Consider the following 72,089-nt stretch of genomic DNA (forward strand, 5'->3'; position numbering starts at 1 on the left):
CCAGCAAAGGCTTCGGTTATATATATATATATATATATATAGATTAAATTGTTTAGATTTTTGCTATTATTTTTTCTGAACTAATGAAGGTATTTATTTATTTATTTTTAATATTGTTCTATTTACATATTTTGTATATGAAAATCTTGAACGTAACAAACTGTAATTGAGCTAAATGATCCAATGCACCTATCATCATTCAATTTAGGAGATACTATTACACCAATTTATTCATTTAGTTTGTGTTATATTTAGTAAAATTTCATAGACAATGATAGTGAATTGATATTGTATATGTAGTATCCAATAGTGATTTTCAAAATTATATACATAATAACAGTGTAATGAGAAATTGGGCATAACCAATATTATTAAAATTGCAAGGGAAAATCATTTTAGTACCTCCAAATGTCCTGGTCAAACTAATGTCTTATATATTTAATAACTTAAACTAACATCAATAATACCATTATAATTTATTATTCCTATGCGTAATCATGAGTTAAATACTAGTTTGTTTTATAACAAGTAGATTAAATATTTCATTTTATCAGTATTTTATTACAGTATTATATAATTGATATTAAAGATGTGATGCGATTAAAAACATATGTGAATAAATATTTGTAAGTTGAACGAAAATTGTGTATAGAGAGAGATTCATGTAATTGTTTAGTATGGATTTCTACAATTCATTAAAAAATAACAGACCTCTGAGCACAAGCGTGAGCGCATGCTTAGAGGCTCTTCTATTTTTTTGGATAAAATTTAATAATTTGCATCCATTATAATTTGAGATTACTTCATTTTTCATTCACAAAACAATCTAAGGGTGTGATAAGTATTATGTGTTTCATCACACCCCTAGATTTTTTTTTTTTTTTTTTGATTTAAAAATATAGTAATCCCAAATTATAATTAATGAATGCAAATTCTTTACTTTTACTCCAAAAAATAGAAGATCCTCTGAGCACGCACTTAAGGCTTAATAACAATTATCAATTTTTGTTTAATTCTAAAATTTAGTTTTTAAATCCTAAATGTTAGCCACTTACTACACATCCATAACAAAAGTTAAAAAGAGCTTAAATTTTAAAATTAGCAACTACTTTCATAACATTTTTAATGAAGTAAATTAATAATTATAAAAAAAAAATGTAAATTGAATTTCACATAGAATTATATAAATGATAAATATAGTTTCTATTACAAAAGAAATTTTTTTACAACAATTTCTTAGATAACAACCACTTCATGTGAAGTTTGAATCATAACAACAATTTCATTCATTATTATTCAAAATTTTTATATTTTTCAATCACAAAAATACCTAGGGTGTGATGAAATTTATGCATCTATGAGTGAAATAATCTTTTGGTATAAATATCATCAAACCCCTAAATATTTTTGTAATTGAAAAATATAATAACTTCCAATAATGACGAATGAAAACTTTACAAATGATAAATATAGTTTGTTAAATAAGAAATTTTTTTTATAAAAATTTCTTACATAACAACTGCTTCATGTGAGGTTTGAATCATAACAACAATTTCATTCATTATTATTCAAAATTGCTACATTTTTCAATTACAAAAAAAAACCTAGGGTGTGATGAAATTTATGCATCTATGAGTGAAATGATTTTTTGGTATAAATATCATCAAACCCCTAAATATTTTTGTAATTGAAAAATATAGTAACTTCCAATAACAATGAATGAAAACTTTACAAATGAAAAATATAGATTTTGTAACAAAAGAATTTTTTTTTTTATAACAATTTCTTAGATAACAATCGCTTCATGTGAGGTTTGAATCATAACAACAATTTCATTTATTATTATTCAAAGTTGCTATATTTTTCAATCACAAAAAGCCTAGGGTGTGATGAAATTTATGCATCTATGAGTGAAATAATTTTTTAGTATAAATATCATCAAACCCCTAAATATTTTTGTAATTGAAAAATATAGCAACTTTCAATAATTAGGAATGAAAACTATTAACTTCTACAAAACAAAAATAGAAGTATATATTTCATCACACCCTAAGTTTTTTTGTAATTGAAAAATGTAGCAACTTTGAATATTAATGAATGAAATTGTTGTTATGATTCAAACCTCACATGAAGTGGTTGTTATCTAAGAAATTGTTGTAAAAAAATTTCTTTTGTAACAAAAGGCACATATATATCATTTGTATAATTTTATGTGAAATTTAATTTACATTTTTTTTTCATAATTATTAATTTACTTCATCAAAAATGTTATGAAGGTAGTTGCTAAATTTTAAATTTAAGCTCTTTTTAACTTTTGTTATGAATGTGTAGTAAGTGGCTATCTTTTAGTATTTAAAAACTAAATTTTAGGATTAAACAAAAATTGATAATTGTTATTAAGCGCATGCTCAAGGGTTTTTCTATTTTTTTGAGTAAAAGTCAATAATTTGCATCCATTATAACTTGGGATTACTATATTTTTCAATCACAAAAAAATCTAGGGGTGTGATGAAATGCATAATACTTATCAAATCACAAACGCATAATACTCATCACACTTCTAGATTTTTTTTTGTGAATGAAAAATGTAATACTCTCAAATTATAATAGATGCAAATTATTAATTTTTATCAAAAAATAGAAGAACCTCTGAGCATGCATGTAAGCGTGTGCTTGGAGGCTAGAAGATAAAAAAAAATGTATAGAAATTCAGGTGACAGATGACATTGTGAATAGACTTTAAGATTTACACGTGATCTACTTTACCTAGCATCGTAGAGTACTTATGAGGGCATTCATTCTGCTCAACCATTCAGACTATAAGCTTTTTTTTTTTTACTACCTTGGTTTGGTTTTTTAACAAAGAGTTAAATTAATGGGGGTACTGAGTCATCAATTTAAAATAGGAGAACATCAGGCATACGTAGATTGTGTGAGTAATTAAGATCAAACTTAAGACAATTAGAGCTCTAATTGTCTCAATTGGATGGGAAGAGTTGGGAGGACCATCCTCAGGAAGTTCCAGTAATTTCTCCCATGTCATTACTCCTTATAGCAACTCAACCAAACACCAGAGAAAAAAAAAAAAAAAAAATCTAGCAATTAATTAAGTAGTACTGACAAATACCAGACCCAGCTTCAAACCTCAAACAACACAATCACATCACTCTAACCAAACAGCTAGCTAGGCCACAGAAAAAGAAAAGGAAAAAATGATACCGGCATGCATTCATCACCTCACAACCCAACCATCTTGGCTTCTCTTTCTCTCATTCATAGGTTTTCTTTCCTTTCTCAAACACTCAATCTCTATTCTCAAATGGGTCTTCATCACATTTCTCAGACCCCCAAAAAACCTCAAGAAATATGGTTCATGGGCTCTTGTCACTGGTGCCACCGATGGCATTGGAAAAGCCTTTGCTCGCCAACTTGCCCGGAAAGGCCTAAACCTAATAATCGTCAGCCGAAACTACGATAAGCTCAGAACTGTTTCAAAGGAAATTCAAGCTGATTTTCCATACACCCAGATAAAGATTATTCCTTTAGATTTCTCTGGCAACATCTCAGCTGGTGTTCGTCTTATAGAGGATGAGATCAAAGGGTTGGACGTTGGCATTTTGATAAACAATGTGGGGATAACTTACCCTTCAGCGATGTATTTTCATGAGGTGGATGAGAAGGTGTGGATGAACATTGTTAAGGTGAATTTAGAAGGGACTACTATGGTTACAAAAGCTGTCCTGTCAGGGATGATTCAAAGGAAGAGAGGAGCCATTGTGAATATTGGATCTGGAGCAGCCATTGTTGTGCCTTCCCATCCTCTTTTTACAATCTATGCTGCTACAAAAGCGTAAGCATATATCAAACTTTCTCTTTCTACTCTTTTTTTTTTTAAGCATGGCTGCCTCATATTATATATTTTATAAGTACAGTATAAATCTTCTTTGGTTTTTTTCAAATAATCCAGTAATTATAACGAGGTAGGATTTAAACTCTTGAGATTTCTGTTAAAAACACGAGATGTGATTTGAATTACCAGCCTCTAATAAATACTTAAAAAATAAATAGTAAATAATTTGTAAGATAATTATAGTAAACTTTTTTTTTTTAATAATTATTGTAAACTTTATAATACTCGAATATCATGATTTAGCTAATTAGAGGAAATATTAATTGAACAAAATGAATACATTATGGTAGAGTAGACTCAGTAGAGTAGTGTAGTTGGTTGTTTATTTGTTATTTGTTTAGGTAAGGTGCATGACAAAATTTATCTGAAAATTTAATGCAAACCAAATTGTCATTAAAACCATCGATCAGATAATTTTCCCCAAAAAAAAAAAAAAAAAACCATCGATCAGATCCACATAAACCATTTTCGTACACTAGGTTTTATATATATATATATATATATATAACGATAGGGTGATAGAAATTTTCTTGTCATATTGAGATTAACTTTGCCATCTCTTTGAAATAATAGATAAAATTTGATAATTCTTGATCCAGTGGCGGTTTCAGGAATTTTCATAAGAGTAGTCATTAAGAAATTTAAATTATATAAAATCTAATAAAAAGAGAATTTCATACATTGACCAAAAAATCACAAGCACACATGCAAATACATAAAATCTTACAATTTTCTTTTAATTTTTTTTTAAAATTTTGAAATCATTATATAATAGTCTCATTATTAATGTTGCAAGCTATATCTTTTCAAAAGTGTTGTTAAATAAAATTTTTCTTAGACTTTTTCTTTTTATTTGTAAGGACCTAATATATTGTCAAGAGAACCAAAATTTAAGAACAAAATTTGGCTACAAACTTAGTTGTAGTCACTCTCACTAAATAAATTAATATTGTTATATATTTTGAAAATTTAATCGATGAATTGTATGTTCTCTATGTTCTTAAAAAATGTCAAAATTTCATATCAATCAGATGTTATTTATCATTCGATCCATAAAATTATTTTTTATGTATAATTTTAGATTACAAAAACTCAAAATTTAAATATTTGATTGACAACATAGCTATTGAACATTTATCTTATTGAAATTTTGCAAGTATGGAAGATTTAAGAATAAAATGTAATTAAATGGTGGATTTATTAAAATTCACATTCAATAATATATATATATATATATATATATTGAATAGAGTTGTAACCTTAGTCTACAATCAAATTTGTTGCTAAATTTTGTCCAAAATTTAATTATGTTGGGCCTAAAAAATATTTAGGGTGGTCACAAAGTTTTTTTAAGGATAAAAAAATCATAAATTTTTAAAATTTATACATAATGATTTTTTTTTCCCAGGTCAGGGCGGCTCTACATATATTCAATTTATAGAATACATTGCATTAATATTTGAGACTAACACTTATAAGTCTCATCTACTATATATTTTCATTTTTCACTTAACCAAAAAACAAATTGTAAAATTTTTCTATGTATCGCGTGGATCTGTTACTAATTATAGTAGTTTGTAAGCCCTTGTAGATCTAATGGGTTAATTATTTCAGTACAAGCTAGTGGAAAAAGATTTATAAGGGTAATTTAGCAAATTAAATGGAGAAAGGGCAAAAATGAGAATTAACTTATATGATTTTGACTTACATGTGATTGTTAATTAATCATAAGTTAACAGCCACTAAGAATATGGGGTAAATTTTTGATGCTATCATGCAATGGAGTAGTAATATTATAAATATTCCTCCAGCCAAAAAACAAAAAAGAAAAAGTAATATTATAAATATTCATAATTTGAGATGCAAAGTGGTATCTTATAATATAGGGTGAATTTGTGCAAAAATTGTATGTATCGGCAAATAAAATTTGGTCACTTGATTCTCCAATAAATAAATAAATAAATAAATAAACTTTGGTCACTTGCCACACGAGTCTCGCATGTTCCTGCTACAGTTAATAAAGGGCCCATTCCTTTTGTCGCCTTAGCTACCCAATACAAATTGCCACGTTACCGGTAAGTCTCTCATGCCCCTGCCGCAGTTAATAAAGGGCCCACTCATTTTGCCGCCTTAGCTACGCAATAGAAATTGCCACGTTACCAGTAATACATCAAATTCAAAGAAATGTCAAAATTGAATTATAAATATTAGGTACATTAAGCTTCGTTTGTTTGGATTAGCGTATGCGTCAAAGGAGTCTTTTTTTTTTTTTTTTTTTTTTTTTTTAAGACCAGCATCTCTTGCATTGTTTATGAGACATGAACAGTATATTAAGATAAATAAACAATATTTTTTTGTGTAAACAGTAATCGGAAATTTTTTTTTTTATTATTTTCAATTTTCAGTTTTTAGCAAAATAAACTGCATCCAAACACACACTTAGTCTCATTATGTGCATAGGATTTTTAATTTTTTTAAAATGTCAATAATTTTTATTCATCCTAATTTGGGGTTAATAACACACCCTCAAATTATAACTTAATAAAATGTTGAGCTTAGTTAATGTCAAACACAAATAAAACCTAACCACAAGAGAGGATATGATTTTTGTATTAATTTATGCCAGAGAAAAATTATAACTTAATAAAATGTCAAGCTTAATTAATGTCAAAGGCAAAATATAACCTAACTAACAACAAGAGTGTAAATAACTTTTGTATACAAATCGTACCTTATGGAAAATAGTATTCTTCTTCTTTATAGGAATTGTGTTCAGTGTGGAAGAAAGAAATTTATAGTTAGAGACGTCAACATTTGAAGGTGTTAGGTAATTTAACTGGTGATATTTTCATATATATTGTATAATTTTTTTTTTTTTAAAGAAAGAAAATGAAAAGACGACCTCCAACCATGTATTCAATAGGCCTAATGTACAGGGGCAGAGCTATATTGTTCCTTGGGGGCCATGCCCCCCTCCCAAAAAATTTAGAACCGGCCCCCAATTATTTATAAAATTTCTAGTTGGTCCAACGGATTTTAGTTAGCCTCCTCAATTGTCTAAAACTTTATTATCTATCCACTCCAATTATTCCTAAGATTTATAGTTAGTCCAAAAGATAATGACTAACAGTTGAAATTCTCAATTATCCAAAAAATTTATAATTAATCCAATGGATAATAACTCACTCTCTAGCATCATTGACAACCTATTTCCCAACATAATTTTAATTTTTTTTTCATCTTTAGGTACCTATAGAGATTTGTTGTAGCGGCTAGTGCCAGCCCATTGCCCCATTTTCTTTCTTCTCAACACAAAAAATCCTATCTCAACCAAAATTATTAATCCATTTCTTTTCCTGGTGCAACATCATCTTCTTGACTCTTTAAAGAAGTGAATATGCAAGTGCATTTTCTTCTCTATCTCTTTTATCAATCATCATTGTTATTTTACCATTAGTATTATTTTTGTTTCGAAACTTCTACCACTATGTGTGTGTTGATATGCATATGGGTATTTAAGGTTTTTTTTGTTCACATTTTTGTATTGCTATCTTTATTCCATTAAAGATCGTTAGGCATAATTTTGATGTGAACTGTTCTTTTATTTGATTTTTTTTTTTTTTTTTTGGTATTTGTCTATAATAAAGTATATAATTTTTGTATGTTCATTAATATTTAAGAATATAACAATATATCAAAGTTAATAATTTTGTATTCAATATGAACTATGGTTAATATATCAATACTACAATTCGGCCCCTCCAAGTAAAATTTTCTAGCTACGCCCCCTACTAATGTAGTGACCAAAAAGGTCAAGAGGCGTAGCCACATGGACGAGTGTGGGTGCAATGAGGTGGGGGTTTGCAATCTATGGAATCACATATCGCCTAGGTGTGGTAAAGGAGAAGGTTTTATATGTGGGTTGAATATCCAAAATATTAACAACATGTTTTCCCTTACTTGGTGCTACAAAAAAAACAAATCCATGAAAAGTATGAACCCCAAAAGGATAATATTGTTAATATGAAGATTAAGGCATTACATATGGTATCAATCCCTTGCTTGGTTTGCTATTATTGTATCCTTCTTTTGATTTTGATTTTGATTTTTTATGGCAGTTATATTGACAAGTTATCAAAATCTCTAGATGTGGAATACAAGCATTATGGAATTGACGTGCAATGTCAGGTAACACATTCTAAATTTCTCATGACCTTTTTTTTTTTTTTTAATTTATTTTTTGAGTGAATGAAAAAATGAAGTGTTTAACAATCCACTAAAAAAGAGTTTTAAGGAGTCCTTAAAGTTGAAAATAGTTTTAAGGTTAAAGTTAATTTTAAAAAAAATTCAATTTACAATTCATACTTTATAAATTTAGAATTTTATAATACTATTAAGTGTAATTAATTTGCCAAATACTCAAAATACTAAAAATCTTTCCAATTAAATTTTATATCACAATAACTTCAATGGATGTCGGTTTTGTTGCTTAGAGGCTATATGAATGATCCTACATCACAAGAATTCTATAAAGTAGGATCATAGAATTTTACGTTCTATTATCTAGGATTTCAATCCCATGTTGATCCTAACCTCCTGAAATATTCTACACCGATCTAAATCTTTTATTTTTATTTTATAGGATGGTAGGATTTTAAGATTCTAAAATCCAGGATCAGGATTTTGACAACCATGATTTGCACAATTCTAGTTACTATTATTTTCAATTCATTTTTTACTAGACTTTAGTCGCATGTTGTGTGGGTGTGTGTTGAGTCCCACATTGCGTAAATATTGAGTTAATATGAGCTTTATTAACAATTACAAGGAAACTAAACTATGACTTATTCTTCTTGCTTTTCATTTTTTGTAAATATTACATAAAAATAAAGTTAGCATTTCAAAATTTCAAATGGCAGGTGAGGCCGTTGGGAAATCACAAGAAAAAATTGAGCCTAAAAAGATGACTTTAGAAAAGATCATGCCTACTTTTTTTTTTTTTTTTAGCTATAGCACCATATAGGGCTGCTGTTTGTCATGGTAATTCATTTGACATGCCTAATTAAGGAAGGGTCATTGACTCATTGGCTCAGGTACCATTATATGTTGCGACAAAAATGGTGTCCAAAGTAGCTGCAATTGAGAGATCATCGTTGTTTATACCCTTGGCAGACGATTATGCAGAAGCTGCAGTTCGCCAAATTGGGTATGAAGCACGGTGTACTCCCTACTGGGCTCACTCACTACAATGGTGCTTTGCTCGCTTGCTTCCGGAGCCTCTTCTTGATTCTTGGCGTCTTTCTATTGGTATTCAGAGGAGGGGACAAATCATTGCATGAAGGAATTTTCTGTCTTACTTTGTCAATGGCGTTGAACAATTATATGCAATTTCTTTTTCTTTGAAGAATATGCAAAAATATTATTGAAGTTTGTGGATGTTACAGATCGAAATATAGCATAATTACAAATAACAAAGACTGTAATATATAGATTAATATCAAAATGAAAATTAAATTAATAACAATTTTTACTAATAGAAATCATTTCTAACCATGATCATGTAAATGAAGTGACAAGGACACATGTTAAATGTGTCATTATTTTATGCATTGTCAAAAGAGCACGTGTTATCATTTTCTGTATTCACTATTTTTAAGAATTCACCTTTTATAATATATACATATCAACCAAAATCTAACCCCAAACCTAAATTAAAAACAATCCAACCAAAATATCAAAACCTAAACCTAAAGGAAAAAGAGAACCTTATCGATAGCAGCCCTTTGAAGTCTGATCTCTTTATCTTCGCCTTATGGGGTTTCTGTCTGGTGGTTTTGGTTGTCTAACGGTAGCTGTAGGCTAGTGATATCTCTCTGGACTAACAGAATATGGAATCTTTTTTTCTTTTTCTTTTTTTTTTTTCCTTCGATATGACCTATTAGTTTATTCCTATTGTTGATTTGTTTGTTTTTTGTTTTTTGTTTTTTTTTTTTTAAGTGAAATGTTTTAAAATCAAATCATGTACCATGTTGTTTAAAGTTTAAACCATGTGTTTAATGGTATACCATATACATGGCTTATTGGGAGCGAGCGAATTGTGGATTTGGCTTCTCCAATTATATATATAGTATATGATATAATGGATGATATCATAATAGGTTTCCCATTAAAAAAAATAATAAGAATAAATTTGGGTATAAAATCTTAGCTTCAAACGACCTTGAAATGGTTTAGCCCTTGAAATTCTTTCCAAAGTTGTTGGCCTGAATTTTATTTTTTTAATTTTGTTCTGCCATTATTTTCCTTTTCTCTTTGTGGTTGGTAGTTGTTAACCTAAGTAGTAAGTGGATCATGTGGTCTACATAGAAACACATCTTAGTTTTCCGAAGATACCAATGCTTTGAGTTTTCGTCCACAGACATTACGACAAAGCTATACCACAATCATAACACATCGTTGAACAATATCATGGATCGCTATCGATTATTACAGATAATGGCTGTGAATTCTTCAGTATTTTATGCCCCGGATTCCATCAACGGGCCCAAACCCAAGGGCAGAGTTTGGATTTTTATATTGGTCTAGAAGGGCTGCGAGAGGCAGAGTATGTGCAAAATACTCGGCCAAAATGGCCCATTAGCATTAATTTTTGAAATATTTAGCAACAGGGCACTGTTTCGGAAATAATTAGGAAAATACCACTTTTTCGGGCCCTATAGCGGCATTTTCCTGCAAAATTTTTTTATAAGTCCCATAACAGGTTCAAGGGGCCCTACAGTGGCGTTTTTAAGCTCTATAGTGACGTTTTTGGGCCCTATAGCGGCGTTTTCCTGCAAAATTTTTTTATAAATCCCCATAACAGGTTCAAGGGGCCCTATAGTGGCGTTTTTTTAAGCCCTATAGTGACGTTTTCGGACCCTATAGCGGTGTTTTCGGAAAAAGTGGTATTTCCCTAGTTATTTCCGAAACAGTGCTCTGTTGCTAAATATTTCAAAAATTAATGCTAATGGGCCATTTTGGCCCAAAATACTCTAGAAGATTAGTAAACAGTAAACACAATTTGTAATGGGTCAGATAATTGTAGTTTCAAAATCATACAATTTTAGTAACCCAAAAAAAGCAAATCACATAATAGAAATGAATTATGTATTTCCTAAATAGTTTGCCCTTTTTTAATAGGAAAAGTTAGAACTAGATTAGATCACCTTGGGTAGAGGAAAATCCATTTCTAATTTAAGTTATTTGTGACTCGAGATGTTTTGTAATTATCTTCTTCTTAATAAAGTTAATAATAATTATAGCTTTGGAATGTCATATAAGTGAGTGAATTCTTACCTTACTTCATTACCATAATTTGTCCTCTAAAATTCCAAAAACTCAACCGTCAATATTCATTCTAGATATCTATACCGATGAAAGTGAAATCAACAAAGTGACACTATAAAGATGATTAGGAGTTTTGATTTTTTGAACCCAATCCTTTTAATTAGAAAAATTGAACAATATTATTTTTGCTTATACAAATATAAGAAAAAAAATTATCAGTTTACATTGTACTATCAATATAAGATTTACATTGTAGACTAAACAAACATGTACAATCTTTTACACTTTTTGCAATATAAATTTTACATTCATAGTACAATATAAACCAATAATTATCCTAAATATAGTAGAATTTAAAATTAAATTCAAACTAAAAATCTCTTATTTGGTCAATAAAAAATTAACTCAAGGCCATCTTACTAAGTCATAAGACTAAAATAAAAACACACAATTTGGCACCCTTGTGTAAAAATAAAAAGGGGAGTGATGATGTCAAAAAAATCACCAGTGAGCCACACGGTTCTCGCACACTCGAAACAACACCTGCACAACAAAAAGAGAAGACCTTGCAAAGACCACCGGTGTGGCGCCGGCCAAATACCCTCCGAATGTCAAGTTAGGACTTCTCACAACTCTAAAATGTTAGAGCGGTGTCAATTATGCGTACCTTGGCTAGTGAGGGTATTGGAGTTTTTATAGTAGTAGAGGGTTGACCTCTTTTTCTTGCTGTAAAAGTCTTTTCTTTATAAGAGTCTTTGTAAGCGTATTTTGCGGAATCCTTTCCTTGTAGGAGTTTAACACTGAGCGTGATGTGCAAGATATTTCCTTATATACCCATGCGTGGAAACCAAGTCAAGGTCATGTCGGAATTGTCAGCTTTGTGCGTCCCCTACAGCCTTGAGCTGTCAGCTTTCCAACGGTAACGAGTTGACCCCGTCGCCCTAAAGTTCTTGATTCCCTACTGTCACTTGCTAATGGACAAAAGTGAGGCGGACGGGTCTGATTGGAACGTCACTTCACGCCACATCAGGGTTGTCAGCTTCACCTACTACCTCGTTAGGGTCGTCAGCTTCACCTACTCCCTCGTCAGGGTCGTCAGCTTCACCTACTCGCTCGTCGGGGTCGTCAGAGATTCATATATCCCCTTTACCTTATTCTCTTCAGCTCACTATTTTCAGCTTACTATTTTCAGCTTACTGTCTTCAGCTTACTGTCTTCAGCTTACTTTACTGTCTTTAGCTTACTATGCCCAAGATGCAGCCGTCAGGTATTGGGTGGAGCTGTAGACTTTACAACAAGGTTGTCTCTCATGAATGAAGTTGACAACGTTGTTATGTCCGTCGCCTTTTTGTTCTGTCATGGATTAATTACAAAATTACTCTTATCAGGGAGTATAAGTCTATTAGACACACTTGCACCTATAGCACGCAATACTTGTGACTTTTGTGACTTCGCTTCAAAACTGTGACTTGAAATTCCAGTTTTCCTATGTTTTTGGAGAGAGAGTACCATGTATACATTAAACACATTAAACTCTCAGTAATGTGTCTAACATTTTAACACCAAATCTGTGAAAGAAACTTTAGACATCCATTTTTACGCCTGTTTATCTGCACATAGTTGTACTCCGAATTTCGGGTAAAACTCGATGGTCCAAATTCAAACGACTATAACTCTTTTAGGTCGAAAGAATTCAAAATTTGTGTTCAAATTCAAGCCCATAATGTCTACTTTCTAAAACATTCTGCCTGCGTCTATCAATTCCTTACATTTCAATGGTTATTGTCGAAACTATGACTAAAGGTCACTTTTCGGCATATTTTCAAGACGATGAAGTCTCACATGTTTTGGAGAGAGTGTACTATGTATACATTAAACACAGAGTAATGTTTGCGACACATAAAATGAAACATATGATGATAGATTTATACGAGAACACCTCTAGCGCATGTGACTTGTCATGTACAAATTATGACAAAAATTGTGTTTTCCAGCATTACTCTTACACTACATTTTCCCAACATAAAATGGTGCCACCTAGTCCAGCAAAATACAGTGGCAGCTCCACGTTCTCTCATGTGCGTCGTTTTTTGATTGTTTAATTACGGTGGTTTTCCGCTCATCTACTTCACCCAACTATTTCCTCTCTTTCTGACTCTGTTGCCTGCATAAATTGAATGCCAATTGGTCTGCTAACTGTCCTATCTTAATTCCTATATATCGAACCATCTGTTAGCATTAAACACGACCAATTTGGCCATTTCCTCTTACTCTCTCAAACCCGTCCTGCCCTCCTAAATCAACCCCCAGCTAACCTTGTCAATCTCAAACCTACTCTTTCTCCCTCTCCTTACAAAAACCCCATTTGGCCATTTCTCAGATCCAAACCAAACCCAAAAAAAAAAAACACACACACACACACACACACACTCTGTTCCAATCATGCATACCTGTGTTCTAGACAAGCTCAAGACTCAACCTTTCTGGGTTCCAGTGCTTGTCACTTTAGGTTCTCTCTCGGCTCTAAAACTTTCTCTCACTTTCCTCAACTGGGTCTACGTCAATTTTCTCAGACCACCAAAAAATCTCAAAAAGCACTACGGCTCATGGGCACTCGTAACTGGACCCACTGATGGTATTGGCAAAGGTTTCGCCTTTCAATTGGCTCGGGCGGGGCTTAATCTTGTCTTGGTGGGTCGGAATCCAGAGAAGCTCACAGATGTCTCGGATTCTATTCGAGCCAAGTACGGCAAAACCCAGATCAAGAATGTTGTTGTGGACTTTTCTGGTGATTTATCTGAGGGGATTAAGAGGATTAGTGAAGCTATTGAAGGTGTAGATGTTGGGGTTTTGGTCAACAACGTTGGGGTATCGTACCCTTATGCCAGGTTTTTCCATGAAGTGGATGAGGAGCTTTTGAAGAATTTGATTCAAATCAATGTTGTTGGTACTACTAAGGTTACTCAGGCTGTTTTGCCTGGGATGCTCAAGAGGAAGAGAGGTGCAATTGTCAACATTGGCTCTGGAGCTGCCATTGTGATTCCTTCTGATCCTCTTTATGCTGTTTATGCAGCCACTAAAGCGTAAGCATAGTCTTGCAGCAAGTTCTTTCTTTCTTTGTTGAATTTGAGATAACTTGAAAAATTTTGGTTCATTTTATAGTTTTATGAGCTGAAAGGAGGTTACTTGTGTTTTTGATCAGGTATATTGATCAATTCTCGAGGTGTCTGTATGTTGAATACAAGAAAAGTGGAATCGATGTTCAGTGTCAGGTATTGAGCTTATGTCTTAGATAATCTTGTTTTGTTTTGGTTAAGTTTTATTTATGTTCAAATGATTAGTTAATAACTTAATATCATTTTTCTTAGAATCCCATTTCCTTTTATCTTTGTACATTTCTTAGATTTCTTTTGGTGATACAATAGTTGTCTTGAGAAGGACAACATAGGATGGAAGTTTGAAATTTAGATTTGTGCCATTAATATTGAACAAAAACTACTTCACACTTTAAGCCTTGTCCTTGTCGAGGGTATTGTAGAAGAAGCCAGCTTTTGGTGCGCTTTTGAAGCCAAATTAATAGCCTATTCAACTTGAAGCTGTTAGACCTTCAAATGGAATTGTCGGCCGCCTAAGAAAATTTAGTGGTATATGGCAGCCCCGTGTCCCATGCTAGGGGCAAGTGGCTGTGATTGGTGAATTATATTAGTGTGGCCTATTGTCATCTAACATAAAGTTTTTAATGCAATGAGGATACTCAATCTATTCACAACCTAATTTGCTTCCTAGAATATTAGGTAAAGTTATCTTTTCTTGTTTATCCATTTCAGATTGACGGTTTATATTGTAGACAACGTTGCTTGTCTTAATTTGCTTATTAGACTCATTAGGTAAAGCTTGTCTTTCATTGATTTCCTTTTCATATTAATTTATCCTTTTAAATGTGGCATGAAGGATTAATAGATTGTTTAGCTTAGCTATGGACTGGGGAAACAGAAGAAAAAGAATGCCTATGTTGACATAAAAATGTAGTCTCTTTATTTTTTTAGGATAATGATAGATAGGCTATAGATTAAGGGGTGGGCCATAATCAAATATCTTTTATTATTTTTAGAAAGTAACAAGAGGTCCGGCTTTGGTGGGATGGCAAGCACCTCCACCAAAAAGCAATAGGTCATGGGTTTGAGACCTGGAATTAGCCTCTCCAAAAATAAAATTGGGGGTAAGGTTGTCTATCAATCATCTCTCCCAGACCTTGCAAAAGTGTGAGTTTTTTTGTACTGGCCTACTGGGTTTCACCCCCCCACCCCCTCTTTTTTTTTAGAAAGTTACTGTTAGGGAGTTAGGTAGCTTCATATATTATTGAATCATGTTATTGATAAATATAAGGGGTTGTTGTCTAGTGCAATGATAAAAGGCTTGGGCTGTCAAAGGCAAATGCAAAGATATAAGCATTAATAGCAGGCAATTTCATGCAAAAAAGGCTAGAAGGTAGGACCAAATCCAAGCCATCCCTCCCAGCCCCCTTCATTTTGATTATAGGTTAAAACTCTATCTACTGAATCTACTGATCATAATAACAACTTACAATATTCTATGCAAATCATATTTTGTCCTTCAATAGGTCATGAATTTTACATGACACCTTCTACATGGTCAGACTTTGGACATTTCATGCGCCCCCCACCCCACCTTTTCCTTCCCCCAACCTTTTCCCAGTTCAAGTTTGTTTTTAAGTTGGACTGCTCATTCTGTGTTGGTATCATGAGGACTTTCTTTTATATGCTTAAATATGGGATGTTGGATGAGTGGATAATGCATTTCAAAATTGGGTTCATTTATGATGAGTTCGAGGCAGCTTCGAATAAGTGCAAGATAAGGAAATATCAATGGGATGGTTATATTCAGTGACCAATTGATGTCACCTGTAATTAGGAATGATAGACTGCTAAACAAAAGATCAAATAGAAGTAACTCTAGAGGACATAAGTTTAGGCAATGAAAAAATGGGTAAGTGATGATATGGACTCACATATAAAGTGAAGCAATTTGCTTAGTGAAATGCAATGCTTTGCATATTTAAGATATATGTTTTTTTTTTTTTAATTGTTGAGTGACATACACACTGATGGGTCTTGACCCATGCTATTACCTTCCATCCCATTATTGTGGGAGGAGGAAATGTCATTTGAACTAAGCAGATAGATGCTTTTCTTTTGGGTGACTATTTTATGTCAAAAGCATTTAGCTTATAGACATGCAAAAAAACCTGTGTTGTGAACTTTTGTTCGCTTATCACCCTTTGTATTGCCTTGGTTTATGTTCTCTGATCAATCCTCTGGATGCAGGTTCCGCTATATGTGGCAACAAAGATGGCATCAATCAAGAGGTCCTCCTTCCTTGTTCCATCAACAGATGGATATGCCCGAGCAGCTTTGCGTCACATAGGCTACGAGCCTCGTTGCACACCTTACTGGCCACACACCCTCCTCTGGGCTTTGGCCTACTCCTTGCCGGAGTTTGTTGTTGATGCATGGCGGCTGAGGTTTTGCCTTGGTATTCGAAAGAGGGGACAACTCAAGGACTCAAGGAAGAAGGAATAAGCCAGCGTCTTGCTCTAACTTTTATCAGGGATGGCTTCTTAGTCAAGTACATTGGTGGATTAAAATTAAGAATGCTAATTGTATGGTTGGAGTTCACCTTGCAATTTCATTAGCATTATGAGAGTTTGGTTTCATGATAGACTGTTCTTCATTTTTCCTCGTCTCTTAAAGTTTGATTTTATGAATGTTATAAATGTGGTCCCCAAAGGGTGGTTTTAGTTTCCTTCAATTTATTTCTTCATGTCAACCCTTGGTTCTAGTTTGGCGCTACATTTATTGGGTTAGTTGAATATGTTGGCAGAGTTGGTTACTAAATATTTTTCATGACGATTTCGTTCACGCAAAAGAAGCAGATCAAGCACCCGTTGCACTCATGTTTTTAAGCTCTCCAGAAGTACAGATACGGTTGCAACAACTCCTACCCGTGCACTAATGATTAAAACAAGCAACCTAACACACAAATATGACCAACTCAAAAAGTCATGTAAAAAATGTAGTTTTTCTTCTGGCATGGTTTTACTGGTTTGGATTGGAGTACCACATCATCTATGTATTTTTTAGGTGGATTGACAATACCGTTAAGAAGAGGATTTACCAAAGATTTTATACAAACTTAAACTCACAATTATTTGTACCCATGCTTATAGCATAATAATATGTTTCTGGAGTAGGACTTCATTTGTATCTGCTAGAACTAGAACTATTCTTAAATGTAGTTAATGCCCAATTTTTCTAGAGGGCCACACTAAGAAAAACCCATTTATTTTGGGCCTACTATCTTTATTTTTAATGGCCTAAGTTCATGTAGTATTAATGGAGAAAGTGAAGGAGTGTGGTATGGAGGGTAAAGAGTGGGCCTATTTTGGGCTTATTCATAGATCGTAGAGATAAATTTTGCTATTATCCATACACCCTAAAGATAAATTTTGCTAAATGAGCTTGTAACACTTGCAAAATCCATAAGCAAGCCTTGTGCAAACCACAAATACAAGAAAAAACACAAAATTGATCTGTTGCACTTGCATTTGCCATAAATCTAGGGCTAATTGTCTCCACCATGAAAAAGCACTTTGTCTTCATTTAGGGTGAGTTTGGTTCAGCTTTTTGAAAAAGTGCATAATGAAAAAGTGGAGTTTTCAAAAAGTGCATAATGAAAAAGTGCTTTTTCAAAAAACTGAGTGTTTGGTAAAAGCTGATAAAAAGTGCTTTTTAAAAAAGCTGAGTGTTTGGCTAACACTTATAAAAATGGTAGTTTGAAAGATAAATTACCAAAAAGGACAATGTATATAAGAGAGTTTATTTCATACTTAAATCAATATTGTGAAATTATTTTTTTTCTCACCAATATTAACTAATAATAACCTACCACTTAAGATTTATTGTGAAAGTATTGTGATAATTTATACTGATTTTAATTTGAATGTACTATTATAATTATTTTTTTCAATTTTTAAACAAATTATTTTTTTCTCACCAATATTAACTAATAATAACATACCACTTAAGATTTATTGTGAAAATATTGTAAAAATATTGTAACAATATTTCTCAATTTTAATTTCTTATTCTTTATTTTATGTTTCCCTTATTTTATTTTATTTTTTTATCCATATTTTCTTCTTTTTTTTCCCCTTTTTTTTCTCATCCACACACATACCCTTCATTTTTTTTCTTTATTTTCTTTTTTCCTCCCTTTCCCTGCCACTTCCTCCACACACGTGCCCCTACCTTTTTTTTATTTATTTCCTTACTTTTCCTTTCCACTTTACACTCCACACCACTCCAGAATGTTCCACTTTGTTCAAACCCCTCTCTCATTCCTCAAGCTGGCTCAACGTTCTCTGCATCTCTTTTTTTTTTTTTTTGACACTTCGAAGCTAATGATGATGATGAAGAAGATGAAGATGATGATGATGATGATGATGATGAAGTCTCTGCATCTCTTTTTTCGTCCTTTTTCTTTATTTCCTTATTTTTTCTTTCCTTCTTTGTTCTTTTTTTTTTCACACTCCAGAGAAGAAGAAGAAGATGATGATGATGATGATGATGAAGATGAAGATGATTGAAACATAAGGATTTTGGGATTTTGGGATTTTGGGTTTTTTTTTTTCTATGGATTTTGGGTTGATTTTGAGTTGGGTTTGGGATGGGTTTTTCAATGGGATTTGAGTTAATTTTAAGTTGTTTTGTATTGATTTTGAGTTATTTTTGGTTTGGTTTTGTTGATTCTGTGTTCGGAATATGAAAGGTTGAAATGGGTTTTGTTGAGTGTGGGGATAGACCGGTGAAGAAGCAGAGGAAGACGAAGAGGAAGAACTAAGTGATGGGTATTTCGGTATTTTTAACATTGCAACGGTAATAATACAAAACGTGCTATGCGCGTTTTGATTTATGGACCCCTGAGGGTCCATAAATCTTCCGCGTTTTCTCTTCAGTTTTTATAAAAGTTCAAAACGCAACTTTTGTAAAAAAGCTGCGTTTTGAGCTTACCAAACGCGCAAGTTGGTTAAGCTTTTTTGAAAACGCCCTTTTTGGGCTCAAAAAGTGGAACCAAACGGGCTATTAATATTGACTGGCCAAATCCCTTAAATTTAGTAGATTCTTTGGGGTATGTTCCTCTTATAATAGTCCAAAAAAAATTGGTTTAGTCTACCGATTGTCTAAAATTGTCATAAAAAGCAAGTGATTGTAATATCCAAATAAGATCAAACTCCAAGTAGCCATTCGTTTAAGAATCCAGAAACCAAGAAACTCAAATCTTTATGTAAAGTTGGACATCGTACACCATTTAGTTCAATTATAAAGCTTAGCTCCAATAGTTACATTTTAGAGAGGATTGGAAGTAATAGATCCCAAATTGTGCTTTTCTGTGGGTGTGGTAGCATAAATAAACCTTCTCTCTCTCTCTCTCTCTCTCTCTCTCTCTTTGTTGTATTATGATACTGTGATCATATAAAGTTTAAGAGTAATTACTTGGATGATCTCTCATTTTGTGGGTTGGTATCTTTAAGCATTTTCTTCACTATACATCATTAGCCTCTATTCTTTATAAGAGTGAGTTGTAGACTTGACTCATTCCATCTTGAACCAGGGTGTTGATGCCCAATTTTGCAAATCCATATCCAAAAGCCCATGAGGAAGAAAACCCAATGAAAAGTAAGGCCCAAAGGCCCACCAAGAAGACCGAAGAGCAAGAAAGGTCCAAAGAAAGAAGTGCAAGGGAAATGGATCTGCAGCAAAATACAAATTTGCCGCAGAATACAGTTCTTTGGCAGAATGACTTCGGCAGACAAAGACAAGTTGGGCCCAAGACCCTTTTGATCCAGTCAACATTATTTGGCCTATAAAGGCCAAAATCCTTTTGTATAAAAAAGATAAGCGTGAAAACTGATATGAAGAAGCACAATGAAAAGAAACAAGGAACGGCAAGAAGTGTTAGCAGCAGGAATCACGTGAAGGAAAGAAAAGCCAAACCAAAGGAAAATGACAAACGTAGCAGGAAACGCGTGAAGAAATAAGACAAAACACGCAGCAAACCAAAACAAAGCTAATTTGCTACGGCAGAAACGCCGTGGGAGGCAAACACAGAAGATAGCAGAGCAGGCATAGAAGGGCCAGGGCACCACCAACCTGTACCCAGCCAATACAAGGGAGGTGGACCCACGGTCAAGGGGATTCAGAAGGCATGGTTTGGTGGTGGGGGGAAAAGGGGGTCTATATTTGGTTTCCTGCCATAACTTCTTTTAGGAATATGCCTTGCTGGGATGATATCTTACCCAAAAGAAGTAATAAATGGTTGAGACCATCTGATGCATGCCATAGAGCTAAGTAGTAAGGTAGAGGTATACAGCAGGAACAAACAAAAAAGAATTTTTTCGTGAAATGAGTAATGGTGCAGCAGACATGTACTGTACTGAGCAATGGCAGGGGCAACCAATGGATGAGTGGGTAATCTTGAAAGGATGCCCACAACAAACCAAAAACAATTGGTGAAGCCCTAAGGGTAAAAGGGAGAAATCCCATTGAATCAGTTGGCTATAAAAGGAAGGTAACCACGGCAGATTAAAGGGACCGAATGGAAGAGGGAAAAACAGAGGAAAAGGAAAAAAACAAGGGAAGAGACAAAAAACACTAAAAGAGGGAGACCGAATGGAGGGAAGTACTTAAGGGGGAAAACCCATGGTAAGAGAGTAGTTAGCACCCAAAGAGAGGTACCCAGGAAAAGGAAAGACCAAAATGGGGAACAACCCACAGCAAGATAGTAGTTAGAAATTAAGAGTAAAAATAGAACGGAGTGAAAGAAAGAAAGTGGTAAAACAAAGAGAAAAAATACGGCAGGAATAGGGGCATGTATCAATAGACCATCTTTTCCCTCCCTCTTAGCAAACCCACTCTTTGATATCCCCAAAAGTAATAACTAGTAGCCATTTAGGCCTATTCTCCAAAATGCACAACTTTGATGGCAAAAGCTTATGACAAGGTTGTTCAAGTTGGGGTTTGGGTTCTTTCTTGGTTTACTTATCTTATGAGAAGATTCAATACTTGATTTTGATTGCAAATATATTTGATTTCTCTCATTATAAATTATATCTGCTGTATTTAGTCATCCTGCCGTAACACGTTTTTTATCACGTCTGCTGCATTAGTTGTCCTGCTGTGGTATCTTTACTTTTTGTACTAGTTATTCTGCTGTAGCACCTTTTCATTATATGTACCGTGTTAGCTATTATACTGCTAAACCTGTCTTGCGGAAGCTTTTTTCTTTATTTGTTATTACGTGTTTCACTGTTGATACAAACTAATCATTATCCTGCTATAAGTATATATATATATATATATATACATATATCTTATTTCTCATGTTCTGCAAAAATATATTTTATATATGTATATGTGAATACGTATAAGTATATATACTCATATATGTATGTATATATTTGAGAATATGCTAACCCATTTAAACTAACATTTGTTTGATGGATATTTTCTTTGGGTTTTAGATTTGTTTATGTGCAGGAAGTAGAAAAGTATTTCTGCGGTAAAAAACGAAGAGCAGTCATTCACATTGCAAAAGGCTTCACTGCACGGCAGAAGGCTTTAAAGCACAGCAGACAGCTTTAAAGCACAGCAAACAGCTTTATTGCACAGTAGACAGCTTTATTGCACAGCAGAAGGCTTTACAGCAGAAAGCTTTATTGCACAGCAGGCTTCATTGCACAGTAGAAAGTTTTGCTACATAGCAAAAAAAGTCAGTCCTGCGGCAGAAACTAGAGAAAAAACTTCTACGGCAGAAACAGAGGATAAGCACCACGTTCTACCCGCCGTAAGCGTGCTCCTGACAGACGAGACATAGTTTGCGCACAAGCCGGACCAAATTGAGTTGCAGTTGGACCGGTCCCAACTCCCTTACTCAGAATACTCGGGCCCAATACCCCAGGAGGCAGCCCAGCCCACTTTAACCACAAAAAGGCCCACCACACAAGGTTGGTAAGTCCAAACCCTCTTGAACCAGTCATTCAAAAAACCTTCCTAACAAATGTCTTATGTTTTATTAAAAATTTAAAACCGAAGGGGAATTTGCATTTTTGTTTATGTTTCTATTTTTTGAATGGCATAAATGATTTCATATTATAAGAAAAAGGAAAATCTAGATTAATTATTGTTAATTGAAAGCTTATCAAGCCCAGGCATAATAAAGAGGGCAACCTTTTTCACTGTTTAAACTCTAATGCCATTATACAAAATACTCATCATTGTCATCAATATGAAATTTCCCATGCAAAAACAAACAACTTTATCAACTAAATTAACTCGGATCCACAAATCACATGTTATTAAGCTCAAAACAATGCCCTCAATGATATATTATTATATTTGTACACTTCAGAAATTAGCATACAAGGTTACTTTTCACCTTTGTTTTTTGTTTTTTTTTTCTCCTTAACAACAATAAGTCTAATTACCTAACAAATGTTATAAAATTTGACAATTATGTAGGTAGCAAGTTGTGATGAGCGTACAATAAAAGTGATGTAAGTGGTGGTCTCAAATAAAAGTAACGTTATACTAAATTACTAATTAAAATTTGCCACCTCACTCAACAAGTTGTATAACACTAAAATTTGTTTGGTCTGTTGCATTATTATTTACTTAGGGTCCGCTTGGATACAGTTTATTTTACTGAAAACTGAAAATACTATAGCAAAATAATTTTTAAATGTGTGAATAGCTCTGTAAGACCCATTTTTAATGAAAAAATTGCTGAAAAGTGAGGTTTGTGAGTCCCATAAATAATGCACGGAACCCACTAACAGACACTCCATGTGAAAGTAGCACATCAAAAAAAAAAAAAAAAAAGAGAAAAACGCTGAAAATGTAGACGCGCAGGAAATAAGCCCAATCCAAACGGGCACTTAGTATGTGTTTGAGAAGGGATTTTAGCTTGCGATTTGCATAGTTTATTCACTGTTTGCAGATCCCACGTGGATCTTGTAAGAAAGAAACTTATTTCTACCTCTTTTAGGTATTATTTTTGAGTCCCACTCTATAATTTTTGCTCACTTAGTATCTTTTTTTTTTTTTTTTTTTTTTTTTTTTTTTTTTTTTGCTATAGCACTTTCAGCCCAAAAAAAAAAATCAACTTATTTTTTTTAACTTTATTTTTATCTAAGGAAATTTTAAGTTTTTTTCTTACTTTCATCCCTTTGGGTCTAGTGTTTACAAAAACAAGTTGAGCCCACCATCAAGGGCACTAAAAAGTAAAAACACTTAACAATGGGCTTTCCTTCCTAGACCCAAGCGAAGAAAAACACTAGATATGTATATACTATTCTTAAAGCGGTGCCCGCATTGCGCTTCTGTGTCTCTTTGAAACACCAAAAACCCAAAACAAAACAAAAACCTTGTGGAACTCCCAGACTTCTACTACATATATATATATATATATATATATATATATATATGCCGCCATACAACAACAACCTGTGTGTACACTCTCACCCTCATCAGCTCAACCTCTAAAACTACTCAGTACCTCGTTTCATGGCGAAACCGGGTTCTGGGTCCGGTTCCGATTCTAATAAAGCCTCTCAGAATGTTGTGTTTGTAGACACCAGCCTTGACACCCACTTGGCCTTGTTTGTTTCAGATTCCGACACCGTTTCCGACCTCAAAAGTAATCTCTTTCTTCCATCACCTGAAACTTTTTTTCTTTTCTCTTTTTGGGTTTTATGCTTTTGTTTTAATGAGAGGTTTTTGCTTGGTTGGTTGGCATTTTGGAGTGTTTGTTTGGAAAACGAATTTTTTGGGACCAAACAGTGTATATAAGCATGTTAAATTAGATTACTTATACTGTTTTATAGCTAATGCTAGGAAAGTTTAAGTATTTTGATCAATTGCTATTGCCCAATTTATGGGTTTTTTTTTTTTTTTTTTTTTTTGGGTGTGTGTGTGTGTGTGTAAAATAATTTGAGAATAATTCATGAATAAGTCTTGAGTTTTGCACTGAAAGAAATTCAAGAATACAATTGTTGAGCTACATTTTCTGAATATGATGTATGATTGGTTGCACTTTTTATCTAGGCGTTTTGACATTGGAATGCTAAAACTAGGTGAGATTGAGCTGTGTCTTCAATTTATAGAATGGTTCTAGCTAGAAACATTGAGAATAATTTGAGAATAATTCATGAATAAGTGTTGAGTTTTGCACTGAGAAATTCAGGAAGATATTTGTTGAGCTACATATGTTGAATATGCTATATGGTTGATTGCATTTTTTGCCTAGGCCTTTTGACATTGGAATGCTATAACTAGGTGAGATTGAGGTGTTTGTTCAATTTATAGAATGGTTCTAGCTAAACCTTTGTTAGCACTGGATCCTTGACATTGTTTAGTGTTAAGAAAGATGTCAATTATGCATTGAATCTATGCATTGAAGGAGTGATATTCACATCAATTTGAGGTGAACAAAAGTTCAACAGAATTCAATTATAGCGATTAGCTATTTTGAGGGTTAGTCCTCCCATAAGAATGGGGTTGACGGGTAAGGTGTTGGGTTCATTGCTCTCTAAGTGCACATGTAACTTACCAATATAAAAAGGAGGGAGGGGGAGAGGAATCTCTCTAGGGAACATTGTGAAAAAAAAAAAAAACTGAGATCAAGGGATGAATTAGAAATTCAAGGGTTTTTGAAGCCCACTTCCAATGACTCAATGAGACAAATTTATATTATATTATCTTTTGTTAACTAGCAATATACCTATGCACTGTTTATGTGTTAATTAATAAAATGATTGTATACTTTAAAAAGGGATAAAATAAACGATATCTTATATTGATTTACATTTCAAAATGTGAGTTTGCATCGAGATGGATAACACTTTTGATATGACGAAAAGAAAAACATGATTTTTTATAATTATAATTTTTAGTAGTTAAATTTCAAATAAAATAAAGTAATTAGTAATCCAAATATTTAGAACTGTTTTTATAAGTTCCTAATTATTTAGACTTATAAAAAAAAGAAGAAGAATTATTTAGAACTTTTGCTGATGAAGTTCCAGTTGAAGCAAGATGGCTGATAACTTCAATGTTGAATTTTGTTAATGGAGTTCAATAGGAGAAAATTGGTTGTAAATTTTTTTTTTTAATGAAAAATTTAACTAATCAATGCTTATAAATAACTGATTCTTAAGTTTTGGGGCTAAAGCTTTGTTATTTTTGTTGTTGTTTTAATCAAATCTTAAAAAACAAAAAGAAAAGCAAAACAAAGAGAAAAGAGGAAAAAACAACTGTCTCATTGTGAAAGGATTGCTTGTAATATCTGCATTGAGTCACGTGGAGTAAACACAATGTATAAGACTCAGCCTTTATTATATCATGGAACATATGATATCTTATCATTTTAAGTAATTTGGTGATGTATAGATGTGCACCTTATGGTTCTTCACCGTTATGATCTATGCAACTCCTAGATTAATGCCAGGGAAAAAGATAATTCTAATTTCCCACCAACTAGTGCTTAAAATGTCTCTACTAATTAAGCAGTTATGCCTTTTCAGTTTCTATTCCTAATGACCTTTACATGTTGTCAACTTGCAGAGAAAATTCTTTATGAGCACCCACTGTGCTTTCCTAACACTGGGAAGATACAAATTCATGCTCTAAAGGTATGCTGCTTGAACATATAGAAAAACTTTTTGACATTTTGCTTTTTGAATATATTTCATTCAGTTGACAAAGTCTTTTAAACTTGGCAGGTAAAGCGCAAAGGATACTTTTACCACTTATCAGATTCCATGTTTGTAAAAAGTGCTTTTGATGGAATCAAGAAGAATTGGTTTCTTTGTGTTGATGCCTCTCATTCAATGGAGCATGGTGAAAATCAACAGTCCCATATTCCCGGTTCTAACAACATATTAGCCTGTTTTGGCACCAATAATAGTACTTCATTTGATAGGATTGATCTTCCTCATGATGGTTCTCTCAAAAGGCCATCCAATATTAATGGTTCACCACTACAGCTGGTTGGGAACAACCAGAATGTGAAAGAGAATGTTCCTATAGCTGACCAGTATGGTTCAAGTGATTTTGGTGTAGAAGTTTTAAAAGAAAAAAATGCTTCAGTTCATGGATTTGGCAAAGATGCGTCACAACAAGATATTGCAGTCCCAGAATACTCTTTAGATAATGCAGGTAGAGAAGTTTCATTTGATATGAGGATGGGAAACAAAAGTATTCCTGATGAACCTTGCAGGAGTTTGTCTTCTAATATTAGTAAGAGGTCAGTTTCTACAGTAGAGAGGAAGAATTATCTGAGCAAGGAAACTGAAGTTAAAGAAAAACATGGTAATGGCAAGATTGAAAAATTTAAGAATGACATGGATGTGCAAGGCAACAAGTCATTGGAAGAAGCTGCACAATCTAGGTCTCATAAAAAGAGAAAGCGTAACATTGAAAAGAAAATTGGAGATGAAGATTCTTTTAAGGAAAAGAGAGTTTTGACTTGTGATTCTACTAAAGAGATCTCCAAGGCAAATACCATCTTAGGCAGTATATCTTCTGAACCAGTGGAGGATGCCCATTTGTTAGAAACTGGTTCAAGCAGTGGGAAGCATAAGAAGAGAAGAAAGAAAATTTCAAATACTCTCAATCAGGTAGTTTCTGCAGTTCCTTCTTCTGGAAAAGATGTTAGAGAAGAGAACTCTCAGGTCACGGTGGGACTTAATCACAAGGATTCAGGTGGAGAACCTGGTGCAGCATCTGTTCCTGGACAAGATGTCCAGCTTGCAAATGTAACAGCTTCTGAACTCTCTGGAATTTCTTTGAAGGAAAAGCAGGGTGATTCTGTTCATGAAATGGGGGAAAATAATGAATTACCCTCTTCACTAGTGGACAAACAGAAGAAAAATGTGACCGTAGACAGTTTAGCCACTGAACCTTTGGAAAATGTACATTTGCTGGAAACTGATTTAAGCAGGGTAAAGAAGAAGAGGAAAAAGAAATCTGATTCCCTTAATCAAGTAGTCACTGCTGTTCCTTCTGCCAAAGATACTAAGGAAGAAAGTTCTAGGGTCACTTTGGAAATTAACCAGAAGGATTCAATTAAAGAACTGGATGCAACATGTGCAACTGGAGAGTGTGTTCAGGATGCAATGACTTCTGGACTTCGTGAAATCTCTGAGAAGGAGAAGGAGAAGCAGTATGACTTTGCACTGGGGGAACATGACAAAGTACCCTCTTCACTAGGTGATTCCCATCCGTTTTATTCATATGTGATTTAATATTATCTTGCTTTTGTTCAATTTTAGTTCAAGTTTGTTGAAGACGTCTGTTTAATTTGTACAACACTTGTGAAAAATTGGCATGTCAGAAATTATATTTTAAATTTTAAAAGAAAGCACCTCTATTAACCTCAAAAAATGTGCATTGTTATAAGGGTGCTGTCATTAATGTCAAGAAACTCATACATATTTATTGTTTTTATGATACTTTCAATTTTCTATATTTATGTTTTTAATACATGCAAACCCTGTATATGTTTACTGTGATATATTCACTAAGATATATACATATATAGCCGCATTACCTGTGCTACATCTCTCATACTTGCCATGTCTGCACCCCCTGCCTTTACTGATACATGACACTTGTGTTGGTTTTCAGTAATCATAGCATCTTTTTGCTGATTATACTGCTCCCTGTATATGTTTATTGAGATAAATTCACTAAGATATATAGATACATAGCCACGTCCCTAATGCTACATTTTTCATAAATACCACATCCAACAGCCCTTTTCCTTTGATGATACATGACACTCATGTTGGTTTCCAGAAGTCATGGCATCTTTTGCTTATTATACTGCCGGCTCTTTTGTAGATCTTGACATGAGTGACACTGATGCTGGCAATGCGAAAATCAAAAGTAATGCATCTGAAGGAGATGCTGCTGTTGGAGTAGGGAGAAATACAAAAGACAGTTGTGTTGTTGACTTTGAAGGCCATCCCTCTGTCATCAAAAAGCTGAATAATCTCCCTAAGCTTTCCAGGCCTGAGAATAGCATCCTTAATGACAATGCCAATTTTGAAACTGATCAGACTGACAGAGTTGAAGAAAAAAGAGAATCATCACATGACAAAGATCCTAAAGGGATGCTGTCAGAAATGGACAAACCATCTAGTCGGGGTGAAACAGACATGAATGCTAAAGAAGTGATTGTCACTTCTAAATTTTCAGATGGAACTGGAATTGTTGAGCATAGTAAATCTGGTAAGAAAAAAAGGAAGAAGAGAAAAGCTGAGGATTCAGTTGGAGGGACACCAATTAAATTAGGTACAGAGCTTGTTAAAGGTTCTGAACATGAAATATCTTCGGCAGAGCCTGATATAGATGGTGATAATACCACTAACAACACTAAGAAAGGAGAAAGAAATTTCTCTCAATCTCAGGAGAAGGAAGTATCAAAAATAAAAACATTAACTATGTCCCTTTTGGCTTCTGGTGGGGAAACTGGTGATGTCAATGGATATGACGTGGAATCCTCAAAGCAAATCAGCAACACTCAAGCAGATGCAGAGAAGGATGAGAAAATGAGTAAGAAATCTAAAAAGAAACAAATTGCTACTGCAAAGAACCTCCTGGATTTACAAACAAAAGATCAAGATGTTGTCCATAAGGATCCAAAACCTTCAGCTGATGATCAAATGGAAGTGCAAGCTTCTGGTGGGGAAACTGGTGATGTCAATGGAGATGAGGTGGAACATTTAGAGCAAATCAGCAAAACTCAAGCAAATGCAGAAAATGTGGATGAGAAAATGAGTAAGAAATCTAAGAAGAAAAAAAAGGCTACTTCAAAGATCCTCCTGGATTTGAAAACAAAAGATCAAGATGCTGGTGATAAGGATCCAACACCTTCAGCTGATAATCAAATGGAGGTGCAAGCTTCTGGCGGGGAAACTGGTGATGTCAATGGAGATGACATGGACTCCTCAAAGCAAATCAGCAAAACTCAAGCAAATGCAGAGAATATGGATAAGAAAATGCGTAAGAAATCTAAGAAGAAACAAAGTGCTACTGCAGAGAACCTCCTGGATTTTCAAACAAAAGATCAAGATGTTGGTCACAAGGATCTAACACATTCAGCTGATAATCAAAGGGAGGTCCAAGCTTCATCCAAATCAACAAAGAAAACTAAGTCAGCAAAAACAAGTACCAAGAATAAATTAAATGAATCAAATTTGAAGCACGAGAAAGATTCAGGGGTTGAAATTGATTCTCTTCATGCTCAAATGAATTGTGTGACTGACAAGTCTTCTCAAGTTCCATTACATACAACTGAAGGCAATTCTAAGGGAAGGCCAGTTGAAGATGAACAGTCTGAGCAAATTCTTCCTCCTGAAGAGAAGGTTCCAAAAGCTTCTAGAAGTGACTCTGGAACTGTCAAGTCTTCCCAAGTTCCATTACATACAACTGAAAGCAACTATAAGGGAAGGCCAGTTGAAGATAAAGGTTCCAAGCACATGCTTCACCCTGAAAAGAAGCTTCCGAAAGCTTCAAGAAGTGGCAAAACAGCTCCTCAATCTAGTATGTCTGATACGTTCACTTCCATTCCTAAAGAAGTAACAAGGCCTGGCACTCTCAATGCTTCTGAGACCAGAATTAATTCAGAGAGAAAAAGTGAAGCTTTAGCTGTATCAAAGTCTAACTTGGGAAATTCTAAGAATTTAGTTCACCAAAATAAATTATTTAATGAGAACAAATCAGGTGCAGGCCAGGGTGTTAGAAAAGCTTCTGTTAATGACACTGGGGAAGTTGTAAATAACTCACAACATGACAAGAGCTTGCTAACTAAATTGGGAACAATCTTCAAAGATGATAGTAGTGGGTCCTCTGAAGACGAAGATGGAGTTGACAATTCAGATGCCAGCACCAGAACACCGTCAGATAATTCATTTTCATCTGACTTCTCAGATGGGGAAAGCAACGCAAAACTCAACTCACCACGAAATGGTAATTCAATTTCTGTCTGGATTTTTAGCACCCAACATTGTTAATTGTATCAGGATTCAGGTGGTTATTTTTCCTTGTACATTGCATTATATTTTCTCTTGCATCTTTTGTGATAAGTGAACAAGTCAGACTCATTGCTTTTGTTCTTTTTAAATGTTAAATATTTTAAATGTGTTTGGATGTAACTTTGATTGTCTCATGGCAAGAAAACTTGAATGATCCATGTTGACCTGATTCAGATATCATTTAGGTGGACAGCATTTGAGAAGGTATAATTACAGTGTTTAGGCCTTGAGGCAAACATAATACTTATCTTTTATAAACTAGATGGCAATTTCCTTAAGAAATGCTTGAAAGTTGAAACCTCCTATATGTGTTTAGCACTGAGGGGGCGTTTGGTTCGCCATGATGTTACATTACACTGTAATATTACATTATTGTAATCTTATATTAATGTAATCTCAATACAATAATACAATATTATATTGTTTAGGAAGATGATGAGATTAAAATGATGTGATATATTTTGTAATTTTAAATTATGGTAATGTTAGAAACATTAAAATAAACCAAAAACCTTAATGTCGTATCATTGTAATGTGCATCACATCAAGGGCACATCATAACGAACCGAACGTTCCTTGACTGTATTATATATATATAATATTTTACAAGGTAAAATGTATCTTACTTTAAGTATTAATGTCATCCACAAGTTGCAGTATCTCTTATTTTCTCTTTTAGTATTAACTGGATGGCAATTTCCTTAAGGATCTATAACATGAATCATGAATGGCATCGTCTTCATTTTCTTTGTTACTTTCTGTCTAACAACTTTGGTCTGAGCTTATTGGAGCTAATTTTTCTATTTGAATCAAAATTGCCTTAGGATCTAATGACTCGAAAAGAAATAACAGTGGTGGAAGAAGCATCATGAAATCATGGTATGCTCTCTCTCTCTCTCTCGTGTGTGTGTGTTAAAAGGGGGGGGGGGGGTGTTGGTTGGGGGAGGGGGTTTAAAACTTAGATACAATTCTTTGTGTGCACTACATAAGGTTTTCCAATCAATTCAAACAAATAGCTGGTTTGAATTTAATTGTCATTGAAAAAGATAATGCTGATTGTGTTTTATTAGTCAATGCAACTATGTGCTTGAATTTAATTAAGGAACTAATATACTGCACCTAAGGAACTGTACGGAAATTGTTCCATGTGTATATTTACTGTCAGCTAGTTTTTTTGACATTTAGAATTTGCAATTTAAAGGCTACATCCTCATAAACATTATTTCTTTGTTATGTATATTTTGCACCCATCATTATCTCAAAAAGTCTTTAATATATTTGTGATCCGTGGAGCAGCTCTTCAGTTGCAAAGGGTATGGACCTCGGTACAATCCTTAGAAGTTCGCGCAGCTACGAGAATGCTAAACTAACCGCATCGCAGTCACAACTGGAAGACACTGAAAGCCAGCCTGTTGATTTTGTTCCGGACAGTCTGGCTGACCCGTAATTGCTCTCTTTGTTTGAATGTAATTTTTGTTGTGTCCAGGAGCAAAAATTTTGGTCCTTATTCACTGTAGGCTGCGCATGTCTCTATGTACTGTTGAGAAACAGAGGCATTAAGCATATCTGCCGGTTTTTTGTTTAATAATCAATTTCAAAAATTTTGAGTTTGTGTTCAGTGATTGGATTTTGACTAAGAATTTTGACTGATAATATGATACAATACATAAGGGAAGGAATTGAAAATTTGAAAGGATTGACTTTATTTTCTTCTTCTTCATCATCTTTTTTCCCAATAATAACTATTTTTCCATTCATTGCATGTCATTCAATTTAAGCCAATAAGAGAATTTAGCATGCCCACATTGAAACAAAAGCTATATAAACCCCATCCAAATGTCATGACACAGGCATTCTCTCCAAGTTCATTTTCCATGAACTAAATGGAGCCACATCTTCATCATCCATCACGAATGAATAAGCAATTTGTACACAGCTAAATTTTTAGAGGGTAAAAAATTTCAGTTTCTATGTTGTACATGTTATGCGATGCCTGAAGTAAAATTATATCTATTTGTAATGAAGTTTTAGTATAATCAAAATTATTTTTATTATGAAGGCAAGGTTAGGGATATGGAATACCAAATTTAGTATCCTCTCCCTAAAATGTTAAAGAGAAATAGTTGAATATGAAATACCACAGCAGAAATGGCCAAAATAGCACTATTTATCAAAATATGAGGCAATATACCACTGTTCATGAAATATTTAGAACAATATTACTGTTTTAAAACTCGAGTTTAAGAAACGTGAATTTACAGAAATTGAGTTTCCAAAAAACGCGCAACAGTGGCACCCATTTATTTGAAATTTAGAATTAAAAATGCCACATAGAATTCAAGTTCATAGAATTCGAGTTTATAAAACGCGAGTTCCGTTGAGCTAAAAAGAATCAAGTGCTGCATTTGGTTGAAGTGTTAAAAACAAAATAGGATTAGGGAGAAAAAGAAGGCAGGGGGAGGCAAGTCAAAGACAAAACTGAGATTTTGAAAAACACAAAAAGTACTATTTGAAGAAGAGAGAGGCAGTGAGCCAATAAGACATAGGAAAGCAGACTGTGAGTTTGTTAAAAAAAGAAGAAAAAAAGAAGAAGGATGATTGCAAGTATGGGAGGAGATGGTTATTTCAGCTATTATACGAATCAAAGGTCTGGTTTGTGGCTTTGGTTTTTCTCTCAACTCATACCATAGGTATTTGCTTTCTCTAAATTTCTCTTCTTTATGGTTTGCTTGATTTCTTCTTTTCATTTTTTTCTATGATTAACTACGAAATATAAGATGAAGAAATATGTACATCAAGCTTAATAAGCAACTCTCTCTAAAAAAAAAAGAAGTTTAATAAGCAACTAACCAGCTTGGGTTCTTTTGGTTCATTAAGTTTAACAAGAAACAAGGCTCTCGATTTATATGAACTCGAGTTACATGCATAACTTGAGTTTTAAAATAGTGGTAATCTCCTAAAAATTTCACGAACAATAGTATTTTCCAAAGTATTTTACCAAATTGTGTTAGTTGGCCATTTTTGCTAAAAATACCACAATAAAACTCAGAAATTTTGTCACAGCTTGTCAACGTTGCGAGTTATGAACAGTGGGGTTTAGTATAATCAAAATTATTATAAATATGAAGGCAAGGCTAGGGTGGATATGTAATATCAAATTTAGTACCCTCTCCCTGAAATGAGAAATAGTTGACTATGGAATAATGCCAGTATCACAACAAAATTCACAACTTTTGTTATAACTAGCATCACAACAAAACTCACAACTTTTGTCCTAACTTGCCCAAGTGACAAGTTGAGTGATGGAGTTGTGGGTGCATCAATTATTCCATATCCAACTATTTCTCCTTAACATTTAATTGGGTATTGGCTTTGTGGTTATAGAGTCAGCAATGGGGTCGGGTCCTATTGCTTGAAAATTAATCTCTGGTAAGCGCAAAGATACTGAATTGAACCTGCATGGTTTAGCATATTCCAGGCATCAACAAGAAAATACAGCATTCTGGATTCTGGTACAAGTAAAAAGAGGTTTACAATCATGATAGATAATCAAATTCTTTGGTCAAATCGGCAATCTTCTCCCTAGATCGTTTGCCTTTCTATACGCTTTAGTATATTGATGCTTGATTATAGAGAGTATCACGAAGTTTCTTTTTGTCCCATAAAGTCTTAACCAGTTGATTTTATGGGTTTGAGAGTATCCTTTATTCCTCTTTATCTTTACGTATATTTCACCTAACGTATACTCTCATTATTATTATCTTATTGTTATTATAGTATCATGATTCATGCATGATGCATTGGGCCACAATTAAAATGATCCCAGCTTACTCCTTCCTTTGATAGGTCCCAATTAATTGCATCTTTTATATATAATATAGTAAATGTATGAATTAAAAATTAGAAGAAAGCCAAGGATTGCGATGCTATTGATGGAGTACACAGCTCACCAACATCATTAATCATACTCATCCTGCATTATTAGGATTATTAGTTGTGGTATTCTTCAAGAAATGGATAAAGCCTGGTCTTGAACGAGGGGTAGAGTATCTTAGGGAGCGACCCTAGAAAAACCTCTCACAGCAATAATTATATTTATATCATGTATTGGATATATGCATTTTTCTCTCACAGCAGTATGTAAGAATGCATTTATCCATTACATGAAAAATATTCTCCTCTTTCAAAATATATTTATATATATATATATATATATATATTCATACACTTGTGAGCCGACACCACATGTTGTGAGTGGCAAAGTGCATACATATCTCCTCCATAAAATAGTTTTCTCTTAAATAGACATTAATTCAAATTTTGGGTTTGAGAGGTAAATGAATCTAAAATTTTAAATGTTTTAGAAAAATCAAATAAGCAACAGCAGTAACAATAAAAACTTGATTAATAATTAATATATTTATTTTTTCTCCTAGTGAAGAATATACCTTCCATCATTTAGCATCACAATTTTGGTGATCATACACAAGATTTTATCACAATTTTGGTTGTCGTACACAAGATTTTATTAAAGGTGTGCAAAGTGTTTTGTATCTTAATTGGTATAATGTTCCTAATAATAAATTCATTCAGAGTTAAAAATTTTCTCTTGTATCATTGTAACCATCAAAATTTTTTTTTTTAAAGTCTTCTAAAAGAAATTATTTTTTTAAAGAAAAAATATTTTATACAAAAAAATACACAAAACTTATGAATTATCTTCTTAAAAAACTATAATGTCTTAACATATAATCAACCAAAAATGCAATTATTAATGTCAAATAATAATTATCTCACTCATCGAAAGTATGCATCTCCTCTCTCATAGTATATAGGTGATTGTAATCATGTGACGCTCACATATTGCACAAAGAAGTATGTGTATACTTTATGCATATATCAAATCTATGAGATATTTTTCATGACGACGACGTTTGATGATTTTCTTTTTTCGAAACACGACCTCCGTATCCAACCTGAAACCGACTACTTTCCGAATATGAACAAGATTGGACCCCTTAAGCATCTCCACCAATGGTTTCACGCTAAAAAGATCATTGGCAGAGTACTTATCCGGCCGCCAGACAACACCACGTGTAACACACACACCCCATCAGGCTTCAACGTCCGTTCGATCTCGGCCACGAACTTGTGCGGGTACAGCGCGTGATCAAACAAGTTCGAGAACTCAAAGTCGAAGGTGTCATTGTTGAAAGGCTGGTTATGAAAGTCTCCTTTGATCACAAGCGGAGGACACGGCAGCAAGTCAATCCCCACAGAGTCAGACACTCCGACACGTCTCAAGGCTTCAACCCCCTGGCCGACACGGGCCCCTATAGAAAGCGCTTTGGAATGGTTATGGAGGAGTTGTCGTTGCTTTAAAAGTTCGAAGAATTTTGCAAAGACTTTGAACTTTTCGTTCCCAATCACTGGTTGTCCATTTTTTTTTTTTTTCTGAGTTTGGGGTTAAGGGTCTTGTTGAGTTGGCGTTGTATGTAGGATTTGTAGGAGGCGTATCCGGGTCGGATTTTGAGGTCCCCGGAGCTATAAGTCGGGTTTTCCGGCGTTGGTGGATCGGTAACGGAGTTGAGTTGGAGAGAGAAAAGGAAGAAGATAATCAAAGTGAGGGGATCAGGGGAAGAGGAAGAAGAAGAAACAGGGCCGGCTCAATGAATTTGGGGACCTTAGGCGAAATTTTTAAATGGGGCCTTTTATTATATTTAATTATAAATTCATATATTTTTTTTAATTAGAATTTATTTTTCTTGCTTTTTGAGAGGCAAAATTACTAATTAAATTTTTGCATTCAAGTTTCGCTAACATTTTCTTTTCAATTGGTAATATGGCTAATCCACTTAATCTTTATTGTGACATAGTTGATCTTAAATAGGATTTTATTAATTTTAATTTTGAAAAACTTATTTATGCAGAAGCAACTCTAACAGGTATAGTTAATAATATTCTGAAAGCAATACATGTATTTGGAAAAGATTCTAGCCTCTTTATATAATTTAGTACATTAATTTGAGAGTTTTCATTTATTTACAAAATTTCTTTTTAAACTTTTAGTTCTGAAAATAAATCTAAGCCATCAATATCGGAATAAGTTTCATGTGTGAGAAAATATTCAAGATTAAGACAATTTTTTTTCAAACTATACAATTTTTTGATAGGATATTATATAATATTATATAATATATTATTACTATTTGGGGGCCTCTTTATCAGTGGGGGCCTTAGGCCATTGCCTAAGTGGCCTATAGCTTCAGCTGGCCTTGAGAAGAAAGTAAATGGATATTTTCATGTTGTTTGCATGAGGCTTCAAAGTTCAACTTCTGTGTGTTTATGGTTTTGGGTTTGGAGTCAAGGACGTGAAGAAAGACTAAGATAAGGATTATTAGGGCGTGGAAAGAGAAATTTGCATCAATATAATATTAGTGGTAGTAAAACCTAAATAGAGTTCTTTAAGTGGTGTTGTTTAAGTCTTTTAATTCAATTCAAATACAATGATTTATTAAAATTTAATTATCCTTAAAAACATGAATTATGTGTTTGAATTTGATTACAAAACTTAAAGTACAACAACTAAACAACTGTAACAAAGTTTTCTCATAAGTTTGATAGGTATAGGATTCACTGGGTACACAAATAATGAACAATTAAATTAATTAGCTTAGCTCACCTGTCCAGACATAGCAGATTAATATGACGTAAGGAGTGAAGCATTGTAACTATGACAGAATAAATTAATAAAATAAAGATAGATGAGATCAACTCAAGTTATACTTTGTGTAACTTTTAATAATGTTACAATATTCAATATATATATATATATATATATTTTAATTGAATGGGAATTTTAACAAATTTATTATTAGATTACATTATCTTCATGCATTCTTCACGCTTACAAAATTTCAAGATGATTAAACATCAATAGTCACGTTATCAATCGATTATTTAAATTCAAGTTTTTACAGTTTAAAATAATGAATAAAAGATGATTTTTTGAATCGAATGGTAAATAACAACTGATTTACATAAATATTAGTATGCATATTAAGAATGTATAGAATATATAGTCTAATGATGGAATTTTTAAAATATGAATTTAATAACAACTTATGGCTGGGTGGTGTAATTATATATAAAACATTGCTATATTCAAAATATTTTCACAACACTTTCAAAAAAATCTAAAATGTTAAGTTATTATTGATTCTAACTAGAAACAACCATTAAAATTATTTTTTGTCTGCCAATAAGAGAGCCTATAACATCAAATCACTTGAGATTTATTATGACAAGACAGTGGACATAACATTTTTTTTTTCTTTTATATATATATATATATATATAGACACATGATGGTAACTTGGTATATAATATATATCAATTTTACATTAGTTTATAAAGTTGACTTGTTTTATTTATCGTGTGGGAATTGGGATGATGAATCTGCACAAGTTGACTTTTTGTATGCCAATTTGTGAACTTGAGGTTAATATCTACTCCTTGGTTTGAGGTGGTAGAAGAAGAGTACGTCTTGTGATATGATATGTTTGTGCAAATGGCCAATTGTGCATTGGTACAGCTCAGACTACACTCTTGAAGTCGGCCAAGGTTTCAAGTAAAGGCACAGTTTGACCCACTAAATCACAAACAGGAAATAAGCTCGTTTTAGATCTAGAAGAAGCTCGATCCCTGTTAACCACCAGTTGGAAATCAAAGCTAGCCACATCATAATATTACTTTCTTTTTACAATATCAATACCTATACATAGTATATGCAGATACTTGAAAGTTGAGACTGTAAGAATATACATTATTTCTCGTTTTTAATCGAAATACACAAAACTTAAGTTTCAAGAAAAAAACATATATTACTGGCCAGAAAATTATGATTCAACAGTAATTTCCCTTTTTACATGAACATCAACAATCATTCTTATGTAAAAAGGGGTGGCAATTCGGTGCTTGACGTGAGTCACGTCTTAAAGTATTCAATTAGGATTCAAGACCTTATGGTAAAATTCTTCATTGTTTTTTGTTTATGCCTATAAAAACTTTACAGATCATCCCTTCACTTAACAAACACAATCCTTAAGCCCCACAACCAAATCTTACGGTTAGTGGCTAAGTCAAGAAATTTTTTCTAGGGGTTGAGTTCAATATATCAAAAAAAAAAAAAAATCATCAATATATATATATATATATATAAATGTTAAATCCAAAGAATAACCTATTTTATATATATGTGTGTTAGTGTGTATGTGTCATCTATATCATATCATATACTATATAATAAAAATTGGATTTAAACGTTGTGGTTGTGCTAAGTGGTTTCACCAAATTGCAAATTTATTTTTTGGATTTTTAGATTTAAAAAATATATATAATTTTTCTTTTCCTATAATCTCTAAGTTGATCAAAATCTTAATTTGATTACAATCCAAATTCCTCATATAATCCATCTAATCCTTATTTAATCTTAATTTGATTACTGTAGGGACTGAAATTGTATTGATCCCAAAACCGGATTGGGCTCAAACCTTAACGGCCCAAACAATAAATTTGTAGAGCGTGAGTTGAAGAACTAGATTTATCCCAGAAGAAAAACGATTAATCTTAACGATGTAAGATAATATGACACAGACAAGATTATCGAATTTGTCCTCGGAACCAACTAGGTTATTTTTTGTTCTATGGTTTTCTTTTAGAAGTCTCTCGTATCAGAGTTCTGATCCCTCCTCTCAATGCATTCTTCCATGTTATATATTGCCCTCTTGGTGTCATCTTCACCACACACGTGTAAGTTGGACTCGGAGGATCTCTTCCTATCCCATCCAACACTTCTTGGAACCTTCAACCAGCAGCTGTAAGGTTGCTTCATCACTGTTCAGGCATCACCTCCACATTGATGCGGTCAGAGAGTTGGTTGAGAGGCAATTAATGCAGAGGCAGCAGTTGTTAAAGATATTTGTTTATCTTTCCTTTCTTACCCTTGGCCTCATGTCCCACCTTTAGTGGTAATATAGTTTTGAAGTGTGTTTGTAACAATACGGCGTTCAGGTCGTCCTCGGACACATATTTCCGAGAAGGATTTTGTCCTCAGACGAATACTGGACCCACCTCATGTGATATCTACTCCTCTTTTTATTTGGTTCCCCTTATAACCTTATGTGAGCCTCCTCGGATGGTTTAATGTTCTCGGATGGGCCACGGGCCCAATTAACACGGTTTTAATAATTATTGATTGACTAGCCCCCACAATAGCTCTTCAAAATCTTGCTTTTCGACTCATTGGGAGAAAAGGTTGATTTTGATGTCCCCAGCCCATATCCTTTTATGTTTTGGGCATACTTCTGACACTTCAGCATCCCGAGCACGACAGCATTAAATTTTGGTGACGCCCCTGTCCCCCACGTTCAACGGTAAGATGTAAATCGAACGGTGGAGGGTCTGTCTTGTTTTGCAAGCGGGAACCTTCCCGCTCGTAACCTCTGCACGACTATAAAGGAATTTTCAAATCAATTCTCTTTCTTACCTTCAGCGATCACACAATTCTAGAGCTCATACATTGAACCTGTCTTTCTCCTTTTTCGTCGTTTCCCTATGCATCTACAAATACTAGAATCTTGTCCGAGGACCCTCTTTCAAACCTGTAAGTCTTCTTAAAACCTTTTCAGCTTTCATCTTACACTCGTTAATTTTTCTACGAAACTCTTTAGGAAAATGGGGAAAATGGGTAAGTTTCGATGTCTGGTTGAGTCCGAGGAAGGTATGAGAAGTTTCCACACTAAGTATAGGATCCCCCCAACAGTGGGTATGAGGTACGCAGCCTAGGGGAAATGGGCCGACGCTAGAAGAACAGGGGAAGTAGTTATTCCCATGATTGCCTTCATAGAAGGCGGGATGACCATCCCCATGGGTACTATTACTAGGAACTATCTTAGATTCTTTAGGTTATCTCCAACTCAGTGTGCCCAAACATGTTTAGGGTCCTGGGAAGTATAGAAGCCTTGAATGAGAGAATGAACCTAAACCTGACCCATCATGACGTGAATTGGGTGTACAACTTGAACCATTTGAAGGGGCAGGGATATTATCTCAAGTCGAGGTATCCCGCGATGAGGCTAATTCAGTGCCTTCCCACTTCAAACAAGAACTTAAAGGAGGATTTCCTTATCCTTTCTGGGGAATAACATGATGGTCTGCCATGCCCCATGGAGGAAGGAGAACCAGGTGGGAATACAGCCATAGATTCATAACATTCGGTTTATACACACATATTTTCCTTTTTCTTTTTCTTTTTTTTTTAGTCTCAGTATTCTTATCTCTAATGACGCTTCATTTCAAATCAATGATTTTGCAAATAGATGTTCTACTAAGCCCAAACTTAGTTTAGTCAACAAAGCGAGTTTGGATAGGGTATTGCAAGCTGAGATATACGTGAACGAAGCTGACGGCCAACTCCAGGCAACCCATTTAATCCTCGGATACACCCCCCCTCTCGTTTTCTTTCCAAGCACCGAAGTGCGTGATCAAAACCCGCGATCCTCGGCTTCACCGTATTAACGTTGCCTACCAGAGGTTCATCGTTCCAGAAGGTGTTCCACTTCCTAAGCACACCTCCCGCACTAAGCCCCTTTTTGTTGCCACTATCTCAATAGGAGCCTCTTCATCCCAGCTTGCCTTCAGGGAAGAGGAAGTAGAAGAGAAAGAGGAAGAAGAAGAAGAAAATCCAGAGGAAGTTGTAAAATTATCAGACTCCTCAGACGATTTTGGGATTTTTAATCAAACTATACACTCTGAGGAAGATCTTGACGAGATGGGAGTACAAAGGAAGCCCCAGAAAAGTATAATGGAGCTGATAGAGAATCAGCTTAAGAAGAGTGCACCGGGAAAATCAGCGCAGTCCCAGATTCCTCCTCTTCCCACCAGGTCTCCTCCTCCCGCTCCTCATCAACCTTCTCATCCACCTCTCCAGCTGGTCAGAGTTGATGCTGCTGAACTGAAAAGGTGAAGGGAGCAGAAAGGGAAAGACGTGGTAAATACTGGAAAGTCCCGTCCAACCCGCGATGAAGATGCCCAACAAGCTGCAAAGCAGCAGAAGACTAGCCATACTCTTCAGCGAGGCCAGGAGAGGTCTAACACTCAACCTCCTGAGCCACAAGCCTGGCTGCCAGCACCCATGCACGGTGGGTAGCCCCTACGAGATGATGCATCTATTAGCAACTTCAACGGTGGCATTGGGTGCCACATAGCCTCGGCTGTAGAGGAGGCTTTATTACTCCCAAAGGACATGGCCGAATTAAAAAATGCAAGGAAGAATGAACTCATCCTTAACAATAAAAGATATTTAGGAATGGTATAGTGCTAACTCTCTTCTTTTTCCTTTTGCGATCATTACTCACTAATGTGTACTCTTTACTGACTATAGTGTTGATTTCTTCCTTTTAGGTTATCCAAAACACTTTTAGACTGGATGAGATGTTCAATAACTACTACAATCAGTTAGAAGATGAAAGGAAAAGATAGATGTCGGCTGTACAAACTTTAATAATATCCGAGCACAACTTGGCGAACACGAGGAAGAAATTAATTGCTGAGGAGCAAGCTCGCAAAAGTGCTGACTCGGCCTTGGAAGGCTTCCAAAAGCAAGCCGAGGACCAGAGAAAGTGCTTGCGCAAAGCAAATGAAGAATTGAAGGCTGCCCGAGAGCAAGTGGTAGTCCTTAAAAAGTACTTGAAGGAGACTCAAAAATTAAGGGAGCAAGCTGAAAAATCCAGGGAGGAAGCTGAGAGGGCAAAGGTTGAGGCCGAACAGGCAACGAACGAGGTTGAATAGAAAGGTTACAACCTCAGGGTGGCTGAGACAGAGGAAACCCTAAGGGCAAAGGTGACAATGGTGTGCCGCATTTACTGCGCCCAAACCTGGAATGAAGCCGTTAACCAAGCTGGGGTTGAGGTTTCATCTGAGTTAAGGAAGGCAGAGAATGTGTTCTATCCTACAGCAATCCGCGCCTCAGATCCTACATCCACTCAAGCCGAAGACACTCCCTCAACCACTGATCCTAATCAGGAAGTTTTGCCTCAAAATCTTCCTCCCCCTGGCCAACCAGAACCAGCTAAAGAGACCAATGCCCCTCAAGAAGCCTCCTTGGACAAAACTGTAGTTGCTTCTAAGGTAGAGGTAGCCTCTCAAGGCTTTCAACAGGATTTGGCTTCTACAGTCATGCCAGCTGAGGGAGCCACTAAGGACAAAGAGGGAGTCACTACCTTGGAGGCAGATAAACCAGCCAACCAAACTCCCAAGCTCCAAATAAAGTTGAAAAAATAGGCCTTATTTTACAATTTGATTAGGACTTTTGTAAGGATTTTGTTTCTGTTTGCTTGTTGTTGTTTCCGTTATAATTTTGTATTTGTTCGTTCTATTATTTTAGTTTGAATGGATTCATCTTGATTGTCTTTCATTTACAAGAGAAAAATAACTTATACACATTAACAGTTGGCGGTTAAAATGGGTGATAAATATTAAGGCTACGAGACCACCTGGAGACATTTCGAATACTTATATGCTCCTTCTAGCAAATTGAAACTTAAAGGAGTGTTCAAGAGTTGGATAAAGTTGGATTCAAAGAACTTCACTTATACGTAAAATGATGCTCGCCGTATTGTCGGTACTTCTATTTTCAAGAGGTAACTAAGAACTTTGTGATTCGAGGAAGGTACTTGAGAATTTATTATTTTGGAATGCTCAAGTTCGTGTGACATTAGCATTTTGATAATAAGAGGTTGTATGAGTTTCCATTGAACCCACTTAGCGCTTTAATAGATATCATAGGGTATTAATTTCCACTAAGCTTGTGGTCCGAGGACCTGACATAACTTAGTTTCTATTTAATACTTCATAAGATGTCATAGGGTATTAATTTCCACTAAGCTTGTGGTCCGAGGAACCTGACATAACTTAGTTTCTGTTTAATACTTCATAAGATGTCATAGGGTATTAATTTCCCCTAAGCTTGTGGTTCGAGGACCTGACATAACTTAGTTTCTGTTTAATACTTCAAAAGATGTCATAGGGTATTAATTTCCACTAAGCTTGTGGTCCGAGGACCTGACATAGCTTAGTTTCTGTTTAATACTTCACAAGACTCATAAATTTACATCTCATTATAATTTATTTATTTAATTAATTAATTAGTTTTAACTTTTTTTTGGGACTCTTCCATATTAGTTTTACGTAAGCCCAAAGGAAACTAAACAAACTGACTACTACACAACTACTATTAAGAGCATTAGTATTGGAGCTTGTAAATGGCATATGTTAAAGGATTTTAGCATCAAAACCATAAAAGTGTGCAAAAGTGTGTATTATCCGGTATTGTAATTGTAAAAAAATTTACAATTGTGCTACAATAGCATCTTATTTATATGATGCTATTGTAGCATAATGGTATTCTTAAAAATCATTTTTTAATTGTATCTCTTACTTTTTATTAATAATTCCAAAAAAATTTCTCTCTCCTATTTTTTGGGTTATATATTTTATTGTGTAGATATATTATTTTAATGTATTGTATAGGAAAATAAAAGTTAACATGTTGGGTATATTATAAAAGGGTATAGTATAATTGATAAAGTAGGTTTTGAGATGGTAAAATAGAATTTTTTGAAGAAACTGAATGCGAATGCTCTAAGTAGTACTAATATATAAACACTCTTAAAACTTAAAGCTAGACTTAAGGGAGTAAGGAAACGCTAAGAGAGAGAAAAAAAATAGTGAAATACTTGTGGTGGGCCTTTTGCGTTTTGGGCTTGATTTCTCTTATTGTACCGCAGCCCATGATTCAAAGATAGGAGAGTTGGGACTAGCCTAACTGAAACACATCTTAGGCCAGCTTGTGCACAAGTTGGGTCATCCCCATGTAGACACGTCTTAGCAAGAGCCTCGAATGTACAATGTGCTTACAATAGGAAAGAGTTAGCCATTTGTCAACCCAAAACAAGATTTGTCTGCCAAAGAAAAATTGCTTAGCTATTCAGCAGCCGCAAGTCCAAAAAAGAAGCCTATCTCCAATGTGAGTAACCTCGAAGGAGGCTCCTACTGTAGATATTACACACTTTGAAAAAAGGACCTAGATGGCTTGAACTTGAATTCTTAGCTTATCAGAGAATGGGTCTATTAAGAGAGAGAGAAATGGGTATCCTACTAATGCATGCCTCTATTCCTATCACTCATGTTTTTTTTGGGATTTTTATATCTTTCCTTTTTCTTTTTCTTTTTTCTTTTTTTAACTCTGCTTTTCTTTTCTTCTTTCTATCTCTGTTTCTTGCCGTTGTTTCCCCTCCTCCCCTCCACTGTTCACGACTATGGCCTTTTATATTGTTTGTCATGATAGGATTTACCATTTTTAATTTTTTAACCACTTTTGGCTCATTATGGGCATCCTTCCAAGACTACTCAGTGGCCTGCCAACTACCTAGCCATTACCATTACACTATGTTGGCTGCACCACGCCTTATTCCCATATAAAAGTGGTTTTGTTTTGTCTCTTACTTCTCTTTGTTTTCAATACTCTTATCTGGATAAGGGTTAAACCTCTCCCTCACCTACCTTTATGGCATGCATGTAGTGGTTCTTGCTCATGTTTACTTCTTTTGGGTGAAATGTCATCTTAGCAGGACATTTATCCCTAGAAAAGTTTGAGCGGGAACCCAAAAATAGGCTTCCCCCTTCTCACTACCAGACCATACCCTCTCATACCCCTAACTTGTGGCCCACCTTCTTGTATTGGCCGAGTACAGGTAGGTGGTGCTTGGGCTCTTTGTGCATGCTCCACTTACGTTTGAATCCATTACTTTTTTGGCCTTCACACATTTGTCATTGCCTCCACATTTTTCTGATTCTGCTGTACGTTTTGGTAACCGTTTAACTTTTGCAGCGTGAAAGATACATGGGTCTTTGGGCTTGCGCTCTCTACATTCTTTAGACTAGGCATTGCTTGGGTGCAGGCCCTTTCCTTCTTGCCTAGCCTATGTCCCCTTCTTACCAGTGTTCGTGGACTTGGCTGATGATCCTACCATGCCACTATACTGCTTCTACTATGATATCACTTCTCTTTTACTTCGTTATTACCCCTAGGCTTACGAGCTGAGGCTCTTGCCAGTTCATTTCCTACATTATTTCTTCTTTTAGGCTTCACTGGCCAACATTCCTACTGGGCTAGCTCAATTTCCACATCCTTACCTCTTTTGGGTTTTTATTGGACCACTTTCCTGCTGTGCCAGCCCATTCCATTCCTCGGGCTTCCCTGGCCCATTTCATTCCTCAGGCTTCCGTGGCCCATTTTCTTCTTCTTTACCTCTTTTACTCCCATGGGCTTTTGCTAAATCCTTTGGGCTTCCCTGGCCCAATTACCACATCCTTATCTCTTATTACCTTTTGAGCTTATTGGCCTTTATGCTAACCCTATGAATTTACTAATTCATTTCTTAGGCTTTCCTGACCCATTTACTTCTTCTTTACTTCTTATTATTCTCATGAATTTACTACTTCATTTCTTGGGTTTCCTCAGCCCATTTGCTTCTTCTTTGCCACTTATTATTTTTCTTTTTGTGGGTCTGTTGACCATTATTCCTACCATTCTGGCTTGCTGGTCTTTGCTTTACTATTTTTTCTTCCCATCTTCTTCATATTGTTAGGCTTCTTCTACCATTGAGCTTTTTGACAAAAGTGGGCATCAACAATACTCTGTAATTTTTCTTTAATCAATGTTTTTTAGATTTAGGTTGATGAGTTGGCCTCTCTCCACAAAGATACTGATATTTTTTCTAAATAATTGTGATTAATTGCTTTTTTTTCTTTTTTCTTTTTTTTTTTAAAAAGAGAGAGTTTCAACCTTATTGGTGTAGGCAGAGATTGAATTTCAGATCTTTTATTCAATCATCAGAGACTTTACCGGTTGAGCTAACTGGAACTCATGTGATCAATTATTTAGTGCTCGAGCTTGAAATTTTTTATATTTTTAGATTACATCTCTAGGTTGGCTTTTCAATGGGTCCATTTAGTGGACTCATAATCTCAATAATTTTCCATAGATTATGCTATATTGTTGATTGTATGCTAAATTTACAGTGTTTTCTTTTGTAGCATGCGGCTTATCCTAGTGCATGAGCATACATAATCAACAAGTAATTATAAAGCACAAGGAGTAAGAGAAAAGAGATGTAAACACAAGATAACACCGTGATGTATTACAAGGAAAACCAAAGTACTCAGCGTAAAAACCTCTCCACGGCCCTCCAATAACTGAAATGATCTACTAGTGAATAAAGTTGGAGTACAAGAATATAAAAAGACGCTTTAAGCCTAACCTACCCAATGTACTTGAACCCTTCAAGTTCCAGGTTTTCAGCTCCCAACTGATTTCACCGAGTCTTGTCTTCACTAGTTATCCGGATCCCACGAGTAGCTCTAAATTGCATCCACCAAAGAATGACTTCATCCAATACTTCCTATAGGCACCAAAACAACTCTCAACACTCTGATTGGGTGAGGTATGTGTTTGGACTAAGAACATCTCAAGGATATATAATTAGAGAGGTAGGAGAAAAAGAAAACTAATAGAAATGTGTAGATGATTGTGGGTATACAATCTCTAACTCTCAAGTGGATTTCTAAGGTTTTCTCTCTGAAATTATCCTTACAATTTCGTGGGTGTGGGGGCCTTTCTACGTTGATGGGCTTAGGCCCGTCTGCTACACCAAGGCATGTGAGTTAATGGGTAAGGGAGTCAGGACTAGCCCCTTAGGAGTTATACCACAGGCCAGCTTGTGTGCAAGCTAGGCATGCCCAATGTTGAGACAACTCAAGAATGGTGTGGCAGGTTAGGCACAGTAGGTATGGTCGTGATGGAATAATTGTCTGACATAGCAAAGAATACTACAGCAGAACGACTTCTACGATAAAATATGCTAAGTGAAAGGGTTACAGTAGAACAATTGATATAGCAGAAAATAACTAATACCACAGATAAGATAACTAATATAGTAGAATAACTAATACCGCAGATAAAATAAAAAAGGGTTACAACAAAGTGACTGATATAGCACAAAGAGCAAAAGATATCACAGCAGAATAGCTAATAATATAAAACACTACTGTAAAAAGAATAGCAACAGCAGTATCAAATAAACTAAAAGTCGTCACCACAGGGTAGTAATGATGAATCTAAATAACTATAATAGAAATGGCTTACTTCCCAATCCTGGGCTGAATCGTTTAGTAGGAGCGAGTCCAAAAAGGGGGCCAAACCCCAATATAGGTAACCTCGTTACAGACTTTTGCCATTGAAGTAACCCATGCTAGAGAAAGGGCCTAAATGGTTTTGGGTTCAGATTCACAGAGTCTTAAAGGGTGGGAATGTCATGAGGGAGAGAAAATGTGGTCTACTGATGCATGCTCTTATTTCTGCCGTGTTTTCTCTCTTCTTTCTTTTTTACCACTTAGTTTTCTTTTTGTTCTTTGGTTCCTAGTTTCTTTCTTACTCTTATCTCTGTCTCATAGTTACCTCTCTTCCCTTTTATACCACTTGATTCCATGGGATTTCTTCCTTTTGTCCCTTAGGCTCCATTAACCATTTTTGGTTTTTTGTGGGCATCCCCTTGGTTGCTCGGCCATTACCTCTGCTCAGAGCATGCTTGCTGCACCACTCCCCATCTCCAGAAAAAATTCCTTGTTTTGTTTCCCCCTTTCTCAATTTCTGTCTTCCTCAATGTATAAGGATGAGGTTATCTCGCTACTTACCTCTACGGCACGCATTAAGTGGCCCCTGCCCTTTGCTTGGCTCTTTTGGGCAAAACGCTATCCTAGCAAGGCACTCCCCAAAAAAAAGCCTTAGCAGGAACCCCATAATATGCCCTCTTTTCTCCCTACCACCAAACCACACCCTCTGAATCCCATGACTAAGGGCTCACCTTCTCTGTATTAGTTGGGTATGGGTAGGTGGTGCTTTAGCCCTTATGTGAGCTCCACTATCTTCTATGTTTGTCTTCTTTTACTCCCACGACATTCCTGTCATTCTTCCCTCGTCTTCTGCCACGCATGCTGGGCTTGTATGTATCTCCCACGGCATGAAGGGTGTGTGGGCTTTTGAGCTCGTACTGTTTCCCTTCCTTTCCTCATGAATTGGATATTTTCTAGGCAAATATTTCTACCCTTTCAGCCCACTGGGCTTTTATTTCAGCTGTTCCTTTTCCTACTGTGCCCTTGGGCTTATCGGCTGTTATTTCTGCCATGTGTGCCCATAGGATTTGTTACCCATTTTCTTGGGTTTCCTCGACCCATTCGCTTTGTCTTTGCCTCCTATTGTGCCCACGGGCCTGTTAGCTGTCATGCCTACCACGATGGCCTATTGGGTTTGTAGGGTTTCAATTTACAATCCAAGCCCAAAACGTATGGGATATTGGCCCAATACAATAAATTTGCAGAGTGTGGGTTGAAGAACTAGGCCCTAATGAGTTGAACAACGTCGAGTACTGAATTAAATGGTAATCAAACACTAAATAAGAGATTCTGATATCAGTAGACTTTCAGTCTGAGGAGGTTACACTTGTATATATTGATCACAATTGAAAACAAAGACAATTTAGATTGCTACAGTCTTTTTTCTCTCCTCTCCCTTTTCTCCCTTTTCTCAGGGAGGGTCTCTCACATTATATAGCTCCTTCTGGAACATCTTGATTCTACACTTGTTGATCATCTGAGCCTCCACTTGAGTATCTGTCCCATTAGACACCCTCTCTGGCTTTCTGTTAGTTGTGGTAGCCAAGATAACACTGTTCAGAGGTCTTCTCCACATAAATGCGGCCAGAAAAGTAGCTGTCATGCATTTAATGCGGTGGCAGCAGTTTTCCCCTAGATATTTTTGGGCTTCCTGCCTTCTTGTATATTCATGAAGCATGGTCCCATTATTGCAGCTTCTTGGAGGGTCATTCTACTTGCTGGAATACATATTTGAGCTGCACACGCCACATCTAAGGAGTAATTCCTCCTCGAATTACCTTTCATTCGTTCCTTACTTATGAGACTTTAAATTGAGTCCCTAAATGACTATTTGCCCCTCCTCAGACCATTCAGGGTCCTTGGACAAAAGCCCAAGACCCAACATATTATCCTGGGCCTTTATCCCTATAGAATTTATTACCTCTTTCCTTGGGTTTCCTCAGCCCATTTACTTTGTCTTTACCTTTTATTGTGCCCATAGGCCTATAAGTTGTCATTGTTGCCACGTTGGCCCACTGGGTTTATACCTCTTTTCTTGGAATTCCTCGACCCATTTACTTTTTCTTTACCTCTTATTGTGCCCATGGGCCTGTTGATTGTCATTCCTATCACGTTGGCTCATTAGGTTTATTACCACTTTCCTTGACATTCATCGGCCCATTTACTTTGTCTTTACCTCTTATTGTGTTCATGAGCTTGCTGGCTGTCATTCCTGCGACGTTGACCCATTGAATTTATTACCTTGCTTTTACCAATTATGCTTCTTTTTCCTCCCATTTTTCTTATTGTTGGGTTTCTTCTACCATTAGGCCTTTCGTAAAAAATGGGCATCAATAGTGGGTAATATGAGCTTTTATAGTGTAGGTAAAGAAATGAAGAAAGCACACTAAAATAGGCTAGTAGTGCATCTCACGGGTTGACCAAGTCGCGAGATACCTTCTAACACTTGATTCTTCAACTTCCAGCACTTGATTCTTCAACTTCCAGCATGTGCTTCTCACGTGGCCTTTCGCGGGTTGTCCACTCGTGAGCAAGCCGCAAATTGTGTTTTCTTCACAGTTTTTCATCAATTTCTCACATTCAATCCTTACATTGAATCTCACAAACATACAAGGAAATGATTGAAAAAATACAATCAAATTTGACACGGAATAAAAGCCAACAAAACATAATTGAAAATTACAACTTTATAGAAGTGATTTCGATCGGCTTTCCTTCCTAGTAATGACAATCCCGGTTGGGAAATCAAAAACATTATTTCAAATATTAGGGCCCTTTCCCCTATTTTGTAAACTGGGAAGCCATATATTCTTCTCAAGTCCCTTAATTTACTTGCTCATCTAGCTGCTTAGGTGGTCTCGGACTTATCTTTCAAGCCTTAATCCATCTCCTTTATCCCTGGTTGTGTATTCTCATTGCAAGGTGGAGATAGATTGGGCCAGAAAAGCCTTTTGTAGTCCTTGTTTCTCAATAAATTGTATTATTCCAAAAAAAAAAAATAGTTTGTAAATTATAAACTATCTTTTTTTTTCGAACAAAACTATGAACTATCTTATAAACCATATTTGTCACAATTAATAATATTTTTTAAACATTCTAGATTAAGATTTTTTATTAAATAAATTAGAGATTACATAAGTAGTGTATACTTATAATTTTAAAATTTATGAAACATATAAAAATTTAATCAATTTTTTTTATAGTTAATCAATTTTTTTTATAGTTAATCAATTTTAAGTAACATAAATAATAAAATATTTTTACATGTCTAAACACATACAAGTCAATATAAGAAACATATATCAACAATATAAACTAAAGAAAAACTTTATTTTTCATAAATGACAAATGCAATAAGGATATTTAACTCTTAAATACGAAATCTACAATAATATCTTTTTTCTAAAAGGAAAATAATATAAACATAGTGTAAGGACTAGATTTGATCCTTCGCCCAAAGTATGATTAGATCCAAGCCCAATAGGCCCAATATAATGAATTTGTAGAGAGTGGGTTGGAGAATTAGGCTCTAATGAATGACTTAACAGTTAGGATGGATTTCGAAAGATAATCAAACAAAGATGAAATGAAGCTCTCTAAGTAAATTTGTCCTCGGCCCAATTCGAGGAGGTCTGTTCCAATCTATATTGATTGAAAAAGATTACTGATCTCATTTAAGCTGTTACAGTGCTTCCTTTTACAAATTTCCAATCCTTTCTCTATGGAGGGTCTTTTACATTATATAGTTCCCTTTTGATGATCTTGATCTTACACTTGTTGATCATCTAAGCCACTACTTGAGTGCTTGTCCCATCGGACATCCTTTTTGGCGCTCTATGAGTTGGGATAGCCAATGCAGCACTGTTCAGGGATCTTCTCCACATAAATGCGGCCAGAAAGTTAGCTGTAGTGCATTTAATGCGATGGCAACAACTTTATCTTAGATATTTCCTAGTTCCCATTCTTCCAATATGTTCGTAACACACGCCTCCAGTAGAGGAGTTTCCTAAAAGGTCACTTTGAGTGATAGGATATATATTTGATCTTTACTTGGCTTATCCGATGAGATATTCCTCCTCGAACCACATTTCTCAATCTTTCCACTTGCATGTTACTTAGGGGACTTTGAACTTAACATTCTCACTACCGTTTATTCGTCCTCGGACCAATCAACGTCTTTAGCCAAAGCTCAAGGCCCAGTATACAATTTTGGGCCCTTATCCCTACACATAGTATACATATCTCTAATTCCCAAATTCATGATAAAATGAGGTTATCTTTTTGATTTTTTTTTTTTAACAAACCTTCTATTAAAGAGATTTGCTTATCTAGTTTTAATATATATATATATATATATATATTTTAGTACACTTTTTTTATATGAAAATATTGAGTATGCTTAAGTTTAATAAGAGGATCCTCTCTTAGAGCACCCATAGTAGATGTGGGATATGTGCCAAATGCTAAATATTTGGCACATATCCCACACCAAACATCATTTGAAGACATTTATCAGATGTGCTAAATGTCATATTTTTTCCAATATACTACAGTACAATCACAAATTTCCCACGGTACGGTAAGATGTGGTATATGAATTTATTAATTTTTTATTCCCGTTTCTCTCTCATATCCCTTTCATCTTCTCCTTCAGCAACTTAGTATTCACCGCCTCCATCTCCACTCTCCCATACTCTTTCTTTTTCCCTCTTCCCTTTTGATCTATTCTCTTCCCATTCGTGAATATGAGCCACCACCGATTTCCTCTCTACCATCACTGATCTCCTTCACCGGTTTTTTTTCCCCCTTTTGTTCGCTCTCCCCTCCTTGTTCTATCTTAGAGTCGCCTATCGGCGTGGGTCTCTGTTCTATCTTGAGCCGCCGATTCACTGTTCGTTGTTCTCAGAGTCGCCGATTCGCTGTTCTATCTCTGAAGGTTTCATTGATTCGTTCTACATCTACTGCGTACAAGTAAGTTCTCCGTCTTCTCTGTGATTCTCTGAGATTGTCATATAGTCATATAGTCATTGATTCTCCGTCTTCTCTATGATTCTCTAAGTTCTCTGTGATTCTCCGTTTTTTGGTTTTTTTTTTTTTTTTTTTTTAAATGGTTTCGACCATTTGATGTCTGTTTCTTCGTAAGAAACAAAAATGAGCTCTGGGTATTTCTGATTCTGTGCATGTTGGATTTTCAGTTTCTGGGCATGTTGGATTTTAGGGGACCTTTGATGGGTTTATTTCAAAGTTGAATACTGTGTTTACTATCATGTGAATTATGATCGTTTTATTCAAAAAATGGACTTTGGGGTTGGGAAATAGTTATTGGTTAATTCTCATTTGATTGAATTTGGTTTTTTTCGAATGGGTGGGGAGGGTTTGGTTGTTTGTTTGAATTGTTCAAGTTTTAAGCCTTTTGAATTAAAACAGTGAGGTCTTAGTAATATAATTAACCATAAAGTATGCTCATGATGCTAGAGGAATGAACTACAAAAAGATATATATAGTTAATTGGTGGAGTTGAAGGCTGAAATCAATTTTAGGTTTAATAGGTAGAGGTGTTGATGGTAATGATGAGTTCTCCAGTATACTGTTTGCATTCTTGAGTCATAAGCACTTGCAAATTTAATGTACCCTTAGGTTTGTAGATATTAAATTCTTAAATGGTTCTGGCCTGTTGAGCTAATGTAATTTAGTTACACAAATATGTCACTTGATTGATTTAAATTGTTGAGTTTGAAAGGGTGGGCATTCTTGCTACTAGTTTGTAGTTTTGTACCTGCTACGTTGTAGGACATTGGTTAGCATGCTCAGTGCCAATGTCTATTACCTTAGGTACCATATTAGGGAATAGGATAGTGAGTTTTGCTCTTGCACCTATTTGTAGACATAATAGGATTTTCAAAGGTGAATACAATCTGCTAGATAGGATAATGAGTGTCTTAACTTGATCCCTTTTGATGAAATGCAATTAAAAAAAAAAAAATAAGAGAGAGAAAGAGAGAGAGAGCTAACTATTCATAACTATTTAGTCCTCGGATTGATATTATATCTCAGGTCTTGCAATCATCAGAAAGGCATTTCCATTTCCTCTATGTGAAGTTGCTAGCTAAGAACAGATGATTCTGACTCTCACCTTCATCAAGGCATAACACACACTGGTTTCTCTGAGTGATTCCATGAGGGAGAGAGAGAGTGAGTGAAATTCTAGCATCTTTTCTTCCATAAACCTGTTGTAAAGGGGTCAATGGGATGCCCTTTTTTGAGGCTCTTCTTTTCATCGTCCCCTGCAGTTGCTTTCTAAATCTTACCAATTATTGAGAAAGTTTTGGTGGGTCTGAGAGGAGAATGTGACATTTTTCTCAAACTTTCTCCTTTTCTCATTATCAATAACAAACCAAATGTTGGAGAGAATAGAATTTTCAATATTTATCTTATTTTCTCAGCAGGTGGACCATATGTAGTTTAAGACTGTCAGTTTGCAACCCATGGGAATTGGAGAGTTGTGGCTATGATGGTTGAGTTTGTAGATTTGCAAAAGATTAATTGACCTATTTGATAAGTACTAGGCTAATTGAACTAAGCAGGGGGCACTGCCAATTCCTACAGGAAGTTTCACTGTCAAACTGGCTATATCATTTCAGTTGCAAACTAAACACTAATAATTATAATTACCATAAAATTGTCTTGAGTATTGAAAACATTCAACTTTTTGTTTGTCATGCCTCTGCTCTATCTCTCCATTTTTTTTCCCTATGTTTGTGTTTTAACTTTTCATCATTTGGTTGTTGAAGACTTCTTGCTGCATTGAGGAAATCTTGAAGTTCTTGAAGAAGGACTTTGATGTGACAATTTCAGATGATGCCGGCTGTTTTGTGTGCAATTATATATATTATCATTCTCTCCATTTTGCGGAACAGAAGGGTCACAAATCTTATTTGTCCATGTGCCTCTATTTTCAAGAATTGATGAGGAAACCCAAATGCATTTTGTAGCCTCCCTTTTGGAAGCTATTGCATCTACATGTTATTGATATGAGTGCTTATTTGAACATTTCTTGTTTGTTTGCCATCTTCTGGTGCATGTGAATCATTTGTGTCAATACCAATCTAGTTGTAAAACATCTACCTGTATGAACTTTGTGGTCTGCTATTTGTTCATTTGTGGTCCTTCCTATTCAAAGCAAGTCATCAATATGTAAAATTCAGGTGTATGTTATGTCAAGAAACTGCTGCCCAATTTCTCAAAGTCTGTCATTTTTTTTCCTCTTGAATTTCTCAAATTCAGGTGTTTGTTCATTTTTTTTTTCTCTTGTGGTTTGTTCAAACTCAGTATCTTTTTGAGTTCTTGGTTTCTAGATAGGTCTTGTTTTGATCAGTTTGAATTCTTTGATACTGGAGACAACTCCTTTTGCCCATTTGCTCTCACTCAGTGACAGGTTCAACGTTTTTTTTTTTTTTTTTTTTTTTTTTTTTTTTTTTTAAGGTGACAGGTTCTGAGGTTTTTTATTGAAGTTCCCAGGTTCTATTTTTTTTTTTAAGGTGACAGGTTCTAAGTTTTTTTTTTTTTAAATGCTTAAGAAAATATTAATTTTTAAAAATATCACAGTTGAATTAAGAGGATTGTTTGAAAATGTTACCCGTCAGAATTGATGAGATTTGAAAATATGACTATTGTTGGACAAATGTTACCGTTAGGAAGAAAGAATAAAATAAGAATTAAAAAAAAATATTTAAATAAAGTGATAAAAATATAGAACATCTGATAAATGAGATATTGTAAAATGATGTGGTAAAATAATAAAGTAAACTTTTGATGTGGTAAAATAGCATAATTTTTACAACGGCTGCTACGGATGCTCTTATTAGTCATTTTCATAAATTTATACATTTTCAGGAACATAGATGTAGAATACGGTTTGGTCTAATGAATTAAATATGGTATAAAATTAATTAAAGGGAAAAAAAGTACGGGGCCTTTAGTTAAAAGATATATTAAAAAATTCTTTTTTATTTAATAAAATATATTAGACGTAGAGAAGATTTTCAAAACCCAAGAAGGCCGGACCATGCCTCCCTTCGCCCCTGCCCATAAATATGAATTTTTAAAATCACCTTATATATATATATATATATAATATCACCTTAAAAGCAAAAATACTCATTTTAAAGTAAGTTTAAGGTTTATATTTAGCTTCCTAAATTATTTTATATAGCAAAAGACTATTATATTATATTCTAAAAGCAACTTTCACTATTGCAGTTTGATCATCGGTTGAAGCGAGGAATAACGGTTAATTCTCAAAAGCAGGACCTACTCTTTTCGGCCGGAGGGCCCAAGGAATCGTAGAAATAAAGAGGCGAAAACATCATTATCATCATCTCATGTCATGTTGTCTTTTAGGTGAATTAAGGCGGACTTAACTCTTCAGAATAAGCATATGAACACATATATATGCATCTTTTACCCATTAGAATTTTGAAACAAATGGATATGCACAACAAAAAAGTCTATAGATTATGATGGATTAGCAGTAAGCAACATTAATCCATTTCATTGATTTAACATGTCACAGTCTTAGATATAATGCGGCAGTTGTTGAAGGCCGGTCATTTTGTAACACATTACCTAGCAATATGAACACAGTACAAGAAAGAGAGAATGGACCCATGCACACCTCATCAAATATAATCATTATTATTCATTAAATATTATAAGGGCTTTATTAGTAGAATCAGCATATTAATGTACTCTAACTATCTCGCTTTATTAATAGTCTTAAATGCACAATTTTTAAGGAGAAAAAAAAAGTAAATCTTAAATTAGAATTAGTGAAAAATTATACTACACTAAACCCAAAAAAAAGAAAAGCAAAAAAAAAAACCTCATATATTTAGCAAAGAGAAAAAATCCCATATTATAAACAAACTCATATTTGGTTACATCACCCAAAAAAATCAAAAGACAAAATTTTTGAGTAAATTAATGACAATAAAAAAAGAAATGAAAAGAAGAAAAAAAATTCATGCCAATTAGAGCACTGTTTTTTTCCTGAAGACAACCTCAGTGTCCAATCCGAAACCGTCAACTTTTCGTACGTGAACAACCTCGGAAACCTTGAACATCTCCACCAATGGTTTCACGCTATACAAATCGTTAGCCGAGTACTTATCGGACCGTCTAGACAAGGCCACGTGTAAAACACAGACCCCATTAGGCTTTAACGTCCGTTCGATCTCTCCAACGAACTTGTCCGGATACAGCGCGTGATCGAACACGTTGGAGAACTCGAAGTCGAAGGTTTCGTTCCCAAACGGCTGGTTGTGAAAGTCACCTTTGATCACAAGCGGAGGATACGGCACCAAGTCGATCCCAACCGAGTCGGACACGCCGACACGTCTCAGAGCCTCCACCTCTTGCCCGACACGGGCCCCAATAGAAAGAGCTTTGGACTCGTTGAACAGAAGCTCTTTTCGCTTCAAATCTTGGAAGAACTGAACAAAGACTTGGATTTTTCTGTCCCAATCCCTTGTTGTCCATACTTGCCTGAGTTTAGGGTTAAGGGTCTTGTGGAGTTGGCGTTGTATGTACGATTCATAAGAGGCGTATCCGGGTCTGATTTTGAGGTCTCCGGCGCTGTGAATTTCGGTTTTGGATGTTGGGTCTGTGGTGGTGTTTTGGTGGTGTTTGGGTTTGAGAGAAAATAAGAAAATAAAGAAAGGGAGAAAGAGAAAGAGAGAGAGAAAGAAGTATTTGAGTATTGGCGGTTTGGTTTGGTTGTTTTTCATGTCTGCATGTAAAAAGAAAAGCTTGTTTGTTTGTTCTTCTTCTTCTTCTTCTTTCTTCTTTGTATCCTTACTCTTCTCTCTCTATAAATCCAATGTTAGACCGTGTTTGTTGCATGAGAAAAATAGGGTTGGAATATATTGGAAAAGAAAAGGATGGATGAAAATTTGAGTGTGGGTTTTGTAATGATCATGAACAGACCAATGAGGAAAGTGCATGTATATATGAATATGAATGGTGGTGTAAACTGTTAAGCGTGGGCATTTTTTTTGTTTGATCAGCATGTTTTTATTTACAACCTGATTGATAATTTGATACATATCACAAATTAGTGGGGTAAACGCGGCTGGCTAAGGGTAGCAATCTACTTATCTACTAGTGCAATATTTTTTTGAGGCAAAGACCATTATCACAAAGTGGGCTAAATGGGGTTTTTCTTTTCCTTCCTATATTTGTATTCGTTGTTAACCTATATATAATGTACAAGAAAATTTGACAAAAATACACAAACATGTACTGTATATACGTATTAAAGTATAAATAATAAAATCTAATTATATATTTGTAAAAATGAGCTTCCCTTATTTTATTAATCCGAATTGGTTTAGTATTTGGTAACTCTATCCAAAAAGACGGTAAGTTCTAATCAGTCTAAACTAACATATTTTATCACTATTTGTTTTTATTTTCAAGCCAATTTAGTACTATTTGTAACTCTAAAAATTAAAAATAAATATTATAATGATCACTCGAAAAAAATGTGAGTTTTCAAAAGTTTTGTAGTAATATTAGAAGAAATTATCATAAAGTCAAAGGTTTTCATGAGAGAAAGAGAGAGAGAGAAAGACTTACCACCCCCATACCTAAATAAGATTTTTAGATAAAGGCATAAGTGACCTAAACCTAAAGCATATCTTACTCTTCGATATTCTCACGAATCTCATCCGGCGGTCCGGCCTAGCTATAAGCATATCGTAATTCGTAAAACTATGTTCATCAAAGAAAGGTAAAAACATTCTTTGATCTTACAATTACAAATACTAGCATATGTCTAACTTTCTAAGATCATAGCTCGAGTTTGTGAATGCAAGCTAGTGTCCATATTTTGCGGCGTTAATCCCAATTCCCAAGGCATGATGTCCACATCATGTTTTACAATGTTGGCAAGTGAACGGCACTTTATCCCGGAATATGTGGTAATTAAATTTAAGGCAAATAGGGATGCATAATAATAAAAAATTATGATCATATTATTTTGTGTTGCAACTTTGACGTGACAGACTATGAATAGTTAAGAAAAAATTATAAATTTATATAAAAGTGACAGACAAAAAATAAGTTGTGAATTTATATAAAAATGACAAACAATTGATCACAATTTGTCATAAAAAAATAATTATAAAAAATAGTATGGTTCTAAAGTTATTAAGATAATATGTGTCACTTTCCTTCTTCTTCTACCCCTTCAAATTACAGCATAATACATCACTTTATCACTTAGGACCAATGCTCCGTCCAAGCTGCGGAGCCAATGACATGACGTCTCCAGAGCACTTTAATTAATTTATCCCACTAGTCTAACAGTCTAATGTTGTTTTTTATTTCTCCTAAATAATTCTTTTTGTTAATTAAATTAAAACCTTAAAATTCAACATAGTCTCTTAATTTTACTTTAACTATCAAATTAGCCCTTAAATGTTAATTTTTTTAATCCATTTAATCCCTGACTTTATCAAAATGAATCAATCTAATCCTTTTGTCCAAACAATAAAATCTATTAAATCGTATGGTGTATCTCATAAATGTTTTAATAGGCCGTTTATCATGTGTGTGAGTTAAGTAGAAAGTGATGCATGAAGAACAATGTTTAAACTCATCTGAGTTGGGCATTTATTCATATGTTAAATTATCGTGCATGAACAATTTATTCATTGATTTTGAGACAGGCATTTCTGAATTTGTTAGCTAGTTTACACTGAATATCTTGTCAGCTAAATTGGAGCCGGCCAGCTTCTTTGAATTATTATGTGATCACAACATCTTTCGGTGGAAAGTTATGCCTAAAAAAGAAGAAGAAGAAGAAAGGGTTATACACTTATACTTATCCCAGACCAGATGAAGAAGGAAATTATTGGATCAGGGATCAGCCATATTTTAAATTTGCTAATTTTAATCAATTTTAGAAATTGCATCACTATCCTAAGTTCCTTTGGTGGTCTATCTATGTTTGTTACAATGAAGTTTAAACTAAAGATCTGGTCTATCTATATATGTTTGTCGATCAGTTTTTTTTGTGCAGTTGCACATTAGTCCATTAAAGAAAATTTTTTTTAATTTGTTTTTATTACTTCTCAATACAATGAAATCCCGTTAAATTCCTACTTAGTGAATGCACAAATACATTCATTAACAAAAGCTTTAAACTAACATTCAAAGCACTTAGCAAGAGTCTTGTAATTCAACTAATTGACATCTTTTGGTGTTTTTATAAAAAATATTTAGGTTTTAAATCTCTCATCCTCAACTATTGAATTATTAAAAAAAAATATATATATTTCAAAGCACTCAAAAAAGAACCGAGATGATGCCATGCTATAGATTAACCTATGCTATATGAATGAAAAACATGTAGCCCCAATAAGAATTAATAAAATGAAACATGATTATCAACAAGCCCAACGTTTTAGTTGTTGGCCTTTTGCTTTTTTTTTTTTGAGCTGTGCATATTAGCTCGTCAAAAACAAATGTATAAAAAGAAATCATGCTCTGATTTTTTTTTTTTTTTTTCCATTTTTAATAATAATTTTGTATCCAGAATGCTCCACTTTATTTTTTTTTTTTTTTTTTTGTTGCATCAGTCTGCTCCACTTTTCTTTGGTTTGCATCAAATATGCTTCCACTACTCCTCCCACCCCACCCCCCCCCCCCCCCCCCCCCCAAAAAAAAAAAAAAAAAGAGATAAATGCATGTCCAATAATAATGCGCTCCATGCGTACCAACTGGATAAAATAATGAGTAGAGTGGCGGCTGGTGTACACTACAAGTCAAACGTAGATCTCATCAATTTATTTTAAGGTTTAAAATCGAATAAAGTTTATGGGTCGGTTTCAGCAAAGTTTCCGTATGATGTCTATGTATATCTTGAAATGGTGGAAATGAGGAGGTTTTATCACCAAAAACTAAACCCTAAGGGTTGATAGTGGTCATGCTGGCCAATTGAGAGCTGACAAGCATTGAGTCATAAATGGAATCGAGTGATTTTGTTGGGTCCCAAATAATATTACTATAAATATTAGTGATCCAAAATAACAAGCACACACAAGAATACAAATATTTACGTGGAAAATTCTTTCTTCTTGAAGAGAAAAACCAAGAAACAAACTCCGAATCAATTCATTACTATCAAATTAGTTACAATAATTCTTGAGTATGTCTCATAGTTAAAAAAAATATATCTCTTTTTTTTTTTTTTTGCTCATACACACACTAATTATCTCTCTCAAATGTGGCAACACTTTTCTATCTCCTTTCTATTTTCTTCTACATGCACAACTCTCTTTCTTGGCTGTCTTCTTTCTCTAAGTGGCTCCCTCTTGGCTACTTTCTTTTCTCTTGTGTGGCTTCCTTTTTCTCATTTTTCTTCAACATGTGGCACACTCTTTCTTTTTCTTTTGAAATACACACACCTCCTAAAACCTAATAAACCATGTCTTTATATAGTACACACATAGCCACCTACAACTACTAATCCTTATTGAACAAGGATTCTCACAAGTATTAATTATCAAACACAACTCCTACTCAAACACGAATTGGAACTCATTTGGTCTCCTATTTCTAATAGGAGTTTTCCACTACATGGCTCTCCTGCCACAAAATTGAGCTAGACCCACAAAAATCTCCCTCTCCAGCCCATTGAGGAAGGAGATCTTCAATCTAGCTCTTTAATTCGAATCCATGTCAGTCAAGACGACTTTCAGCTTGACCTTCTTCACTATCTTCATCAGCATTGAGAACACCTCATCAGCATCAATCCTTTTCATTCTCAAACAATTAATCTCATCTTGGATATCCTTAATCCAATCTCTTAGCTCCCCTTCATCAGAAACCCAATTATTCTTGAAGCTAACAGTTTGATATTCTCCAGTAGTCCTCTTCTTACGAGGTTCAACAATCTCTAGTGAAGGATATTGCTCCCCTTGCTCAAGACCTCTAGGATCTTTTACTTCATCATCATCTCATGTAACCTTAACATCTTCATATTCTTCATCACCTACCACTTCCTCTTCTGAAGCACTATCGAAAAATGAGAATTTCACCCTTTTGGTATCAACACCATTAATCCCAACTCTCATCTTTAGAGTCTTCTCAAAATCTTTAATATCATCGAACTTCTTCTTATAGATCTTCACATGAGTCCTGTACATACCGCAACAAGCATGCCCTTTTGCAACAATCAATCTTCCCTTAGTAAGTTTCTACCTTCCATTAACAAGGTGATTACAATAACCCGCTTGATCCATAACCAATGTAGAAAACACATTCATCCTTAAATTTGGAACATGTCACACATCCTTCAACCTTATGGTGCTACCAACATTTGTTTTGATGCACACATCACAAATTCCCACAATTTTCGAATAACTAGAATTACCCATCTTCACGGTACCAAAGTCCCCTGCTTTGTACGTGATAAACAACCCTTTCCTAGGGATAACATGGTAAGAAGCTACAGAATCAACAACCCACTCAATATTATTATTAGCAACATGCTCACACTTTTGTTCCTCAACAGAGAGCACCACAACATTCTCAGCAATCATAGTAGCTATAGTATTTTTCTCATTATCATTCTTATCATCTTTACCTTCAATTTGTTCTTTATTCCAATGCCAACAATCTTTTCTTATGTGGCACTTTTTCCCACAATAGAAGCATTCTCTAGTTTTTTTAAAGTAAGATTTATCTCTTAATTGTGACCTACTATTGAATTTTCGATCATTAGGTCCTATGCTTCTACCTCTGCTCTTGTTCTCCGTGACAAAAGCTTGATCTTGTTCATTGTCTATATTCGCATCTCTCCTGCAAACCTCTAACTTAAAATCAAATCTCGAATATCATCATATTTGAGTTTGTTTTTCCTTGCAGAATTACTCGTTGCCATTCTCATGGCTTTCCAACTGTTTGGTAAAGAAGCCAAAAGAATCAATGCACGAACGTCATCATCAAATTTAATTTCCACCGAGGATAATTGATTTGTGATTATATTGAACTCATTCAAATGCTGCGCTACAAAAGTGCCTTCTGCCTTCTTCAGATTAAATAACTTCTTCATCAGATGCACCTTATTGTTAGTTGATGGTTTTTCACACATGCTAGACAAAGCCTTCATTAAATCTACTATGGTCTTTTCTTTCACAACATTTTGCTGCACAAATGATCTTGATAGAGTTAACCGAATAACTCCCAATACTTGTCTATCAAGAAGGTTCCAGTCTTCATCATTCATAGTTTCAGGTTTTTTCCCCAAAAGTGGCAAATGCAATTTCTTCCCACAAAGATAATCTTCAATTTACATCCTCTAATACCCAAAGTCTGTTCCATCAAACTTTTCAATTCCTGAAGCCTTGCCTTATTCTCTGGCCATTGCTTCCACTGAAACCTGGCTCTGATACCACTTGTTGGGTTCCAAATAATATTATCACAAATATTTGTAATCCAAAATAGCAATCTAACACAAGAACACAAATATTTACATGGAAAATCCTTTCTTCTTGAAGGAAAAAACCACAGGACAAACTCCAAATCAATTCACTATTATCAAATCAATTACAATAATTCTTGAGTATGTCTCATAGCTAAAAAAAATCTCTCTTATTTTTCTTTACTCTCACACACACTAACTATCTCTCTTAAAGGCAACAACACTTTACTCTCTCCTTTCTATTTTTCTTCTCCACGCATAGCTCTTTCTCTTGACTGTCTTCTTTCTCTAAGCGGCTCCCTCTTAGTTGCTCTCTCTTTTCTCTTGTGCGGCTTCCTCTTTCTCTGTTTTCTTCAAAATGCGATACACTCTTTCTTTTTTCTTCTGAAATACACACACCTTCTAAAACCTAATAAACTATGTCTTTATATAGTACACGCATAGCCACCTACAACTTCTAATCCTTATTGAACAAGGATTCTCACAAGTATCAATTATTAAACACAAATCCTACTTAAACATGAATTGGAACTCATGTGGTCTCCTATTTCTAATCGGAGTTTTCCACTACATGGCTCTCTTGCCACAAAATCGAGCTGGACCCACAAAAATTTTAGGGTTATTGTCTATCTAAGTGGTGTATGCCACTCAATCATTGGCTTACACAAGTAATGACCGATGTATGCTAAATTTGTCCAAGATTTGCATTTGATTTTGGAACGTGTTTGGAACTTGCATTTTTATTTTTGGCCTATTGGACTTGATACACAATGTTAACCATTTTTGTAGGAGATTGGGCTTCTTTCATCATCAGGATTAATTAGGGACCACGAGTATAGGCCAAAATGTAATGAGGTTTTTATAGTTGTGAACATTGTTAGAAATATATTATCCTAATGTAATAGGCTCAAGCCTACCTACTATGTGTGCAAGACATGTCTCCTACATGTACTAGTAGTCTAGGGTTTAGCCTCTTATATATATTCACGTTATAGTTCATTGTAACACATGCTTTGTAGTACACTCTTACATTATAAAGATGTAGTCCTTAAGGGTTTCCTTTATGGACATAGTCTGACAAGGCTAAATCATGTAACCCTCATGTTCTCATCTTCCTATTCTATGCTTCATCTTCCACATCTACTCTAGCATATACAACATGATATACAAATCAATGCTAATATTTAACAAACATTAACAAGGATAAAGTGAAAAATCAACAAAAGATGTGGAAAAAAAATGGTGAGTGCTATGACATAATTAAAGAAAGATTTAGTGGCTTTTGTTGGAATGATTCTTTAAATATGTGGACAGTTGAACCAGAATTTTGAGAGCCACTCATAACAGTAAATTACCATATTTTTGTGAGTTTTATTTTATGTTACATAATTGTATAGTTGCTTAGATGTTACTAATCATTAATTGTATTATTTTTCTCTATTTGTACTAGCCTAAACTTGTGGCCAAGTGAATGTCAACACATATTCCAAACTACATTAAGATGACACAACTCTGGGTTAAAGATAAAGCAATAGGTGATCATGCTAAAACTTCCAATGAGAAACGTGCAAGGTATGCTACTTTGAGCACTATTGATGACATTGATATAATGGTATCTCAAACTCAAAATAGAGTTTCTTTGGAGGACTTTGAAGTAAAAGAAGATTATCAATGAGGTTAGCTGAAATTAATGTCATACATTCTTGAGTGTCATTGCAAGATACAATTTCTCCTACAAGCAAGAAAAGAAGAGTGTCAGAAGATGATGAACATGATCGTTCATTTGATAATATATCAATGGCAATTGATAGGGTTGATAGTGTGACTGAAGTTATGACAAAGTTCTTTTCAAAGATATCTGGAGCAGAAGTTTATGCAACTTTGGAGGCACTAGACCTTGAACCAATTTTGGAAACGGCTGCCTACATATTTTTTTATGGATAATCAAATGTATAAGTGTACGCTTTTCGGTTGCTCAGTTCTTAGGTGCAAAGATCTCCTATTGAAGTTGATGTCGAGGTATATGTGTGAATTTTCTTGGAAAACTTTGGATATGTGTTATTTGATTATTATGTTTTCTTTTGACAACGACTCATTAGAGGAGTTTTGTTTACCATGCTAGACCTTTAAAAAAGTTTGTTTTCTTTTCACAATGTTTATTTTGTTGACAAAATATGTGATGCATGAATTACTCTACGACATAGCAAGATATATATCTACACAGTTTGATTTTTCATGTGGTAGCTATTGTAATACCGTGACATACAAAAAATAAATATAATTGGACTAACCCACAACCAAAAACGTTTTTTTTTTTAAAAAAAAAATTTTTAAATGTGGTTTGTGTCTATATATATTCATGCCAATTTAAATCCAGTGGACTGAATGAGTTGTTTGGATCATGATACTGTGTGGTATTTTTTTTTACTTGAATGTTAGAAAACTATACTAATATAAAGGAGGTATACATTTGTATCACGAAACTCTTGAGGTGCGATAACTCTAACCTTGAATGCTTCTTGGGAAACAAACACACACACACACAAGAGAAAGAGAAAGGGGTTCTAAACTAGAATCATTTTACTTTTTCATGAAATGAGGGGTTTAATAATAATGTTTTTGTAGAATAATTATGTTACATTCCTTATAAGTTTCTCTCATATAAGGTTATTTTCTTTCCATTCTTTTATTTTAAAACATCCAAACAAAATTATTTAATTCAATTTCATTCTTCTTCTCTCTTTTTTTCCCATTTCTTTCCCTTCTGTAATGATTACTCATTCCATTTCAATTGGACCTCAAGAAAGGAAGTAATATTATTTTTTCCAAGGACAATTTAATTTAATTTAACTATTGTATTTAAATTTGATTAAAGAACCTAAAATACTGCATGCACCGACCTGAGGCATTATTCTTAAGTTTTGCCTGGTAGAGAACGTGGCAATCCCTAGAGATCAGTTGTATTATATTTCTATCCCAGTGGCAGTAAGCTGTATATGATCTTAGTTGAACCAGTAATTTTTTTTTTTTATTAATATTTTGGACTTTATTACTCCAAATTAAAGAATTAGATATTAGAATCCACCCAATAAAAGTAAAACCCAACTTGACTTAAGCTTGTTCCAGCTCCAATCAAGGCCCAATAACCATTTTTTGTTAGTCTTTTTTTTGAAAGCCCAATTCTGGCCAGATTCAAGATCGGCATTTCGGACTTCTCCTTATTGTTGTGTACATGGGCCTAATAATTCACCTAAAATTGGTGGACAAGGAATGATCTGGATGAACTTCTGTTAACATAGGGAGCATGAGTATGAGTAACTTCTTTTCTTTTTCTGGGTGAACAACGTGAAAATTTTACTGTGAAATCTGCAAACTGAGCATGTTTTCCTTCATAAATACGTAGGGTGTTCCATGGAAGGGATTGACCAAGTTGTTTAATTTGGCACCGATACAAATAAAATTTCACAAACACAAATTTAAAATTTTTTTTTTTTTCCCCTGAATCATACACACAAAAACACATGGCTCCTCTATGTCAAGTAAATAAAATGGTTAGCAATTGTCACCTCATGTTCATGGTTACTTGTCTAGGGTTTCTGGCAGCTCATATGAGACACCAAAAGTAAACTTGAAAATTATACAGAAAATAATATGTAGTAGTTTTTAATTGCTTTAGGCTTATGAGCTACATATACAGTAGATCTACTAACACAAGCGAAAAATCAAAACCCATTAGGGTTATGACAGAAATATCATCTCAGCACTTTCAAACCATCCGAATAATAAGGAAAAAAAGTTCATTGACAACATATAAGGAACAATTACAAGTTACTTTTGTGCCATTTACTCCCACAAAATCCTTATTATAAAAACTCACTCAGACCTCATCCTGTTGATCTGGTTCAAGGCTGGTTGCAGAATATTGTAGAGGACCCAACCAATAGCTGGAGCAACAACAATCAGAAGAAGCTGTCCCCTGTTATCACTAGAGGAGGCATCAGCAGCGATGGTAGCAAATTCACTAGCTGATGCATGGGGTGCTGACATGAACCCTGATGCAGCCAAACCTCCGAGCCCAAGCCCAATGATCACTCCCTTGATGCTACGCATACGGTTTATTTGGTTAAGAGCTGGTTGGAGAATGTTGAAGAGGACCCAAGCTATGGCTGGAATAATGGGAAGCAACAGTGCTATGCCACGGTTGTCACCTTCAGCTATCTCAGCAATTTGTTGGGCAGCTAAGGCTGCATCACAAGAGCTCAAGGTTGAAAAGATGGCTCCAGCAATGGCAGTACCAGTTAGAGAAGTTGACAGGTTAAGATTTTCAACAGGTTTTGAGGAGGTAAGGCCCTTTGGGAGGTTGTGAATGGAGAGAAGGGAGATAGGCTTGGTGGTTGGCTTGATGGGGTTGAGCATTTTTGTGGAGCTGGTGCTCAAGCACTTGGCATTGAGCATGGCCATTGTGGTTATGGTTGCTGCCATTGGTGTTGATTTGCTTTTGTTGGTCTTAGTTTTCCTAACTTTAGGCAGTGGATAGATGGGAAGAGTGAAGGTTGTGAGAAGCTCAAAGATCAGAAGAAAAGTGGTGGGTTTCTGTAATTTGATGTAAGATGAAATTGGAATATAGATGGGAAAGCCAAGTTAGGATGTGAGGACCAATAGAGTTGTGCTTTCTAGATTCTTTCCTTATCCAAAGAGTCTGATTGGGGAGATATGGACCTTATATTTCATACCCTACCACATTTTCTTATCACTTGCCTGTTACTAAATTGTATGGGTATTGGATAGCTAAGGCCATGTGATGAGTTTTGACTCAGATGGATATGAGAGCCTATAATGATAATCTTGGTTATGTTAATCAATAATTATCTTATGTATAATGTTTATATATTAGATATATGCATCTTCCTCTTCTTACAATGCATACATTTCTTTTCAAAAAAAAAAAAAATACAATGCATACATTTTATACTAGTGTGAGACTCATATATTATGAAGATGCATGTATCTAATACATAAGATTTATTCTTCATGTTAATTTTGGTTCAACATAACACATTATCATTCTTGCTACAATTTGATAACTAACGTGTTGATTTGATTTTAAAAGTTGAAGGATTAAATAGACATAATTAATAATTAAAAATCAAATTAAGCTCTACCTAATAATTGGCAGACCAAATTTGTAATTTTTTACTTTTGCTAAGCAAATGACTTGACCAACAAATTTTTTTTTTTAATCGACGGTAAGAATTTGCACTTATGGCATCTATCTCATGTAATTACTCTTTATCATCATACTAAGATACCAATTAGTTTCTTTTTAGTGTACAGGAGATTCAAATCTAGGTTTTTTATTTAATGATAAGGAACTATATTAGTTGAACTAATTGAAACTTGTTGAGACCCATTTTAGCAAAGAAAGAAGAAAAGGGCCAATGGCAAGAAAAAGCCCAACAATATAACAAAGAGTGAAGAAAGAAGAATTAGCAAACTGAGAAAAAAAAAAAAAACCCATTAAACCCAAGTGGTAGGTATAATGATCTACAGACCTATAAAATAATAAAAAATGACCCAAAGAAAGCAAACAGGCTCAAGGGAGCCCAAAGAAAGATATAGTAAGTCCATGGGAATTATAAGAAATGGAAAGCAAGCAAAATGGGTCGGAGGAGTCCAAAGAAAGAAATTAGTAAATGAGGTTGGTGCAAATGCTAACAAACTCCCGAAAGTAAAGGATATAGTAATTGGGTCGGGGAAACCCAAAAGATGTAGCAAAGGCCCATGGGAATGTAAGAATGGAATGGGCCAAGGATGCCCAAAGGATTAAAGCGGGCCGAGGATGCCCAAAAGAATGATATGGGCCAAGGGAGCCTGTGAGAGACCGCGCCCCCGGCCCGTTTTTATGGAATATTGGGCCAAACCCATGTGAATGGGTGGAGTTGTGTTATTACCTCTCAAAATGAAAGTTCAACTAGTTTTATTTTTCTCTTTAGATTAAGGGTTTTACAATGGAGTCACTACTTATTTAATTATTGGGATAAATAAGAAAACCAAAATTGAAAAATTCCTCATTTTATTAAATTTCAATTGAATTTACATTGATCATAGGAAAATTACATGGTTTTGGTCCTAGATACAATCTAAGATAAAGTACATGGTTTTGTTTCCTAGTTACAATCTAAAAATCGAAAATTACATGAATAAGCATTTAATCTACTAACCCTTGATCTAAACTTGAAGGCTATGTTACAAGGTGGGAAGGTGTTAAGCACCCACCTTGCCCGGTGAAACCGATCTTCTAGACTATGATGGCCAACATTCATAACACATCATCCAATATGTTATCAATCAATTTGCATGCTAAATTTAATGTGTGTGCATGTGATAAACCCTAATTTAATTTATTAAGCATGATATTTGGATTGAAAAATAAACTCCAGTAAATGTGTGTGGATGATGATATCCTAGATTCAAGAATTTAAAAAAATTATTAAACAAACATCTTTTTCATGTTTTTTTATGTGGATTTAAGATCAAAACTAGTGTTATACATGAACATGTGATGAACAACCAAGAACATATGAAGAACACATAAGAACATTTAAGAACATTCAAACATATTCAAGAGAATTAAATAGTTACTATCATGCTTTAATCTTAAATTTTCATCATGGCAACACAAGTTAGGAAAAAAGATTATACCTTTATGCAAGATTCATATGGTGGAAGAGGAGACTCTTGGTAGAGGTCCTAAGGGTGGAGGAAAAGAAGAGTTAAGAGAGGAAGAGTAAGTCTCACTCAATATCTTGAGTCTCAGGAAAACCAAGATATGACAAAACTGCTCAATTTCACTAGAACTCAAGAGAGGGAAGAGAGAGGTTTTTTTGTGTGTCATGGAATGAAGGAGAGGGGGGTTTATATAGCAGTGGTGGAGGAAATATGAATGGAATGTCATTTAATGAAGGTTGAAAAAGAATCATGAACGTAGACCTCATTTTAGCTTTGGGGGAAATCCGGTGCATTAAATGGAAAGATTGGTGGGAGTGAGGAGCAAGCAAAGTTCGGTTTTCCCGTAGCTCCTATAACAACTTGTAGAGTCAATTTCAAAAAATCATATCTGACTCAATTCTGATCGGAATTATTTTATTCTTGTACTCAAATTGAAGCCCCAGATGTCTAGTTTTTGGGAAAATTAACTTCATTCATAGATTCAAAATATTTTGAGAGATATTGATGAAATAGTGAACAGAGGTCATTTGTTAGAAAATGGTTTCAGCACAATTAACATTAATAGGTCCCAAATTAGCTCCCAATTAACATTAAATGGCTCCAATCACTCTCATTTCAGACTTAATTGGTTTCAAATTTATCCTAATTAAAAGATAATTGCACAAATTACTCATTGAATAATTAATGTTTAACTATCTAGTTAATTCGGTGTATGCAACTCTACCATAAAATGTAGTCCTAACCAATCAAATTATGGCACATCATCGTTTTCAAATTGATTATACTTATAACCAATTGAAATCAATTGTTCATAATCACATATAATCGGACTCAATTTGTAATAATGCATCTTAGCCATTAAAACTTGATTTGATGATAACTTTCAATCTGATAGTCCGATTAGAGCTTATGACCAATTGATTTGATCGTTACAACATCAAGATCATTTTGATAAAATGAGATTAAGGATCTAATAACCATAGTCAAGATGCATATGCTCAAGGTGAAATTACCATTTTACCTTCCATGTAAGGTTAAATACAGGTTGCAAAATGGGGTGTCAACAGAATGCCCCTTATTGGCAGAGTTTGAAAAGCGAATGTCAATGTATGAAAGAGACACCTAACTTTGCAATTAGTATTTAACAATGGTGATTGCATGTAGATAAAAATGCAGATGGTCATGTTGTGGATCAAAATGTGGACCAAATCTCAGGGGAGATTGCCTACGTACCTCTTGGTGGGGGGATCAGGTCCAAATGTAGTTCATGCATGCAAATTTTTTTTTTTTTTTTTTTGAATGAGTACAAGACATGCTTACCTGAGGTCAAGAATATATGAAGATTCTAGTCATGTATTTCTGAGGACCAAAGATTCGGGATCCTGACTCACGTTTTTAAAGGACCTAGGATTTTTGGATCTTGGCTCATGTTTTCAGAGGACCAAGGGTTTTTTGGGCTTTGGCTCATGTTGTCAGAGGACCAAAGGTTCTAGATCCTGGCTCATGTTTTTAGAGGACCTAGGATTTTTGGATCTTGGCTCATGTTTTTCAGAGGACCAAGAGTTTTTTGGGCTTTGGCTCATGTTTTCGGAGGACCAAAGGTTCTAAATCCTGGCTCATGTTTTCAAAGGACCTAGGATTTTTGGATCTTGGCTCATGCATTTCAGAGGACCAAGGGTTTTTTTGGCTTTGGCTCATGTTTTCAGAGGACCAAAGGTTCTAGATCCTTACTCATGTTTTCAGAGGAACTACGATTTTTGGATCTTGGCTCATGTTTTTTAGAGGACCAAGGGTTTTTTGGGCTTTGACTCATGTTTTCAGAGGACCAAAGGTCCTGGATCTTGGCTCATGTTTTCAGAGGACCTAGGATTTTTGGATCTTTGCTCATGTTTTTCAGAGGACCAAGGGTTTTTTGGGCTTTGGCTCATGTTTTTAGAGGACCAAAGGTTCTGGATCCTAGCTCATGTTTTCAGAGGACTTGATGGATTTGAAATTTGGACGTGCTTCCTAGAGGTCCGATGGATTTGAAATTTGGACGTGCTTCCCAGAGGTCCAATGGATTTGAAATTTGGACGTGCTTCCCAGAGTTCCGATGGATTTGAAATTTGGACGTGCTTCCCAGAGTTCCGATGGATTTGAAATTTGGACGTGCTTCCCAGAGGTCCATTGAA

General features: G+C 34.7%; 5 protein-coding genes and 1 pseudogene across 5 annotated transcripts; 3 read left to right on the forward strand and 3 right to left on the reverse strand.

Moving 5' to 3' along the window:
- Nucleotides 1-3,150: 3,150 nt before the first annotated feature.
- On the forward strand, nucleotides 3,151-9,380 carry LOC115981930 (very-long-chain 3-oxoacyl-CoA reductase-like protein At1g24470). Its single transcript, XM_031104369.1, has 3 exons — nucleotides 3,151-3,850; nucleotides 8,029-8,098; nucleotides 9,004-9,380. Exons 1-3 carry the CDS (start codon nucleotides 3,213-3,215, stop codon nucleotides 9,247-9,249), a joined length of 954 nt encoding a protein of 317 aa, XP_030960229.1. The 5' UTR covers nucleotides 3,151-3,212; the 3' UTR covers nucleotides 9,250-9,380.
- A 3,855-nt stretch (nucleotides 9,381-13,235) lies between these two features.
- On the forward strand, nucleotides 13,236-17,095 carry LOC115982358 (very-long-chain 3-oxoacyl-CoA reductase 1-like). The gene is made up of 3 exons (XM_031104932.1): nucleotides 13,236-14,319; nucleotides 14,439-14,508; nucleotides 16,582-17,095. The coding sequence occupies exons 1-3, from the start codon at nucleotides 13,679-13,681 to the stop codon at nucleotides 16,834-16,836; spliced, it is 966 nt and encodes a 321-aa protein (XP_030960792.1). The 5' UTR covers nucleotides 13,236-13,678; the 3' UTR covers nucleotides 16,837-17,095.
- Nucleotides 17,096-23,717: 6,622 nt separating this feature from the next.
- LOC115982357 (microtubule-associated protein futsch-like) lies at nucleotides 23,718-32,101 on the forward strand. The gene is made up of 6 exons (XM_031104931.1): nucleotides 23,718-24,010; nucleotides 25,936-26,003; nucleotides 26,094-27,582; nucleotides 28,216-30,345; nucleotides 31,235-31,289; nucleotides 31,707-32,101. The coding sequence occupies exons 1-6, from the start codon at nucleotides 23,878-23,880 to the stop codon at nucleotides 31,855-31,857; spliced, it is 4,026 nt and encodes a 1,341-aa protein (XP_030960791.1). The 5' UTR covers nucleotides 23,718-23,877; the 3' UTR covers nucleotides 31,858-32,101.
- Nucleotides 32,102-35,298: 3,197 nt separating this feature from the next.
- Nucleotides 35,299-40,106, reverse strand: LOC115981106 (annotated as a pseudogene).
- Nucleotides 40,107-56,691: 16,585 nt separating this feature from the next.
- On the reverse strand, nucleotides 56,692-57,661 carry LOC115978797. The gene has a single exon (XM_031100667.1). It carries the CDS (start codon nucleotides 57,485-57,487, stop codon nucleotides 56,732-56,734), a length of 756 nt encoding a protein of 251 aa, XP_030956527.1. The 5' UTR covers nucleotides 57,488-57,661; the 3' UTR covers nucleotides 56,692-56,731.
- Nucleotides 57,662-66,824: 9,163 nt separating this feature from the next.
- LOC115982371 (photosystem II core complex proteins psbY, chloroplastic) lies at nucleotides 66,825-67,897 on the reverse strand. The gene has a single exon (XM_031104948.1). The coding sequence runs from the start codon at nucleotides 67,669-67,671 to the stop codon at nucleotides 67,063-67,065; it is 609 nt and encodes a 202-aa protein (XP_030960808.1). The 5' UTR covers nucleotides 67,672-67,897; the 3' UTR covers nucleotides 66,825-67,062.
- Nucleotides 67,898-72,089: the final 4,192 nt, after the last annotated feature.

This window comes from Quercus lobata, chromosome 3, assembly GCF_001633185.2.
Source record: "Quercus lobata isolate SW786 chromosome 3, ValleyOak3.0 Primary Assembly, whole genome shotgun sequence".
Taxonomy (NCBI): Eukaryota; Viridiplantae; Streptophyta; class Magnoliopsida; order Fagales; family Fagaceae; genus Quercus; species Quercus lobata.

Excerpts from the sequence above, each read along its gene's own strand:
- LOC115981930 (XM_031104369.1), top strand. The coding sequence starts at position 3,213 with ATGATACCGGCATGCATTCATCACCTCACAACCCAACCATCTTGGCTT. Across the intron at positions 3,851-8,028 it reads ATCTATGCTGCTACAAAAGC|TTATATTGACAAGTTATCAA; the intron begins GTAAGCATATAT and ends TTTTTATGGCAG. Across the intron at positions 8,099-9,003 it reads GAATTGACGTGCAATGTCAG|GTACCATTATATGTTGCGAC; the intron begins GTAACACATTCT and ends TCATTGGCTCAG.
- LOC115982358 (XM_031104932.1), top strand. The coding sequence starts at position 13,679 with ATGCATACCTGTGTTCTAGACAAGCTCAAGACTCAACCTTTCTGGGTT. Across the intron at positions 14,320-14,438 it reads GTTTATGCAGCCACTAAAGC|GTATATTGATCAATTCTCGA; the intron begins GTAAGCATAGTC and ends GTTTTTGATCAG. Across the intron at positions 14,509-16,581 it reads GAATCGATGTTCAGTGTCAG|GTTCCGCTATATGTGGCAAC; the intron begins GTATTGAGCTTA and ends CTCTGGATGCAG.
- LOC115982357 (XM_031104931.1), top strand. The coding sequence starts at position 23,878 with ATGGCGAAACCGGGTTCTGGGTCCGGTTCCGATTCTAATAAAGCCTCT. Across the intron at positions 26,004-26,093 it reads TACAAATTCATGCTCTAAAG|GTAAAGCGCAAAGGATACTT; the intron begins GTATGCTGCTTG and ends TAAACTTGGCAG. Across the intron at positions 30,346-31,234 it reads ACTCAACTCACCACGAAATG|GATCTAATGACTCGAAAAGA; the intron begins GTAATTCAATTT and ends AAATTGCCTTAG.
- LOC115978797 (XM_031100667.1), bottom strand. The coding sequence starts at position 57,487 with ATGAAAAACAACCAAACCAAACCGCCAATACTCAAATACTTCTTTCTC.
- LOC115982371 (XM_031104948.1), bottom strand. The coding sequence starts at position 67,671 with ATGGCAGCAACCATAACCACAATGGCCATGCTCAATGCCAAGTGCTTG.